Source organism: Microcaecilia unicolor, chromosome 2 (assembly GCF_901765095.1).
Source record: "Microcaecilia unicolor chromosome 2, aMicUni1.1, whole genome shotgun sequence".
Taxonomy (NCBI): Eukaryota; Metazoa; Chordata; class Amphibia; order Gymnophiona; family Siphonopidae; genus Microcaecilia; species Microcaecilia unicolor.
In genome coordinates, this window is record NC_044032.1 from 340,797,151 (window position 1) to 340,849,804 (window position 52,654).

Sequence of the window (52,654 nt, forward strand, 5' to 3'; positions counted from 1 at the left end):
CGCTTTCCTAGCTGCAGCAGCACACTGAGCAGAAGGTTTCAGTGTATTATCGACGACGACACCCAGATCCCTTTCTTGGTCCGTAACTCCTAACGTGGAACCTTGCATGACGTAGCTATAATTCAGGTTCTTTTTTCCCACATGCATCACCTTGCACTTGCTCACATTAAACGTCATCTGCCATTTAGCCGCCCAGTCTCCCAGTCTCGTAAGGTCCTCTTGTAATTTTTCACAATCCTGTCGCGATTTAACAACTTTGAATAACTTTGTGTCATCAGCAAATTTAATTACCTTGCTAGTTACTCCCATCTCTAAATCATTTATAAATATATTAAAAAACAGCGGTCCTAGCACAGACCCCTGAGGAACCCCACTAACTACACTTCTCCATTGTGAATACTGCCCATTTAACCCCACTCTCTGTTTCCTATCCTTCAACCAGTTTTTAATCCACAATAGGACATTTCCTCCTATCCCATGACCCTCCAATTTCCTCTGTAACCTTTCATGAGGTACCTTGTCAAACGCCTTTGAAAATCCAGATACACAATATCAACCTGTTCCCCTTTGTCCACATGTTTGTTTACTGCTTCAAAGAATTGAAGTAAATTGGTCAGGCAAGATTTCCCCACACAAAAGTCGTGCTTACTTGGTCTCAGTAATCCATGTCCTCGGATGTGCTCTGTAATTTTGTTTTTAATAATAGCCTCTACCATTTTCCCCGGCACTGACGTCAGACTCACTGGTCTATAATTTCCTGGATCTCCCCTGGAGCCTTTTTTTAAAAATCGGCGTTACATTGGCCACCCTCCAATCTTCCGGTACCACGCTCCATTTTAAGGATAAGTTGCATATCACTAGCAGTAGCTCTGCAAGCTCATTTTTCAGTTCTAACAGTACTCTAGGATGAATACCATCTGGTCCAGGAGATTTGCTACTCTTCAGTTTGCTGAACTGCCCCATTACGTCCTCCAGGTTTACCGTGAAGTCAGTAAGTTTCTCCGACTCGTCCGCTTGAAATACCATTTCCGACACCGGTATCCCACCAAGCAAGCACACCCTTCCTTAAGATTTACAGGTTATATACCCTTTCTTTCTGGTCACATTAGGTACCTGTCCCTAAGTTTTACCCCCTAGTACATCATTGCTAAATAGAATGTTAGGTATTATTAGGAAAGGAATGGAAAAAACAAAAATGAGGATGTTATAATGCCTTTGTATTGCTCCATGGTGCGACCGCACCTCGAATATTGTGTTCAATTCTGGTCGCCGCATCTCAAAAAAGATATAGTGGAATTAGAAAAGGTGCAGAGAAGGGCGACAAAAATGATAAAGGGGGTGGGACGACTTCCCTATGAGGAAAGGCTAAAGCAGCTAGGGCTCTTCAGCTTGGAGAAAAGGCGGCTGAGGGGAGATATGATAGAGGTCTATAAAATAATGAGTGGAGTTGAACGGGTAGATGTGAAGCGTCTGTTCACGCTTTCCAAAAATACTAGGAATAGGGGGGCATGCGATGAAGTGACAATGTAGTAAATTTAAATCGAGTTGGAGAAAATGTTTCTTCACTCAACGTGTAATTAAACTCTGGAATTCGTTGCCAGAGAATTGGTAAAGGCGGTTAGATTAGTGGAGTTTAAAAAAGGTTTGGACGGCTTCCTAAAGGAAAAGTCCATAGACCATTATTAAATGGACTTGGGAAAAATCCACTATTTCTGGGATAAGCAGTATAAAATGTTTTGTATATTTTTGGGATCTTGCCGGATATTTGTGACTTGGATTGGCCACTGTTGGAAACAGGATGCTGGGCTATATGGACCTTTGGTCTTTCCTAGTATGGCAATACTTATGTACTTATTGCTAATTATCATATGACAGCCCTCTTTGAAGCCTAAGCCTCCATCCATTGTTAGTTCTTCTGCTCAGTTTGCATTTTCTTATCTTCAGACTTCCATGTGAGAGCTCTGCCTTAGCAGTCTCATGCATGGCAAATTTCACCTTCCCCCCAACTCCCCCCTTCTTCTATTCCTTTTTACAGTTTATCTTGCAGTTGATCTCATGCCTGGCTACATTTTTATATTAGCTCTAAGGCCTGTCCTTGAAGCTTTCATGCTTCTCTAGATCTCAGCAGTTTGGGCTTTTTACTCCCCCCCCCCCACACTTTTCTCTCTTTCCTGTCTCAGCTTCTTATCAATTTGCACATGTCTCTTTAAACTAACAGAGTTCCTTTGTTAGTAATTCAGAAAGCTATAATGTGATGATCTCTGTTCGAAAGGACCTACACAAATATATTCTATCTTTGCAATTATGTTAAGTGAAAAGCAATATATTTACACATTTTCACATCTTCCTCTTGGCAAGAAGCAAGCAGCGCGCGGGTTTCCAGCAGTGTGTGTTTTTCGTTCGGGACCTCGCGTCGGAGCCAGTCCACCAAATGACGTCTTCTTCCCCCAGCAGCAGTACGGCAAGTACTTACACATAAATTTGCATCTCGCTCCTCGTTGATTGTACAGCCACGCTAGGTCCGCTCCTAGTTTGCTCATGGTTTCCCTCGCGCTTTTCGTATGGCGCTTCTCAGGGTAGAGCGCTTGTGGGGGAAGCCAAGGACGACCGGTCCATTCCCGCCATCGCCGCTTGCACGCGTGCTTAGAGCCTTTCTTTCACAGGTATAATGGGGAGGGGAATTTCGGTGTTCCGCGTTTTCTTTCCTTTCCTCTCTCTCCTGTGAAGCAGAAGAGAGGACTAGAGCACTGGCTTGCTACACTACTACTACTACTACTATTTAGCATTTCTATAGCGCTACAAGGCATACACCAAAAGTGGCCAGTTCTCCGCCTCCGCGCGCTGCTTGAATCCACCACCAGTGCTGCTTGCGCAGCTCGTCTAGCCCCTTTTTTTCCCTTTCCTTCCCTTTTATTTCCACCCTCTCCTTATTATGCGGCAGAGAGGCCTAGCGGTTAAAGGGTTGGGCTGCTAAAACAGAGGGGACATTGCACAGCTGCTTACTAAAGACAAGACCACCTGGCTGTGGGTTCAAGTCTTGCCGATTCAGGCATTAATTATCTCACCATTGCTACTCACTTTGGATTGAACATCTAAAGGTCCCTGGTTTAATCCCAGGTTACAGCACCCTATTGTCCCTTTGCACGTGCCGGAGTGGCCTAACGGTTAAACACTGTTTTGGTCGCCTAGTGGTTAGAGTGGTGGTCTCTGGTCCTCAGGAACTGAGTTCAGGCACAGCTTCTATTTCCCCAATGCTCTTAGCACACCTCCTGTTTGAAAAATTCTTTCACCTGAAGAGCGGCCTAGGGATTGGAGCGCTGGGTTGGCAAGGCAGAGGCATTGGTGCATACCCCAACATTGCGGTTTGCACATTGCCCGTGTTGGGGTCCCCCCCCCCCCCTTTTTCTTCTCTCTTCTCTCTCTGCTTCGTTCTTTCTCACGGCAAAACGGGAGTGATGGAGGTGGCCGACTTATATCCCACCGTTGCAGACACCGCGCCTTTGAGTCTGCTATCACTACTAATATTAGGGGTGCCAAGGGCAATTAGAAGCTTGTCTTACGCAATTGGTTGAGTTGTCTTTTCTTTTCATGCAGTTTATCCCGGGATCGACATGCCTCGCCGCGCACAAGCTGTACAGCCACCTCCATGTCAGGAAGAAGAGGGACAACCAGAGACCGCACTCGCTCCCCATCGCGCATCAACGAGACGCCGAAAACAGCCCGAGAGATACATCGATTCTGCTGATCTGCCCATCCCGTGAGCATCGGCGCCTTCAGCTACTGAGACCCGCGGTCGACAACAAGCTGTTTCACTACGGGACCCGTCAGGCCCACTGCCACAACCAGAAGAGGCACCGTTGCCCAGCACATCCAACGATGCACCGATCGCGGCGACGATACAAGACACTGCATCTCCAAGACGAAAGGCAGGGGCTACACAACGCAGAAGATGGTCCTACTCCAGCAGCAGCTCGAATGGATCCCGCCATGTAGACCACCATGCTCGAAGTCAGACCCCCCGTCTGCATCACGACCCACGATCCTGCAGATCTAGGAGCTCTTCTAGTTGTTGCAGAGCTGCCACGCGGCCGAACAACTACAGATCACACTCCCGCCATGGGCGGAGTAGATCCACATCGGGCGGCAGCGATAAACACCACGACGGATATCGCCCTGCACACGACCATCGCAAACCTCCCTCGTGTCACAGGAGGGATTGCTCTAGATCACCGCCAGCTTGCCCGGACTCTCGCGGTCCCTCACCTCATGGGAGACTCTCGATAGCAGATTCGCTGCCGGAGAGGCGCGATGTCGCACACCGATCTCCCACTTCACCACAATACGCACCCAAGAGGGGTGACACGCGTCGGGGGAGACACAACGACACGTGCACACCTGGCTATAGGACAGCTCGGGAGCTTGCAGAGACACCAAGTAACCGCCACATGGCTACCGTGGGGACTCCCAGAGATTGCACATTTTCAGAGGGCAGCAGCAACCCCCCTCCTGCTACAAAGAAACACCGAGCGTCCAAGCACAAGAAGAAATGTAAGTAAAAAAGGCGATCTGGTTGCTCCAGCTCCACATCGTCTTCTGACTCATCCTCCTCTTCTTCCTCGTCCTTGTCCTCTTCTTCCTCTCCCTCCCCTACCAGGGGCGCTAATGCACCGCCCCCCGCAATCGCGCCAACATTCACCTATGGTGTCCCTGCAGAGCGTCTATGGCAGAGAGTTCTCAAATCCCTCCGGAAGAAGGTCATGCGTCGGAGGTACTTTGACATTTTCAAGCTGGCCGAGGGCAGACGCAGGCGCCATGCTAAGAAGCGCGCAAAAAAGGGTGACCTGTTACCTGACCACAACAGAGAGCTCCCACGGAACCTGGCGTGCTGGGTTATATCATACGCACGTATGATGAGTATCGTGTGCAGGAAGCAGCGCGAACAAATTGACCCCATGCTCTGTTACCTGGAAACAGTCCTGACTATCTACCGTGAACATGAGGGCTATGCCTGGCTGGCCTACGACGAGCATTTTAGGGACAAAATGGAAGCAAACCCTAAGATGTCGTGGGATACGGATGACGGCAGCCTGTGGTTGCGGAATGTCCTCACACGAACCAGCAGCGCAACGAAGCACGCTTATCGGCACAAAGCACCCCCGTCGGGGATCAGGCATGGGAGGCCTACCACGCTCTCCCGAGAGGTCTGCTGGAAATACAACAAAGGCACCTGCAACATTCATGACTGCAAATTTAAGCACCTGTGTGCCACATGTGGAGCCCCACACCCCCTGGCTGTCTGTCCTAAAAAACCAGCACAGAGACAGGGGGGGAGCCAAAAACCATGAGTTGACTACCAGGGCCCCCACCCCCATCAACTTGAATGCCATGATGCCTTGGCTGGAGAGATACCCCAGACGACAGGCGGCGACCTTGCTCACGCACGGATTCCGCGATGGGTTTCCCATACCATTTCAAGGCACCATATCATTCTGTTCATCTGCATCATCATCACGTGCTAGCCCCCGCCTTGTCCACATCATATCCGCCAAACTCGCAAGTGAATGGGCAGCGGGCCGAGTGGCGGGCCCGTTCCATCACCCCCCTTTCCCGAGAATGTTTGTCTCCCCCCTCACCGCCGTACCTAAAAAAGAACAAGGCAAGTATCGCCTCATCCACAACCTGTCATACCCCCCTGGGCAATCAGTGAACGACTCCATACCTGAACGCTTGACGTCGGTTCAATACATGTCTTTCGATGCCGCGCTGGACCTGGTAAGAGAGGCGGGTCCGGAGGCACTCATGGCCAAAGTTGATATTGAATCAGCTTTCCGTCTCCTCCCGGTCCACCCAGACTGTTTCCCGCTTTTAGGGTTCTTGCACGAGCAGCAGTTTTACTTTGACAGATGCATGCCCATGGGATGCTCAGTCTCCTGTAATCTCTTTGAGGCCTTTAGCACCTTCTTGCATTAGGTGGTGGCCCAACGTTCGACAGCGAGCACCATCGTTCATTACTTGGACGACTTCTTCTTTGTCGGCCCGAGCAACTCCAGCACCTGCAGAGACCTCATGGAAGACTTCTACAAAGTAGCCCGCGAGTTTGGAGTGCCGATAGCGAGTAGCAAAACCATAGGCCCCTGCACGACCATTACCTTCTTGGGACTAGAGATCGATTCGGTAACTCGGACCACCAAACTCCCAGAGGACAAGCTGCAAGGGTTAACGCAAAAAATCCTGACTGCTCTGCATTCATCCAAGCTCACCCTGTACCAGACGCAGTCCCTAATTGGCTCCCTTAACTTTGCCTGTAGGGTGCTCCCCATGGGCAGAGTATTTGTTCGCAGACTTGCTTCAGCTACAGCCGGCATCTCACGCAAGCATCATCACTTACGCATAACCCTGCCCATGAAGCAGGACCTAATCATCTGGCTGCGTTTCCTGGAAGATTTCAATGGGAGAGCGCTCATTCAATCTGCCCCAGCTTCCAGCAAGGACCTTAACCTCTATACGGACGCTGCTGGGGCTGTAGGGTGCGGAGCCTACTACAACGGAGAATGGTTTGCGGCCCCATGGCCGTCGCACTGGGTACGCAACGGCCTCACCAGGAACATCACCTTCCTAGAGCTATTCCCCATTGTTGCAGCGGTCAACGTCTGGGGCCCTGCCTTGGCTAACAGAAGTGTCATCCTTTGGTCTGACAATGCAGCGGTAGTAGAAATCATCAACAAGCAAACGGCGCATTGTCCACACACTGCAGCGCTCTTGCGACATTTCGTGCTGCGCTGCTTGCAGCTTAACCTAACAGCGCGAGGAAAGCACGTACCTGGGGTTGATAACTCCATAGCTGATGCGCTCTCATGCTTTCACTTTTCTCTTTTCCAGCAGCTGGCCCCCTCGGCAAACAAGGAGCCAACTCAAGTTCCCGAACATCTATGGCAGCTAGTAACAACACCATGCACCTACTCGTCACCAGCTCATTAGCCAGTTCTACTCTGAACAAGTATCGACAGGCGTTCCACCAAGTATGTGAGCACCTTCAAGGTCATGGATGGACGGGGGGACCAGTCCCGGACCAGCTTATGGCCCGGTACATCACGGACGCGTTCGAAGCAGGGGTATCCAGGATAGCGACCACTTCACGCATCGCCGGCTTCTCCTTCTACGCCAAGCTTCACGGTTGGGGCAACCCTCGTGCCAGTTTCCTAATCCGGACGCTGCTGAAAGGATGGACATGGTTCGCCCCGATGCGCCCAGATACCAGGCGGCCGGTCACGCACGACCTGCTCCATCATTTATGGCTAACGCTTGAACGAGTATGCAAGAACGGATATGAGACCACGCTATTCAGGGCGGCCTTCTCCCTGGCTTTCTTTGCGGCGCTGTGCAAAAGCGAGTTGGTGGTGCAATCCAAGGCGACACCAACGGGAGGGCTGCAGATGGCCGATGTCGCCATTACACACGGATCGGTATCCCTGCGAGTCACCGGGTCCAAAACGGATCAGGCGGGTAGGGGACAAGTCATCACACTCAAGGGCGTCATGGGCTTGCCGACCTGCCCGCTAACCAATCTCACCACCTATCTAGGGGCCAGACCATTAGCAGGCGAACCTCTGCTGGTCCATCTGGATGCCAGCCCGCTGACACGATTCCAGTTCACGGCGGTCTTCAGACAAGCTCTCCTTGAAGCAGGCCAGGTCCCAGACAACTACGGGACACATTCGTTCAGGATAGGGGCGGCAACTACTGCCTTCCAATATGGCCTCTCCACGCAAGCAGTCAAACAGCTGGGCCGCTGGAGGTCAGCAGCATTCCGAACCTACATCAGACCACCCCCCTCCTTGTGCCACAAGCAATTCGCTTAACCATTCTCCTTCCTCTTGCAGGTCCCCAACCGTGCAAAAGGGTGTGGATCATCGGACACTCCTATATCGCCAACGCATCCAAGCGCCTGACAGACAGGAGGCCGGGCCGACATCTTGGGTTGGACAGAAGAGGGGTGACACTGGCATGGATGGGAATTCCCGGTATGCGATGGCACCAGCTGCTCCCCTCTGTCTTCCGCTTGTTGTGTGATACCCCGCCGCCGCACGTCTTGCTCATTCACCTTGGGGGTAACGACATCGGACACATCCCATGCCGCCGCCTGATCGCCACAATCAAGCGAGATCTCCGCGAACTCGCCGACATGATGTCTGAAACCACAATCCTCTGGTCAGACATCATCCCGCGTTGGAGCGGAGCTGCATCCAGGTTATGGACCAGAGGCGTCATCAAAGTCAATCGTCAGGTAGGCATGTGGGTGGAGCAACTCGGCGGCATGAAGATATGGCACCATTGGGCTTCACCTCTTATCCCTGGATACTTCCTCCCGGACGCCATCCATCTCTTGGAAGTTGCCGATTACCTCCTCCTTAATGACTTCCAAGAGGCGTTAGAGAGACACTGCTAAAGAGGGAATGGGAGAGGATAGGGGAGACCCGGGGGACATGTTGCCAGGCCCCCGGGTTGTGGCGGAGGCACCCGAGCCAGAGAACCTGGGATGTGCCTGAACGGCAGGCAGAAGTAAGACTGGCACTTCTGGCAAGAACTGGGGCACTCACCGCTAGCTGATTAAACACCTCGCTGGGTTGCATGGCAGGTGGCACACCGGTCTGGGAGTGCAGTTCCGACTCCGACAAGCGCGCGGCCATGCTAGAGGCAGAGCATGGCTGGCCGCAGCACGGGATTGAGAAGCAGGCTCTCTAGCTGGAAAGCATGGCGGAGAGCCGGAGCATCGGAAATACCAGGCTCAAGGCTCGGGTGCTTCCTAGGGGTGTTAAGGTGTCTTAATATGTTTACAATAAAGCTGTGGCCATTTATTCCCAAAGAAAAACCTGTCTCGTGCATGTTCTGTGGATACAAGGGGATAGGATGAGGGAGGGGGCGAGAGGGAGTGCAGCCTGCCCATGTTATCATGCCTGGCTACATTTTTATATTAGCTCTAAGGCCTGTCCTTGAAGCTTTCATGCTTCTCTAGATCTCAGCAGTTTGGGCTTTTTACTCCCCCCCCCCCCCCCTCCTTTTCTCTCTTTCCTGTCTCAGCTTCTTATCAATTTGCACATGTCTCTTTAAACTAACAGAGTTCCTTTGTTAGTAATTCAGAAAGCTATAATGTGATGATCTCTGTTCGAAAGGACCTACACAAATATATTCTATCTTTGCAATTATGTTAAGTGAAAAGCAATATATTTACACATTTTCACATCTTCCACTTCCCATCCATGCAGAAACATCTTTTAAAAAGTTTTTTTTTAAATTTATTTATTTAAATTTTTTACAATTATTACAAGCATTAAACTTGATGAGAAAACTGGCTAAATCAGAATTTACATCAATTCAAAGAAAATATCACAACACAAACTTTAAATTATTTGCCAGTTAGTAGTCCACAGTTGGAGTTCAAAAATATCACATGTTGAAGACTTAACAATCCTTTAGGAAGAGTTTAACATATCGTGCGTTGATCCTATTACAATAATAAATCAAGAGCTGATTACTCCGGAAACTTCAACTTCAACAGCCTTTCTTGATGTAATAAATGTCTCAAGCTGGGAGGGATAAAAAAAAAACAAATTTCTCTGACTGGTAGGTAACTAAACACTTGCATGGGAATTTAAGGAAGAAAGTTGCTCCCATGTTAATTGTTTCTTGTTTTTTTTCAAGAAATCTTTTACGTCGAATCTGTGTCTCCTTCGAGACATCAGGGTAAATTGAAATCTTTAATCCTTTAAATGGTTTATCACGATTTTTGTAAAACATTTTCAGTGTCCAAATCTTATCTGGCATCAGCGCTACTGTCGCTACCAAAGTAGCTGGGATAATTGAATCTATATCCGATGTTTCTAATAGCGCTGTAACATCCAAAGGCTGAGTTTTTTTTATTTGCGAATTTTTAGGAAGCAAATAAAAAACTTGAGCAAAGGGATGGATATGTTCCTCTCCAATCTGGACTATATCTTTGAAGTAAAGTTTTAGCATCTCTCGTGGAGATACTGTAGAGGAATAAGGAACATTTATAAAACGTAAATTATGACTTCTCGAATAGTTCTCCAGATTCTCAGTTTTTCGTCTTAAGTTTGTCAAATCTTTTAACATTGTATTTTGTGTGTCACGAATTTTAAAAAGTTTTTAAAAAGCCCTAAAAACATGGCTTTTTCAGCAAACCTTTAGTTAAGCAGATCGCTTCGTTTGGGAGTGTGTCACTTCAGCTGCCACAGATTGCTCCTTTTTTTTTTCTTTTCTCCTTCCTCTTGGATTATACTTATTTGTCTTTGACATTTTATTGACACTACTGGTGTATGCTAGAACCTGTCCTATCATTTATATTATAGTTCCTTTCAAAATTTCTGTTAAATGTTATTTTAGATTGTAAACCGCCCTGATCTGCGAGTTATCCTGGGCAGTTTAGCAAGTTTCAATAAACTATATGACCTCTTCCCCCACACCTGAAACAGGTTGGGGAGTATAGATCCTGCGACCGGGGTAGAGGTGCGCGGTATGTTTGTGGGGACAAGGGCTTCTATCAATCTGACCCCTTCCTTGGAGACCCTGGCTGGATGTTGGTTTCTGATCCTTCTGGTTGTCCAGTCCAGCCTTTTCTCTTTTCCTCCCAGAACTTCCAGCCTACTTCTTTTCTTTATAGAGTTCTGACTCTGGATATGCTTGGTAGAAGGCTTCGGTTGCTCCTAAAGTACTCTTGGGGATCAATTTAGGGTGCTGCCTCACCCACTGATTCAAAAGCAAGGGTAATCCTTCAAAAACCTGTTCCAGAATGACAGCTCTTGGAATCTCAGGGCCCGTCTTGCCTTCCAGTTGCAGCCATCTCCAAGTGCCCTCCTTGAGTCGGTTGAAGAAACTTTGTGTTTTTTCTTTAACTTATAGGGATCCTTTCTGGAACTGCTGCCGATAGATCTCTGGGGTGCTGCCCGCCCTCTCCAAAATGGCAGCTTTTACTTCCGCATATGTGGCCGTCCCAGCAAAATTAACATCTTGGAATGCCATCTAGCTGCTACCGTTCAGTAAATTCCCCAAATAAGCTGTCCATGATGCTTCTGGCCAACCAACAAGGTGGGTGGTTTATTCAAAATTGGTCAGGGAATAGTCAGGATCATCCTCTGGCACCATTTTCTTTAATACTGAAACCAGAGGGGTTGCTTGCAGGCTGAGTGCTGGGGCAGCCCTTCCTGCTTGGTGCTGAGCACTCTGTTGTAGCTCTAGCAGCTTCTGCACCTGTTGTTGCTACTGTAGCTGTTACTGCTGTTGAACATGCGCCTACATAAACTGTTGTTGCTGCTGTTGTTGCTGGCCCTCCACCAAGGCCTGGAGTAGCCTTTTCACATTCTTGCTGTATTGCTAGCGGGCAGAAACATGCAGTACACCAGTAAACAAAAAATAAAACCTGCCTATCTAGCACTAGCTATAATCCCCCCCTAACTAGGGCAGGGCTAACCCCGTTTGCCCAATGTCCTGGCGTAGTTCTATTTAGAGGCCCAGAGCTGATTCAATTGAAGCAGTGCCGCTACCAGCTGCAAGGAGAAAAAGTGACAGGGACTGCAAGGAGGGAAAGGGTGGAAGGAGAAAGGGGACAGATGCTGGAACTGGGAAGGGAGGGAGGAGAAAGGGGAGGGATGCTAGAATCAGGTAGGGGGAAGGAATGGAAGGAAAGGCATTGGGACAGATGCTGGAAACGGGAAGGGAGGGAGGAGAAAGGGGAGGGATGCTAGAATCAGGTAGGGGGAAGGAATGGAAGGAAAGGCATTGGGACAGATGCTGGAAACGGGAGGGGGAGAAAGGGAACAGACACTGGATCTGTGAGATGGAGAGGGAAAGAGAGGTGCTGGACCCAGAGAGATCAAATGAAGGAGGTGCTGCTGTACCGGAGGAAGGGGGAGGGAGGAACAGAAAGGAAGAAGTGATGGACCAAGGAGATGGAGAAGGATAAGGACAGTGAGGGGAGGGAGTAGAAGGGAAGGAGGGAGAGAGAGACTGAGACTGGAGGAGAGGAAGAGAGGGGAGAAAGACACTGGACCAAGAGTGAGATATATTGGGGTGGAGGGGGAGGAAGAGAGAAGGTGAAAAAGAGAGATATTGGCCCCAGGGTAGAGAGTAGGAGGTAGGGGGTGTGAGGTATGGGAGGAAGGAAAAAGAGAGAGAGAAGGGACAGGAAGACAGAGAAGAGATATTGGGTATGGAGGGAGCATAGGAACAGGGACACAAGAGCAATGCTGGACAGAGAGGAAATAAGGACACACAGAGACAATATTGGACACGAGAGGGGGGATGCTGATCACAGAAGAAGGGATATAGACTGCAGGAGAGGTCAAGATAGGTATACAGAGAAGAGATGCTGAAAATAGAGGAGGACACCAAGAAGGCAGATACTAAACGTGGAGGGAGAGAGAGATAGAGACAGGGATACTTAATATTAGAAGTTTTTTTTCCTGTTTCGGCAAAGGCATCATTTTGTTTTACAGCATGAGTCCCATTTCAGCAAAGCTGTCGTATTTCACAGTATGAGTCTAATATTTTTTATTTTATTTAACGGCATGAGTCTAGTATTCTTTATTTCTATAGCACCAATATATAATCGATTTTCATCTACTGTACTCCAAAATTTTCTATATCATTTTGGCCAATATATTTTCTTACAGATATACACACGGCTTCAAATAAATAAAACAATAAATAAACTATTTGATTGGCTATATTGTGTTAAATTGATCTCACCAGCATGTATTTTTATTTCTTACACGTTTGATATGTTTTTATTTGAGGTATAGTGATGTATAATGATTTTTTTGTTTTACATTTCTTACACATGTCAGATATGGTTTTATTTGGATTATAGTGAAGTATAATGATTTTATTGCTTTACGTTCCTTTAAAAATTATCCATTTAATAATTGTTTCATTTTTATTTTGAAGTTTTCTTTCTTTTTAATTCTTCTTTTTTAAAATTATTTTTAATTATTTATATATGTATGTATCTCTCACTGTTTAGAGACTCCTGAGGCATGCCTTTGTGGCTGAAACACAATACATGTTGAGTCTATTAGATGTTTGAATAAACCTTTGTATGACCTACACATCATCTAGCTCCAGATTTTTTTATGTCACCCTCATTAGTATTACAGATGATACGGAATGCTGCAGCCAGATTGTTAGGAGGAATATTGAGGTTTGAGCATATGTCCCCAAAATCTCTGCATTGGTTGCCAATTGCTTCTCGTCTGCAATATAAGATTGTGAGATTGATTCATCAGATATTATATTCAACTTCTGTTCCATGGTATTTCAAACAAGTGATTACTGTTTATCGACCAGCCAGGGCCTTATGATCTGAATCCACTAAGCTACTTTCAAATGATAAATTGATGGTTGTAAAATATGCAGAAACACATGAAGCAGTTTCTTCAATTGCTTGGCCTACAATATGGAATGGGCTGCCCGGCTATCTGAGGTTATGTAGGAGTGTGGAGCAGACTAGGAAGTCTAAAAACATACTTCTTTGTTAAAGCATGGGGTTGATTTTCTGTGTAGATAGATTATGAACAGTTTGTTTGTTTGTTGGATGGCTTCATTAGGAACAATTTGTTTGCTGATTTTATTATGTATGTTTTTATGTACTTGGCTTAGTTGTAGGGGAATCTATTTTTTATTCTTTCAAAAAGTACAAAGACTAGGAGACACTCTAAATTACATGGTAATACTTCTAAAATAAATAGGAGGAAATATTTTTTCACTCAACGAATAGTTAAACTCTGGAGCTCATTGCCAGAGGATGTGGTAACAGCAGTTAGAGTATCTGGGTTTAAAAAATGTTTAGACAAGTTGCTGGAGGAAAAGTCCATAGTCTGTTATTGAGATGGACATGGGGAAGCCGTTGCTTACCTTGGGATTGGTAGCTATTCTTATGTTCTTATAGCCAGCCCAAAATAGGATTGATTTTTTTTAATGTGGTCCTGTCTTCCTGGTTAACTATCTAGGCATCAGCACTGAATATCACCATAGTAGTAGATGACGGCAGAAAAAGACCTGCACGGTCCATCCAGTCTGCTGAGGAGGAAGGAGGTGTTTTAGAGAGCTCTGCTGACTTCCAGTGGAAAGGGAGTGAGACCTAGCTCCCTCCCCAAAGATGAGGAGGGTCCCTGGGGAGAAGGCCTCAGGAAAGTCCCAGGCTATGGGGCCTCCTGGGGCCCGGGACCAGAAGGCCGAAAGGAGTGGCTCTCTCCCTGGTTTGACTACCGGGAGAAGGGAAAGGAGTCCAGTGGACCGAAGGGAGAAGCAGCCCAGTGGAGGCCACCAGAGCATTTCCCCCTCCATGGCCCAGCTTGCGGAAGGTAAGCGAGAAGACAGTGGAGGGGGGAGGAAGATAGTACAGGCCCCAGAAGGGCGCTTCCAAGGAAGGGAGAAGGAAGAGGCGATGGAAGTTTGCCAGAAGCCTTTGCTGGAGGCAGCTGAGAGTGAGAGTGAGGAGAGTGGATCGTCAGATGAGGAGTTCCTTGAAGTGAGCTATGACCCTGATGATCCAGCAAGTAGTGTGGTAAATATTGTAAGACGAATTAAGCTGGTGGAAAAAGAAGTAGTGGAGCTAGGAAAACGTCTGAAAATGGCAAGAACTATGTGTAAATTTGCCCCAGCGGAGCACAGACAAATGTATGTTAAAGAGGAAGCCCGGATATCAAAGTTGTTGGGGAAAAAAGAACACTTGTTGAACTGTTTAAAAAAGGGCTCTGTGAATCCTTTGAGGGAGCTCTATGTTAACCGAGAAAGGATGGCTTCAATACCACAGTCTGGGGGTTCAGGAACACTACAGTTGCAGCAAGCTTCAGTGTCTTCAGCAGCATTAGACTCAAAAGAGTTGTCTGGGTTCAGAGGTGACCCCACTTTAAAATACATGAGACAGTTGGCAACACAGTCTAGAGCACTTACCCAGCAGCCAGAGGATAAGGAGGCAGCGGCAGGACATGGCTCTGAGGTGGGGGCTGGAGTAGAGATCCTACCTGTGGAGGGGAGGACAGAACTCAGTAACTTTTCAAAACTCCAGATAATGGAGGCAGCAGAGGGAGACGCAGGTAGCAGCCTGTTTTCTACAGAGGTGGTGGTCGAAGTCTCAGAGGGCTTACCTGCAGTTGTGCAAACAGCAGAGACAGTTGCCGTGAAGGAGGCCCTGTTGGAAAAGGGTCAGCAGAGGCAGACTCCGGTATTTTTGGCCGGGTCTGCAATGACTGAAGTGGAAACCGAAGCAGCATGGCATCTGGAGAAGCCCCGCCCACGAAGTCCGGGAGCAGGGGATGTCTTCCCTGAGCATGGAGTAGCTGGCGGTTTACAGGAGAGGGGTCGGAGAGAGAGGAATAGGAGCGGGCAGCAGCTGGGAGCTCATTTGACCAGCTGTCCATTACAAGAGGTGAAATCGGGGGGTGCTAACAGCCAGCCTGTGCCGGAATCAGGAACAGACAAGCCATGCCCCCGGGAAGCGGCAGCCATTGGGAGAACGCAGGAGGGACTGCACCAGAAGCAAGGGGGAAGTAACCCGATTGTTGAGAGACTTTCGTTGACTACAGAAGTGGACATGGCAAGTCTAACAGATGTGCAGCGGGTGGTGGAGCAGACCTGCCAGCAGGACGGCTGGGAGCGAGGAGCCAAGGGGAGCGGCGGAGTTCCGGAGGCTTCGCCCCTGGTGCCGGAGGTTGGAGGGAGTTCGGGGGCAGAGCGAGCAGGGAGTCTGGTATCGCCAGCTGCAGACCTGACTGGGCAGGTGCCAGAGTATCGCCAGGAGACAGAGGAGAGGAGGCGATTAGCCCAGAGGCTGGAGCCTGCAGTGGCAGGGACGAGCAGGGACGTTCCAGGAAGTGGTGATGGGCAGGACAATCAGTTGGAGGCAGCCCAAGCCGCAGAACTGACTATGGACGTTGCTGGATGTTTGTCTGAGAGGGAAGGGGACGGGGGACAACGGGAGGGGGAGGGGGCGGTGGATATTGAGGAAGGGAGAGGGATGAGGGGAGGGGCAGAGGGACAGAAGGGGGGGGAGGCAGAGGGAAGGGCTGGAACAAGTGTGGAGGGGGGGCGGTGGGGGCTGGGGTCCAAGTCCTTTGCGGCAGTAGTCCAGGGAGGGGGAAGCAGGGAGGGGGGGAGATAGGGTGGTTTTGAGGGCCCAGGGAGGGGTTGGGGGGGAGCGGGGACAGGGGGTGGACAGCTGCCTAAGCGGCGAAATGTGGTACAGCTCAAATGGATAGGGGAGGGGGCAATGCCCTCCAGGGATCGGGTCTTGAGGCTGGTGATGGGGATGGGGTTTATACCCGAGGACTTTTACGCGTGTATACACCCCATCAACATCCCAGAATATGACTTGAGCTTCATGACCCAGAGGGGGATGGAAATATTCTGGGAAAGGTACGAGGGGGTGAGGGGAAAGGGGGAGTGGCAGGACCTCAGGGCCATTCCAGTCAGCAAGCCGGACCTGGTGCAGATCACCCTGCTCGTGAGAAATGAGTCTATCTCTGGGGCAGATTTAGCCTACTGGCTACAGAGGTACGCGGAGCTGAGATCCCCACTTACAAAGTTACCGGATCCAAGCAGGGTTTGGGCAGGAGGTTGGGGAGCCCTGGTCAAATTGAGACAGGAGAGCCATGTGGTCCAGCACATTCCTTCGGCTGCCTTTATCGGTCGTGACAGGATACTGTGCTTTTACAAGGGGCAGCCGCGGCAGTGCTTCAGATGTGGTTCGTTTAGGCACTTCAGCATGTCATGCCCAGTGGTAAAGTGTGGAAGATGCGGGGATCAGCATGCCACAGAGGACTGCACCGCGATCAGGTGCAACCTCTGCGGCGGGTTAGGCCATGCATATCGGAACTGCCCTAGGGCGGCCCATAACGAGTGGGATATGTGGGGGAAGGGACGGGGAGGGGGGGTAATGGAGGAGGGGATAGGGCAGGGGGTGATAGGCAGGGAGGGGCAAGGGGGGGAGAAGGAGGGGATGCAGGAGGGGGGGCGGCAGGGGGCTGGGTCAGGAGTGGAGCAGGGGGGAGAGGGGGAGTGGGTACAAGTGCCACAGAGGAAAGGGAAGTTTCGGAGGGGGGGGAAAGTAGGGGTGGGCAGGGAGGGGTCGCTGCAGGGGAAGATGGGGAGGAACAGATTTCAGGTGTTGGAGGAGGAGGATAGGGAGGTTGGGAGGGAGGAAGAAGAACAGGGGGAAGGAGAAGAGGTGGAGTTAATGGAGGAAGAGGGGGCGGCAGGGGGGATTGGAGAGGGCAAACGGAAATATGAGGAAGCACTGGAGGAGGGTACTGGTGGTAGGAAGAAGGGCGGGAAGGCTCTGGGGGGAGGGGGAGGGGTGAGGGAGGAGGAAGAGGGAAGGGAGGGAGGGAGGGGAAAGGGGAGTAAGAGGAAAGCTGAGGGGGCCGGGCAGGTGGTGAAGGCCCAAGTGCAGGCTTGGGGGGACAGAGTGGAGCTAGAGGAGGATCTGGAGGACTTGGAGGACTTGGGGGAGGTGGAGGACTCGGAGGAGGAGGTAGGGGGCGGGGGTGAAGAGGGGAGAGGGAGGGATCAGGGGGTGGGTCCGGATAGAGCAAAGAAGAAAGGAAGGAAGAAAGGGGGAGGGGGGGTAAGGTGCAGACAGGACGGCTGCGGGGGGGGGGGGGGGGGGGATCTGGCAGGGGATGATGTAGACCGCATAGCAGAGGACCTGCTTCAGGGTAAGAAGGGGGTATCCCAGGAGATAAGGAAAGAAGTTGGGAGTGAGCAGACCCGTGACTCGCAATGAGGATGGCAGGCTTAGTGTTGACATTTGCCACGCTGAATGTGGCCAGCATCGCCTCTCCGAAGAAGCAGGGTTTAGCGTATGACTGGTTCGCGAGGGTCCAAGCAGATTGCTTCCTGCTCCAGGAGACTCGGCTGCGGTCCATTGAGGTGATCAGGCGGGCAAGGCGGGCCTGGAAGTGGGGTCCCTCGGTGTGGGGGTTGGCGGGGGAGAGGTATGGTGGGGTGGGGATCTTATTTAAGTCCCACCGGGTGAATATTCAGCGAGTGGTGGAGCTGGGGGTGGGGAGATGTCTTGTTGTGGATGCGATTTGGGAGGATAGAGCACTGAGGGTGGTGAATGTGTACGGGCCCCAAAGCAAGAAGGAAAGGGTGCTCCTCTTTGGGAAGATCAAGCCCTACCTATACACTTCGCGCCAAGTAGTCTGGGGGGGAGATTTTTACACCATATTGCGGAAAAAGGATAGTGGGGGATGATCGGTACAGGTGGGCTATGACGGGGTGAGGCTGGCAGGGATCATGCGGGAGGCGGAGCTGGTAGACGCGCATGTGGCCTTCTGTGAGGAACAGGAGGGGTTCACGTTCTTTCGAGGGCAGTGTAAAAGTAGAATCGATAGATTCCTGGTAAAGAAGGGGGTTTGTCTGGGGGGTCCACGAACCGTGGATGTGGACTTTTCAGACCACCACATGGTCCTCCTTCAGGTGGGGGGGGGCGGCAGCGCAGAGGCCAGGGAGGGGGTTATGGCGACTAAATTTAAAGTGGTTAGGTAGCGAGCAGGTGCGGGAGGAGTACCGCCGGTTTTTGGAAGATCAGGTGTCAGTGCAGGGGGCATTTCAGTCATTGGGGGAGTGGTGGGATACAGTGAAAAGACGAACGCGGGGATTCTTTCTCAGACAGGCGAGAAGGGAGGGGAGGGAAAGGACAAAGTTGGGCATGGCAATAAAGAAAAAGAGGGACACATTGATTTCACAAGGGGGGAGGGAGGAAGAAATACATGATCTCCAAGCACTCCTGGAGCAGGTACAGTACAACCGCTACACCTCCTTGGTGTATGAGCGGAACTTCGGGAAAATGTGTAGCCCGGACCCCTTCGCATGCTGCCGGGAGCGGAGGGCGCGCAGGGTGATGGAGGGGGTGCGGGATGCACAGGGGGTCCTGCAGGACACCAGGGAGGGGATTCTGGGGGCAGTGAGGGACCACTTTGCGGCGTTCCTTTCAGCCCAGCAGATTGATATGGAGCAGATGGAGTGTTATGTGGAAGGAACCCCGGGGATAGGTCACGGGGGACCCCAGCTTCAGGCCCTCTTGAACCCGTGGACAGAACAGGAGGTGGAGGAAGCCATCGGGGCGCTCCACAGGAAGACCTCGCCGGGGCCGGATGGGCTAACAACTGAGTTCTACCAGGCCTTTAAGGAGCAGCTGGTGCCGATCCTGGTGAGGGTATGGGGGGCAGCCCAGTTGGAGGGTTCCTTGCCTAGTTCCTTGACAGAGGCGGCTCTTATCCTACTAAGTAAGGGGAAGGACCCGGCGATGCTGGCCAACTGGCGGCCTATAGCACTGCTTAATACGGATCGAAAAATCTTTGCGCGAATGCTATTCCAGAGAATGAGGCAGGTGTCTGGGGATTTGCTAGCAGCCTCGCAAGCATGTGGGGTTAAAGGGAGAGGGGTCTTGGAAGCTGCAGCGTGGGTGCGGGAGGGGGTAGAACGCAGTAGAGTGGGAGGGCATGGTAGGCTGTTGGTAACACTCGACCAGGAAAAAGCGTTTGATAGAGTGCAGTGGGGTGTCCTATGGAGCATTCTGGAGCGCTATGGGTTTCCGAAGGGTTGGATAGAGCAATTACAGCTACTCTATCGGCATGCGGGGTGTTTTCCCCTGGTTAACGGGTGGAGAGGGCAGGGGTTTGAGATAGGGGCAGGGGTCCGACAGGGGTGCCCACTCAGCCCGCTGTTGTATGCATACGCCATCGACCCTTTTATAAGACGGCTGGAGAAGGGGGGGGGGCGGAGGGGCTGGAAGGGGTGGAGGTGGGGGACAATAACCAGTTAAGGGTCGTGGCGTATGCAGATGACGTTACAGTGTGGGTAGCGGACCAGAGGGAGGGAGGTAGATTGCAGAACCTGATCCAGGAATACTCGCAGGCAACAGCGTCGCAGGTCAATTTTCAAAAGTCCAATAGCCTGTGGGTTGGGGATCAGGGGCTGCAATTTGAGTTGGGAGGTAGGTTTCCTACAGCTGTGGAACGTATACGGGTCTTGGGAATATACTTCGAGAAGGGGGATTATAGGCTCTACAACTGGGATAGGTGTCTCCAAGAAGTGAAGGGGAGGGTGGATAGATGGAAGGGGTGGAAAATGACCATGGGGGAGCGGGTACAGCTCATCAAGGCACACTTAGTTCCTTTGTTTCTGTTTGTCAGTTACATCTGCCTGCTGCCGGAGAGCCGGTACACGGCCTTGTATGGGGTGTTCTTCCGGCTGCTCTGGGGCAACAGGACGAATCCGGTAAAACGGAATGTTACCTATCTGCCTAGGAGGGAGGGGGGGGGGGGTGGGCATGATAAACCCAGTCCTGTTTTTCAGCGCTTTGTTCCTGCAGTTCAATCTGGGGAGGGCGGTAGGGCGGGAGCCACCGGGGTGGGCTAGGAGTGTCCTGCAGTGGTGGCCGAGATATTGGGACCTATGGCGGGAGGGGGGGGAGGGTAGTGGCACTGCGAAGGGGGGCTCCGGGGGGGGTGAGTTATTGCAAGACCCTAGTGAAATTGGTGAGGGTGTGGGGGCTGACGGTGGGGGAGGTGAAGGCAGGACAACGGGGGGTCTGGATGGACAGAGTACGGGCGCAGGTGTTCTCAGCTCCTCTGGCGCTGAGGGACGCGCCGGCCCCACGGATGCAGCAGGGGTTACGGTTGATTGCTTCGAACCACATCCCGGTGAAGTATAAAGACCTGGCGTGGCTGTCCTTTCACGGTAGACTGTACGTCCGAGGAAATTTGAAATATCGCAATGTGCGGGATAGAGGGTGCCCACGGGAGGAATGTGCTGGAACTGAAGAGACGATGGAGCATTTCCTGGTGAGGTGCCCATTTACAGTCCAGGTCTCTGACCGGGTTTCCTCGTTGCTGCAGATCCCCAGTTTCCGCAACTACAGCTATGCGGACTGGGTGTATGGCCCAGAGGGTGGAGAGGGACGCGGGGATCCGGTAACACGCTTTCTGATTTCGGTGATATTGCGGTACTGCCTCTGGATGGCGCGCTGCAGGGTGTCCCTGTACCAGGAGGTCCGGCCGGCGGAGGTAGTCAGCTGGGATGTGGTAAGGGCGGTGCAGGAAGCGGCGAAGTGGGAAAGGGTGGAAAAAGGGGTGGGGGTGGCTTCGAGGTGGTGGAGACACGTGAGGCTTAAGCCGCCATGAGGGGACATGCTTCCCAGGGGATTGTGTGCCAGTTGTCTGAAGGGGTTGTGGGGGGTCGGGGGGGGGGGGGGGGTTGATCCATTGTATTATTGAGGAGGGGGTGTACATAGATAGGCAGACCATGTCTAGCTAGGAGCCTGGGGTTTGATTTGCGTGTCCGGTTTTTTTCTTTGGTCTTTCTAATAAACAGTTTCCACTGTACTATTGAGGAGGGGGAGGGGGTGTACATAGATAGGAGGACCGTGTATAGCTAGGGGCTTGTTTTTGATTTGTATGTTATTTGTTTTTAGTTTTTTCCAATAAAAAGAGTTTTCCAGTCTGCCCAACAAGACAAACTCATATGTGTTAGTTTTTGTGTATATCTTACCTTGATTTGTAACTGTCATTTTCAGGGCACAGACCGTACAAGTCTGCCTAGCACTATCCCCGCCTCCCAACCACCAGCCCCGCCTCCCACCACCGGCTCTGGCACAGACTGTATAAGTCTGGCCAGCACTATCCCCGCCTCCCAACCACCAGCCCCGCCTCCCACCACCAGCTCTGCCACCCAATCTCGGCTAAGCTCCTGAGGATCCATTTCTTCTGAACAGGATTCCTTTATGTTTATCCCACACATGTTTGAATTCTGTTACTGTTTTCCTCTCCACCACCTCCCGCGGGAGGGCATTCCAAACATCCACCACTCTCTCCGTGAAAAAATACTTCCTGACATTTTTTTTGAGTCTGCCCCCCTTCAATCTCATTTCATGCCCTCTAGTTCTGCCACCTTCCCCTCTCCGGAAAAGGTTCATTTGCGGATTAATACCTTTCAAATATTTGAACGTCTATATCATATCACCCCTGTTTCTCCTTTCCTCCAGGGTATACATGTTCAGGTCCGCAAGTCTCTCCTCATACGTCTTGTAACGCAAATCCCATACCATCCTCGTAGCTTTTCTTTGCACCGCTTCAATTCTTTCTACATCCTTAGCAAGAAAAGGCCTCCAAAACTGAACACAATACTCCAGGTGGGGCCTCACCAACGATTTGTAAAGGGGCATTAACACCTCTTCTTCTTCTGCTGGTCCAGTTTCTGGATAAGAGCTGGCTCTGCCCGTACTCCACCCACACCCCTGACTGCCCCAGCACTGGACAGTTTGTGCCGGTATTCAGCAGCACTATAGGTTAAGTGCCCCTGAATATCAGCAGTTAGTTGTCCCCAAGTGATTTAACCAGGCAGGAGCCTGTATAAGGGCGTGCTAAGTCCATTTTTTTTAACCACAGCTTATTACAAGTACCCGGCTTCACTTGGTCCGTTTATTTTTAGGACCAAGTCTCAAAAAAGTGCCCCAACTGAGCAGATGACAACCGGAGGGAATAGGGGATCACCTCCCCTTACTCCCCCAGTGGTCACTAACCCCCTCCCACCCCCCAAAAATATTAAAAATCATTTTTTGCCAGCCTCTATGCCAGCCTCAAATGTCATACCCAGCTCCATGACAGCAGTATGCAGATCCCTGGAGCAGTTTTTAGTGGTTGCAGTGTACTTCAGGCAGGTGGACCCAGGCCCATCCCCCCCCCTACCAGTTACACTTGTGGTGGAAAATGTGAGCCCTCCAACCCCCCCCCCCAAACCCACTGTACCTACATATAGGTGTCCCCCCTTCACCCCTTAGGGCTATGGTAGTGTTATACAGTTGTGGTTAGTGGGTTTTGGGGGGGGATTTGAGGGGCTCAGCACCCAAGGTAAGGGAGCTATGCACCTAGGATCAATTTGTGAAGTCCACTGCAGTGCCCCCTAGGGTGCCCGGTTGGTGTCCTGGCATGTGAGGGGGACCAGTGCACTATAAATGCTGGCTCCTCCCACAACCAAATGCCTTGGATTCGGCCGGGTTTGAGATGGCCGGCATCAGTTTCCATTATCGGCAAGGTCACGATGGATGTAGAATCACTATACAGCAACATTCCACATGCGGATGGCATAGCTGCATGTGGAAGACTCCTAACAAAAATCCACACTGGACCATCAATACTCACCAGAAACTATTACAAAATTAATCAAATTCATTTTAACTCACAACTACTTCCGCTTTAACAATGATATCTATCTACAAATAATGGGCACTGCTATGGGCACCAGGACAGCACCCCAATATGCCAACCTTTTTATGGCTGAGCTGGAAGAGACATTTCTGAATACACACCAGACCAAACCTCTAAAATACTACCGGTACATCGATGACATTTTTATGATTTAGACGGAGGGTGAAGAAACTCTGAAACAATTTTACTCTTCCTTCAATACATACCATCCTACAATCAGATTCAAAATTGACTACTCCCCAGAAAAAGTCAATTTTTTGGACACCACGGTCTCAATCAGTGATGGCTGTATACAAACATCTATATACAAGAAACCCACAGACAGATGCAGCTACCTCCACAACTCCAGCTTCCATCCTTCACATACAAAAAGATCCATCATTTACAGCCAAGCCACAAGATACCACCGTATCTGCTCTGACCCAGGGGACAGAGACAGACACCTTAAAAGCCTGACTGCATCCTTCAAACAGAAAGGCTACAACCCCAAAATAATCTCCAAGAATATTGCCTCCTCCCTCAAAACACCCAGGGAGAACCTGCTACAGTACAAGGAGAAAATAAGCCACAGACAGAATCCCCCTGGTAGTGACATACAATCCAGAGCTGGAAAAACTGAGGAAAATCATAAGAGATCTACAACCTATACTCCAGGAGGATGAATTACTGAAAGAGATATTCCCATCCCCACCAGTACTGGCCTTCCGACAGCCACCCAACTTAAAACACAAGCTAATCAGAAGTAAACTTCCATCACAGACTGAAAAGGAACAGAAGGGCACACTTCCCTGTAATTTATCCAGTTGCAAACTATGCCAAAACATTTCACAGGACCCCACAGTCATCCACAAAGGAAAGATATTCAACATAAAGGAATCTTTCACTTGCTCATCTTCCAATGTAGTATATATCATTCAGTGTAAAAAATGTAATGAAGGATGCTATATTGGAGAAACAGGCCAGATGCTTAAGACAAGATTCAATTTACATAGCCATCACATGAACAATACTGGTGCCAGTAGGGCTCCCACCTCTGTTGGTCAGCATTTTACAGGACCAGGACACTGTACCAGTGACTTCACAGTGAGAATCCTGAAAGGTAACTTTAAAACCATACAAGAACGTAAGACCTTTGAAGTCAGAATGATTGAATATTTTAACACCCAACAGAAAGGACTTAACAAGGATCTGGGGTTCCTAGCCCATTATAAACCATAAAGTTGTATTTCTCTGTTGATCACCCTCCCCTCACCTGTCCACACCTATCCTGTTAGAATATCAATGATATGCTTTGATGTCCCCATGCATACCTCCTACCCACCCCCATCCTCCCACCCTGTCAGACTGTCATAGTAATGCTTAAAAGTTTTCACTTATATACACTGTCAGCTAGCACATTTGCTTATTTCCGATCTGACGAAGAAGGGCAACCTTTGAAAGCTAATCAAGAAATGTATTAAGTTATGTCCAATAAAAAAGGTATCATCTTATTTTCTTTTCCATGTTTTATTTTGTTTGATTTCTATTGATAACCTTAAGAGTGGACTAACATGGCTACCACACTCCTCCATTATCGGCAAAAATCGATGCCGGCCATCTCAAACCCAGCCATCTCTGACATTTGGCCGGCCCCAACCATATTATCGAAATGAAAGATGGCCAGCCATCTTTTTCGATAATACGGTTCGGGACTGCTCTTTGCTGTGCCGGCCATATAGATGGCCGGCGCCGTTCGATTATGCCCCTTTATATGAACATCTTAGTTTGATGTTGAGGAGCCTAGATGATCCATTGCTCCCGTGAAGCTATAAGGAAAAAGATCTACCTGACGGTAAAACATCACGTGAGCAATGGATCATCTAGGCTCCGTGACATGCAACATGGTCTTGACCAACCAATTGTCCAGGTAGGGCAACACATACACTCCCAGGATGTGTAAAATCAGTTAGCTTAGCAGGGTTTTTAAAAGGTTTGGATAATTTCCTAAAAGAAATGTCCATAAGCCATTATTAAGATGGACTTGGGAAAATCCACTGCTTATCTCTAGGTTAAGCAGCATAAAATCTGTTATACTGTTCTGGGATCTTGCCAGATACTTGTGACTTAGATTGGCCACTGTTGGAAACAGGATACTATGCTTGATGGTCCTTTGGTCTTTCCCAGTATGGCAATGCTTATGTTCTTATGATGCTGCAACTATTGCTAGGCACTCGGTAAAGACCTTGGGAGCTGATGTGAAGTCAAAAGGCAGAATGCAATACTGTCAGTGGCATTTCTCTACTCAAAATCTGAGATACTTCCTGTGACTGGGAAGCATCGAAAAGTGGGTATAAGCATCCTTTAAGTCTGGAGAGCATAGCCAATCTTTTTCTTGAATCATGAGAAGAGTGCCCATGGAAATCATCCCTAACTTGACTAGGAATTTGTTCAGGGTTCTCGGGTCTAGGATGGGCTGATATACCCCTGCTTTTTTGGTATAAGGAAGTACCTGAAAGAGAACCCCTTCCCCTGGGTTCGACTGCATTGGCCTGCAGAAGGGCAGAGCTTTCCTGTACAAGTACCTGCTTGTGCTGAGAGCTGATGAATGACGCTCTCGGTGGGCAATTTGGTGGTTTCCGATGCCAACATAGTGTGTAACTGAGATGGACTATCTGATGAAACCACCGGTTGGAGATTACAAGTGGCTACCCTTGATGGAAAAAATTCAGCCTCCCCCCTACCAACAGGCCATCTGGGACGGTTACTTGGCCTGCTGCTATGCTGTTTTGGAACTAGTCAAACACTCGTCCCTTGTTTTGACTGAGGAGCCAGCTGGAACCTTTGGGTCTGGGGCTGACAAGGTCGGGACAGCTGGGATTGGGACTGCTGGGAGTGGGAAGGCAGAGCAAACCTATGCCTTTGAGAGTAGTAGGGTCTCCTAGGCCCACTAGAGAACCTCCTAGTGGGCCTAACCACCTTCCCCATTCATGATACCTACACTGACTACATAGCTTGTTACCTTTAAATTGTAAGCTCTCTTGAGCAGGGACTGTCCTTCCCCATTTTTTAACTTGTACAGCGCTGCGTAACCCTTGTAGCGCTATAGAAATGCTAAGTAGTAGTAGTAGTAGTACTAGTTGAGGAGGATTCACCTGGAGGCTGCCAAGAAAAGAAATAGATGGCATCACTATGTTTTTTTAATGAAGTCAGCAACCTCTTCCACTTTGTCCCCAAAATGGTTGTTATCTTGGCAAGGTTCAATCCTAATCTCTATTGAACCGCTGGTTCCAGGTCAGAGACACGAAGCCATGAGAGTCTATGCATCCCCACAGCCATGGCAGAGAGCCTGGATGCAATATCAAAAGTGTCATTGGTGCCCCTGGCCAGATATGTCCTGTACAGTTGCTTCTTGGCCAAATGGCAAAGTTCTGCGGCCTGCTCCTGAGGGAGAAAATCCATGAGACTGCGCATACTGCATACCAGAGACTTCAAGTAAATGCTCATATGAAGCTGGTAGATCTAGATGTGAGCAATGAACATTGAGGTCTGATAAAGTTTCCTCCCAAATAAGTCCAGAGTTCATGCTTCTCTACCTGGGGGGAACTGAGGTATAAGTCATGGAGTGGTGAGGCAAGGAGTGGTGAGGCAATTGTGCCCTTTTGAATCCAGGAGCCTTTTGGATATGATATTGTGTATCCACCTTCTTTGGCATGACCTACACTAAGAGGAGAGATTCACAGTTCTTCATCAGTGCATCCTTAAGGATAGGGTGTAATGGATGTGACCCCTTCCTTGGGAGGAGATTTGTAATCTAAAACTGACATCTCAGCCCTGGGCTCCTCCTCTGTCTCTAACTTAAATGGGATGGCAGAAACCATCTCCTTAAAAAAATCAGGGGAAAGACCCTCAGGTAGAGATTTACACCTATCATGGTGGGGAGGGATCAGAAGAGATATCATAGGACTCCTGCTCCAAGAAGTAATGGTCCATGAATGGTCCAGATCAGATTTCCATGAATGGTCCAGATCAGACTCCTCGAAATATTCTGGACGGAAAGAATGAGTCTGCACTTGCCCCGGCTCAGTGCGACAATGCCCAGTAGCGCTATAGAAATGATAAGAAGTAGTAGTAGTAGTAATGCCCACATCCCAGAGGACGCTGAGGTACAGCCCTACTCTCAGATTCTGGAGAAGTTTTCTCACCTGATGTCAAGGGCAGTGCTGCATGGGTTGATGTTGATGCCCGTTGAGGCACCAGCATCAAAGATTGCTCCACAAGCAGTCTGTGCCTCAGGAAGGAGCTGGGGCTGAGCTTCAGCTGGCACAAGCACCCTTGATGCCTGAGCAGAGTGCAGCTGGAACATTTGTGCAAACTCCTCCTTGAGCATGGCTTAGTACCGCTCATCGAGGGCAGGCTTTGGCAAAGGGTGGGGTGCCAGTTCAGAGACAGCCTGGGGAACAGGGGTGTAACCATACCTCGGCAGGAGGAGGGGCCAGAGCCTGAGGTGAGGGGGCACTGTTTAGCTGCCGACCCCCCCCCCCCTGCCACTTTGGACCCCCCCCCCCCACCGCTACAACTGCAACCCCCCCCCCCCCCCCCCGCCACCACCATCGCCCGCCCCCTGCCCCACTGCCACATCACCAGTAGCTGAAAAGCATCAGCACAGAGGGGAACGCTCCCCCTCTATACTGGAGGTGCAGATGTGCCAATGAGCAGCCAGGTTCCTGCTTCCGGTTCAACACCATTGCTTCCCCAGCAGGGGCGTAGCTACGTGGGGCCACGGGGGCATGGGCCCCCACAGATTACACTCTGGCCCCCTCTACATTTGACCCCCCTGTCCCCGCCCCCTGCCGCATCAGGTACCTTGTTTGCTGGCGGTGGTCCCCAATCCCCACCAACCGGAGTCTTCTTCAGCACCGGTCGACTCCGGCGCATTCATGGTGTAATTATCTGTTTATTATGCCTTACATCCTGCACCGTGCATGTAGTCAGATTCTCTGCATCAAGGTCCCTTGGTGCCAACAAGGATGGCATCAAACTCATACTCGTCCTTGGTGTTGGGTCTGATGCTGGCTGGTCCCGGGGCCTGCTATCAGTGCCCAGTGTTGAATGAGGTGATCTCCTGATGCCGGTACACTCTCAGTGGTTAATGCAGTCTGGGCAGCCCTTGAGGTTGATGCTTCTGTTGCCGATGTCAACGAACTGGCCTTCTTGTAGCCAAAATGTTTCTCCTGCTGTATCTGATATGCTTTCTGTATCTTATGTATATTCCTTCTTATACTAGACCTGTAATATGGCCCTGCTAGCCCTCAGTTTTCCTAGCCTTGCTGTTCTCAGCATATATTTAGTTTCTTCCTGCAGCTGCATGTGAGTTACAGTGCTTTCTCAGGAAATGGAAAGTACATGTTACATGTCAAGGTGACACTTGGAAGGAACTGAGGTTATGCGGTCCATATATGGTAGAAACATATGGATATAACCTTGGTGGTGATGAGAGACTGAGGACCCTGCGAGCCCAAGATGTTTCAACGGAAATATGTGTTCAGAGAGGAAGGACACCAGGTGTTATGTTTCAATGATTTTTATTAATGAACAGATAGAATAGACAATCAACACTCTCTGAATCTTTCATCATAAAACAAAACATATGATTGCCAACATTGTGATGATTTCTACATCATATTTTAACACTTTTCCCCCCTCTAAATCCCCCCCTTCCCCCCTGTTCCTATAACTATCTATGTTAGTTCCCACACTTCCTGCGGACAAGTGAAACTCAACCTTCCCTTTATTCTGAATACCATCCACACCTAGGATAGAATAATCAAATAGAGTACTGAGAGCCTGATTTTTTTATAGCTCTCCACTCTGAAAACATATTTTGTTCTATCAACATTAACCTTCTCGTCCCCCTCCCTTCTCTCCCTCCCGTTTACTGCTAAATGTAAAGAGAAATGTCACAGTCCTGTACTGTAGAAGGTGCAGCTGTATGTCCTTGGCTGCCTGCCAGTTTGTGAAAAATTCGATTTCTGGATGCAGGGTGCATAGTACTCCAGTATCTCTCCCAGACCCTTCTAAAGCCAGTCTGGTCTTTCCCATGGTCTCCATAAGCAGCAAATCCACAAAGCTCTAAATACAATAATTCTGTCATTTTCGATCTCCATAGTTCTCTAGTTGGTGCTTGCTTATCTCTCCATTTAAGCAGGATCACTTGTTTCCCGGTCAATGTCGCTCGTTGCAAAAATCCTGTATATCCCGATGGCATTGGCTGCGTGGTATTAAAGATGTCAAACAAAAGCAGAGGGTTAACCGCTATTTTCCTCTTCCAGTACCTTCCTATTTCTTTTGTTATTTGTATCCAGAAGTGTCTTATCTCTGGGCATGACCAGAACATATGTCCTAGTGTTGCCATCCCTGCTCCACATTTGGGGCAGTTCCCCATGCCAAAGCCTGCTTTCTGCGCTCTGACCGGCGCCATGTAGGCTCTCATGACGAACTTATATTGTTGCTCCCACTGTCGAATGTACTTTGCTCTATGCAATATTGCCAACTAAAAGTTCTGGAGCATCTCCACAGTCAATTCAGTCCTTAACTCCTGCGACCAACTCATTGCAGTTTTGCAGTAATCAATGTCCTCTGTGGTATCTAGAAGATTTCTGTGATGAAAGCACAGGGGCACTTTGTTGTGCGATCCCAAGGTCATAGCTGTCGAGAGCATGTCCTGCACGTCTTCACTTAGGTTGAACGCTCCCAGAGAATGTGCATAATGCTTTACCTGGACATATGCATAAATGTCTGTGTCCGATATTCCATATTCTCTCTGTAGCTCTTCTAAGGGTTTAATCTGCCCTTCCTCATCCAACAGCTGATATAAATAGTGTATACCCTGCTGTCTCCAGCGTACAAATGTTTTGTCTGTTGTCCCTGCCGGGAACTCTGGGTTCAGCCTCAATGATAGAAAGGGAGTAGCCACTGCTGAGAAACCATGCCTTCGACAAAGCCATCTCCACATTGCTCTCGCCGAACGAACAAACCAATTCATGGGGGCTTTGCTTGCAGGCTTCCTCTCAGTAGTATGCAGCATACAACTCAAGTGCACCCTGGGTACAAGAGAGGCCTCTAGCTGTGTGTTCGTGAATTGGGAGCTACCTGCCAACCAGTCCCTCACATGTCTCATGGTGCAAGATATAGTGAAGTACCTAATATTTAGCAATCCCATACCCCCATGTGTTTTAGGCTTATACAGCACTTCCAAGGGAAGTCTGGGTTGCTTATTATTCCATAAAAATTTCCTTAGTGTTATCTTCAGTTCCCTTTCCTCCCTTCCCCGCAGGTGCAACAGCAGTATCTGGAACTTATATAGCCACCTGGGGGCTATCATCATGTTATAAAGGGCAATGTGCCCCGCTAGAGAAAGGGGGCAGGCGCTCCAAATTCCCAGCATGCGTTTGGTATCTGCCAATAATGGTTGTATGTTTGTCTTATATAGTGTGAGTAAGTTAACTGGTACCTCCACTCCCAAATATTTCAACTGACCCTCTGCCCACCGAAAAGGAAAGGGGCCTTTCCAGTTCCGTCTAACTTCTTCTGTCATCGCAAGTGCCAGATATTTGGAAAGATTTAGACTAAACCCCGAAAGGTTTCCATATTGCCCTATTTCTTCCAATAGGCACGGCACTGAGGCCTGTGGGTCATCTACTAACAACAACAGGTCATCCACATACGCTAATAGTTTTACTGCTTCACCTCTCGCCCTCATGCCTTTAATTCCAGGGTTTCATCTGATGGCACAGAGTAGTGGCTCCAGGACTATTAAAAACAGCAAAGGGGACAGTGGGCAACCCTGCCTGGTTCCTCTCTTGATCGAAATTTCAGTAGTTCTGACCCCATTCACCAGCAGCCTTGCCCTCGGGTCTGCATACAGCGCCTTTATTGCTTTTACAGGCCAGCCCCGTACTCCAATCCAATGTAAGGCCTCATACATAAATGGCCACACCACACTGTCAAAGGCGCGCTCCGCGTCTAAACTTATCACTACACCCTTGGGTGCCTTCTCCGGGGCCTCCGCCACCGCTGCTATTAATTTTCTCACATTTATTACGGAATGTCAGCCCCGCACAAATCCAACTTGCTCCTCACCAATTATTGAGGGCAGTGCCTGTGCTAGCCTCTCTGCCAAAACCCACGACAGAATCTTGATGTCTACATTTATGAGTGAAATAGGTCTGTAAGCTGTCGGGTTTTCCATGTCTTGTCCTGGTTTCAGTATTAAACTTATCAATGCCTCATTGGCGTATCTGGGGAACTGTTCTTCTTCCGTCACCTCTTCATACAAACTCACCAGAGGCCCCACTATCTGCAACTTCAGCATCTTGTAAAATTCGCCCGAAAAACCGTCCGGACCCGGAGTCGAGTGCATCTTTAATGCCTGAATAGCCTTCTGCACCTCCCTGGCCTCCAGGGGAGAGTCAAGAGCTCTCACCTGTTCTATCGTTAACTGGGGCATTTTTGACCTTTTTATGTACCGAATCTTATCATGTACCCCTTGTCCTGTTCCCCCCTCCCCCCGAGTATAGCCCCTCGAAGTGCATTCGAAAAATATCCGCTATCGCCTCCGGGCTCGACGTGGTCACTCCTGAAGGTGTCCGTAGTCTAGTGACCATGTGCGATCGACGTGTGCCCTTAATCAACCGCGCCAACATTCCGCCCGACCTGTCCCCAAAACGACTTAAATTATACTTGCGCATTAGCGTTGACTTCTTATATCTTTCCTGTAAGAGACTGTTCAACTCTACTTTTGTCGCGGTCATAGATTCCAGAAGGGCCCTAGTCGGGTTCTCTATGTACCTCCTCCTAGCCAACTTAACCTTTTTTTTCCAATTCCACTATTTTCTGTGCCATCCGGCGGTTCCTTCGGCCCACGTATGCCATCACCTCCCCTCGCATTACCGCTTTAGCTGTGGACCTAAACAGTCCCAGAGTGTCTATGTGCTGCTCATTGTTCTTCTCAAACTCCTCCCACTTTTGGGTTAGGAATTCCACAAAGTCCGTGGAGGTAGAAAGGTATGCCGGGAATCTCCACCCACCTAACGCACGGTAATATGGCTGGGGCTCAATGTCCACCCAAATCATGGCGTGGTCAGAGACCTCCTCTGGACCCACCTCCGCCCCCTCAACCCGGACACATAAATGGGGTGACATCAGTATATAATCTATCCTGGACTGCGTTCTGTGGGCCCTCGAAGTGTGCGTGTAGTCAAGTTCTTCCTCATGCAATCTCCAAGGGTCCACCAAACCCAACCCAGTATAAAAGGTCTCCAGCACCCCCACCCCCGGGGTCCCCCCCCCCCTCGCACGTGTGTCCCATTCTGTCCATCAGCGGATCTAGTACTTGGTTCATGTCTCCTGCTACTATTATCGGATTTGTTCCATGTCTCTGGCACTGCGCAAAAAGGTCTGCAAAAAATTTCTTCCCACCAGTCTGCGGCGCATAGACTGCCACCAGCAGGAGCTCCTGTCCCTGTAGGTTCAATTCTACTCCTACATATCTCCCCTCCCTATCTGCAAATAGGAATTTGGCCTGTACTGCAGCAGTCTTGCTTATCAAGATAGCTACCCCTCCACGCCTGCCCTCTGCCGGGGAGCAAAACACCTCTCCTACCCAATATTTCTGCAATTTTTGATGCTCTACTGGAGATAGTCTCGTTTCTTGTATACATGCTATTCCCACTTTATGTCTTTTAAGTGCACTCAGTACTGTTGCTCTTTTAACTGGAGATGTAATTCCACTCACGTTCCATGATACCAAACGCATATTTCCACTTGACTGATTAGCCATTACCTGCCATCCCAATTAAATCAATCAGGCTTTCCTTATTATCTCTTCCAAGGGAGCCCAGCCTCCCCCCAGGAATTAGTGTTGCTTGTGCATATTCTACCCTCCATATTCCCTGCATCACCTTCTGTTCATATCCCTTCCTCTGTTTCAGTCCCTTCCTATAACTCAAATCTAACCACTCTTTATGTATCCTTTGTGTCCTTGTCCGCTTTCTCCCCTCCCCTCCCTCTTCCCCCCACCCTGTCTTCCCTCCCCTCCCCCATATCAATTCCCTACTTCCCAGTCCCATTCTTCAATGGGCTTTAGGGGCTTCCCGCATCCCCTGTTCCCCGCTCCCCCCAAATGTTATCTGCCTTCTCATACTGGATTTGCTATAGCAGCTCTCTAGAACTTGCCTCTGTATGTTTTGATCTTTAGTACCTCGGGTAGTGCTTTTCTTCATTGTTTATCCTGTGCCCGCAGCCTGCTCTCCATTCTGTCCAGAGTGCTCCATTTCCTGCACGCACTTTTGTGCTTCTTTCAAATCTTCAAATTGTTTCCATCGCCCTTCACACTTTACCTTCAGTATTGCCGGATAAATGAGCATAACGGCACCTGCTTCTCATGTAGCTGTTGGCATAGCGGCATGAACCACCGACGCTTTTCTTGTAATGCCATTGAATAATCTTGAAATATGAGCACCTGTTGCCCATCGTATCGGAGCTCATTCCGTTTATGTCAGAAGCCTCGAAGTATCTCCTCCTTGTGCACAAAATTGTGCACTTTTATGATCACTGTCCGCGGGGACTGTCTCCCCTCTTGTTTTCTGCCGATACGATGTGCGCGCTCCAAACAAAGCTTCCCTGCATGGTCTGACAGAGCGAATTCCTCTGCCAACCATTTTTCAAGGACCGTTGTCAGCACTTTGTCCGTTACTTTTTCAGCCAATCCCACTATTCTCAGGTTTTCTCGTCTTGATCTATTCTCCAGGTCATCCATTTTTACCTTTAAAGTGTTTACTTCGGCGGCCATGTTTTTCAGCTGTTGCGCTACTGGACCCGCTGCGTCCTCCACCTCCGACACCCGACGCTCCAGCTCCCCAGTTCTCTTCGTCGTATCTGTTACCTGTGCTTCAAGGTTAGAGACCCGTGTGTACAGCTTCTCTAATTTCTGGTCCAGCGCTGCGCTCACTGCCTCCGTTATCTGCTGTAGCTGTTCCACTGTGAACGGGGCATTTCTGCTCGCCTTCGGGCCCTCCTCAGCGCTGTTGGCGCCTTCATTTTTTCTCTTTCCTTCTTGTTTCCTCTGCTCGCCATAGATTTTGCTGGCGAGCTCAAATATTTTTCCATGTGACCTCCCGCTTCTATTTCGCTGCTTTTAAAGCCTCGTTCCGTTATGGTTCCAGTATTTAAATAGCTTTTAAGGAGCCAGGGCCTAGGAGGACGCGGGACCACGTCTTCCTCTCTTTAGAGCATCACGTGACCCCCCCACCAGGTGTTTTATAATATCTACTTGCTTGCTACATGGTTTTGGCACGCTGTGAGCATGCGTTACTGAGAAGGAATTAGCCAATTGCCACAAAGTGTGCATGTGGACACAAGTAGGAGAGGATGGTACAATATAGGAAATTGCCATTTTTGTATATTACTATATTGTGTGATTGAAGGAAACAGGAAAATCCACATATGACCATCCTGCTCCAGAGAGAACAATTATTTTGTATTGGTTTAGTGAGATACCAATGAAGATTTTTACTGGTTGCGCCTATATCTAAGTCTGATTGTCTCTCTCTTTCCAGCCCCTACGGCTGAAGTGTTTTCCCCTCCCCAGGGGCAAGCAACAGGATTACACATTTCTTTTGCATTTTTAAACAGAAAAAAAAGAGTAAGCATAGTGGTTAGGCCCTAGGCACCCGATGCACCAATTGTATGGGTCCATGACAGAGAGTACATTGGGTGCACCTTGTGAAGCCATTGGAGGTCTTCTTAGACCTCAAGAAAAGAATTGCGGTCAAATTAAACTCCTCAATTTTGAGAGTGAAAAGGGGCTAAACTCAAATTAAGGCTGGTGAACCTGAAAAAAAGAAAGAAACCTTGAAGGGCTGAAAATATCTAAGATCTAACAGGGAAAAGTATAGAAAATAAAATGTTGAGAAAAATAAGTAGAAAGGAGTGTAATCCGCACAGGAAGGCACTCTTTACTCCATGGAAAAGAAGAGACTGATGGACTCATGCTCATATGTTGGGCGGAAAGGCACCTACACATGCATGGTGGGACACATCTAGAATTTTCTTTTAGCAATATGCAGTGGTGTGCTGGAGCCGGCTCGCAAGAGCCTGTTGTTAAATTTTGTACCAACTTGCGAGCCGGTTGTTCCCTATTGCAGTGGTGTGCTGGAGCCGGCTCGCACCGGCTCGCAAGAACCGGTTGTTAAATTTTGTACCGACTTGCGAGCCAGTTGTTCCCTAGTGCGAGCCGGCCCTCCTTCCTCTCACCCGCCCGCCCGCTCGATCGCCAGATCTGGTCCCTCACGTCACCGACCTGACTCTTCTAATTCTTCGGGGCAAGCAGTCTTGCCTGCCCACTACCAGCGCTGACTCTCCCCTGCCGGTTCACGCTTTAAAAATGTCCGCCGAGACTTCCAGAGGTGGCCTCGCGAGACTTTTGCTGAAGTCTCGGTAGCCATTTTGAAGCACGAACTGGGAGGGGAGAGTCAGCGCTGGTAGCGGGCAGGCAAGACTGCCTGCCCCGAAGAATTCGAAGGACAGGTCGGTAATGGATGGATCCGGAGGTAGGGAGGAGAAGTCGCTGGTGAACAACTCAGGAGGGGTGGCAGAGGAGAGAAGGGAGTCGCTGGGCATGGGTGGTTGGAGGGGAGAGAACTAAGGGTCGCGCTGGGTATGGGTGCATGCAGGGCAGGGGAGAGGAGGGTCACTGCTGGACATGGGTGGATGGAGGGCAGGGGAAAGGAGGGTCACTGAGTATGGGTGCATGCAGGGCAGGGGAGAGGAGAGGAGGGTCACTGCTGGACATGGGTGGATAGAGGGCAGGGGAGAGGAGGGTCACTGCTGGACATGGGTGGATGGAGGGCAGGGGAAAGGAGGGGAGAGAGAAGAAATGCTGGACATTGATGGAGGGGAGGGAAGAGTGAGGAAGGAGATGAGATGAGGGAAAAGGAAGAGAGGAGAAAACCTGCACATGGATGAAGAAAATAGGCAGAAGCTGAGGACCAGAAATGAAGAAGAAAGGAGGAAAGAAAAGAAATAAATGGAAAGGAAGCCCTGGAAACGGAGTTAAGAGGACAGATAGCAGCAGAATCGGATACTGGGCCAGCATGATCAGAAAAACAGTCACCAGACAACAAAGGTAGAAAAAAATCATTTTAGTTTCATTATAGTGTTTGGAATATGTTCACTTTGAGAATCAGGTGCTCAGCATTAAAAGTTTATATTTATTTACTTATTTATGGCATTTTATCGCACATTAAACATGAATTAGATTGGAACCTGGGATCATTTAATTTTTTTTCCTGGTGTAATGCATTGCCACACTCCCCCCAGGCTCTCTCCCCGGCTATAGCCAGCTCTGTAATTTGGGGGGGGGGGGGGGCGCAGAGGGGGACGGGGGGCGCAGAGGGGTACGGGGGTGGTGGTGCAGAGGGGGACCGGGGAGAGAGCCTGTTGTTAAACATTTACCAGCACACCATTGGCAATATGTCACCCACATGTGAGAATACAACTGGCCTGCTTGTCCTTGGAGAGCTTTCTATATGCTGGCCACCATGATTTTACATAAGAACATAAGCATTGCCATACTGGGACAGACCGAAGGTCCATCAAATATCCTGTGTCCAACAGTAGCCAATCCTGGACACAAGAAATACCTGACAAGATCCCAAAAGAGTAAAATAGATTTTATGCTGCTTATCCCCTAGGAATAAGCAGTGGACTTTCCCAAGACCATCTTAATTATGGCTTATGGACCTTTCTTTTAGAACGTGCCAACCTTTTTTTAAACCCTGCTAAGCTAACTGCTTGTACCAATGAATTTCAGAGTTTAATTACTTGTTGAGTGAAGAAATATTTTTTTCAATTTATTTATGTACTACTTAGTATCCTCATTGTCTGCCCCCTAGTCCTTATATTTTTTGAAAGCATAAACAAGCGATTCATGTCTACCCATTCCACTTCACATAGTATTTTATAAATCTCTATCATATCTTCCCTTAGTTGTCTCTTCTCCAAGCCTAAGAGTCTTAGCCGCTTTAGCCTTTCCATATATGGAAATAGTCCCATCCTCTTTTCATTTTTATTGCCCTTCCCTGTACCTTTTTTAATCCCACTATATCTTTTTTGAGATGTAGTGACTGAAATTGCACATAATATTCGAAGTGCAGTTGCATCATGAAACGATACAAAGGCATTACAATATTCTCTGTCTTGTTGATCCTTTTCATGGTTGGTGACTCCTAATGTGGAACTTTACATCACCTAGCTATAGTTCAGATTCCTCTTTCCGACATGCATCACTTCACACCATCTGCCATTTGGATGCCTGGTCTTCCAATCTCGTATGGCTCTCTTGCAATTCTTCACAATCCTTTTGTGATTTAACAACTTTGAATGCAGTACCTGGATATTCATCGCTGGGCTGTACCTAGTTCCCACCTAGTCTCCATTGCTCTTCTCACTCAACCTCTTTTGTTTTTGTCAATACTCTCCCACTCTTGCTCTACACACACACTCTCTCTCATTCCCCCATCCCCAACAGGGCCATGCCGACACGGTAAGCGAGGTAAGCAACGCAGGGGGGCGCCGACCTCTAGAGGGCACCACTCACTTTGCCTGAAGTTGTGATTCTCCTCTCTCCCCTGCCCACGCATCAGGAAGTGAAGGTAACCCAGCAGTGCTGAGACAGACACGCTGCTCTGCTAAAGCTGCTTCAAAGAGTACAACCAGCAGCTATTTATGGCTTTGGTGTGTGAACAACTTTCATTCAGGGTGAACTGGAACAACATTCAAATTAAAGAGAACAGGTTTGGAGGCAGGTGTGCAAGTGAGACTGGGGAGAAATAAAAAATAAATAGTGTAATTGTTATCTGTAAGTGGTTCAAAGTTTTTGTTTTTTGAGCATGTACACTGAGAGGAGGGCATGACTGCAATGATGTGTACATAATTATCATAGCTACAGCTAAAATCCATTTAATTGGCTGAGCTTCAAAGAGGAAGTTTACCTGACGTATAGTGTAGAATAGCTGGTAAGTAAAAATCTGCTTTTTTTGTGTGTTTGTTTTTATATAAAACATTCTGCTTGGATAGGGAGAGTTTGTGATATTTGAAAATACATTTTGCTTTAATGAAATTGCTAAACTTTAGAGTCAGAGACTTATCAATGAGGGATACATACAGTGGAAAGGAAGCCCTGGAAACAGAGTTAAGAGGACAGATACCAGCAACAGAATCAGATACTAGGCCAGCATGATCAGAAAAAGAAAGTCACCAGCCAACAAAGATAGAAAAAAATCATTTTATTTTCATTTTAGTGTTTGGAATATGTCCACTTTGAGAATTTACATCTGCTATCTTATTTTGCAATGTATAGCAGTCTCCAAGAGACTGGGCTCCCAGTGAGCCAGGGAGGTCAGACTGTGTAAATGAGATGAAGAGACGCACCCCCCCCCCCCCCCCCCCCCCCACACACACACACACACACACACTCTAACAAAGACAGGAACATGCATAATCAAAGCTTAGGTCTCTGCAGTTACAAGGGCTGGCCATTCCTAATTATGCTAATAGTTTTTAATAGGCTAAGTCCCACTGAAAAGCCTCTGTATAAAGGCAGTGCTTTCTCTGGAGAGCAGTGTTAAGAAACAGCAGGATTTGTGTTTATTTTTTTAAACTGCTTTCCTGTGTAAGCTAATTTACAGTTTTCTAGTATATGCTTGACATTGAAGGGTGTGGTAGACCCTTTTGTCAGGTCTGGCTGGGCCTGTAGTTTTCACTCTAAAGGAAAGACAGGTAGCAATGGAGAAACATCTAATGAAGAAGCGAGACGGGGGGGGGGGGGGGGGGGGGGGGGGGAGGCACCAACTGATAGTCTGCAGGGGGGCACCAGAGACCCTTAGCGAGACGGGGGGGGGGGGCACCAACTGATAGTCTGCAGGGGGGCACCAGAGACCCTTGGCACGGCCCTGATCCCCAACATCTCCTTCTCACATAAACACATTCTCTTTCAAACACTCCCTCTCACATATAACCTCCACAACACTTTCTCTCACTCTCTCTCAAGCACTCCCCCCCCCCCCCCCACCCAGCATAAATACTCTCTCCCTCTAAAACTCCCCAGTGGCACTTGCTTACACTGTGTTCACTAATAGGCAATATCAGCAGCCATTCAGGCTGCTGCCTCTTCTTTTACACAATGTCATCCCTGGAAACCCAAACAGCAAGGTACCACCTTACCCAGAATCCCTTCTTTCCCTATGCTCTGCCAATCAGTGTTGCCAGGTGGAAAATTTTTTTCCCACCCAATCCAGCGTAAAAACAGCCCAAAACCCGCCCAAACTCAAACCCCGCCCCTGACACCCCCACCCCCGCGTCATCGCCCCCGCCGTCACCGGCCCCGCCTCCCCCGTCACCGGCCCCGCCCAAAACGTCACTAACCCCGCCCAAAGCGTCATCAAACCCCGCCCAAAACGTCACTAACCCCGCCCCCCGCAGCCGAAAAAACCGCCCGAAAAACCGCGGAAAAGAAAAAAAAGAAGCCCAAAAAACCGCGACCCGCCGCGGGCAAAAATTTCCCGCGGCGGGTCGCGGAAAACCGCCCAATTGGGCAGTAAAACTGCCCACCTGGCAACACTGCTGCCAATCTTCTCTCTTTCCCTCCCCTGAAACAGTCCAGCCTTTTCTCTCTCTTTCTCCCCTAAGTGATTGCCGGCATATCTTCCTTTTTTCTCTTATATTCTGCCCAGCATGTTTCTCCCTCTCTCTTCATACTGTCCAGTGTCTCTGTGCTCCCTTCCCCCCCCCCCCCCCCCCCCCCCCCCCCCCCCCCCCGGCCCACTTTGTCTTATATTTCCTTCTTTTTCTCTGACTTAAAATACAGCATGATGAAAACAAAAATGCCTAACAACTCTACATTCATATTATGGTACTTGATAGCCCCAAAATAATTCCTCTCTTTTACATTGCCTCGAAAGCCCCATATACAAACTGAATATTTCCAACCCACTATCCCCAGATTCCCTCCTTTCTCCATATTTGGGAATTTTCTGAGTGGAGATTCAGGAATTTCCATGAAATCTCTGCATGGTGGCCCTTCGCCGCCTGTTCCTTGCAGGTTGCCAGGGAATTGGGGGAAAAGAGAGGAGGGTATGAAACAGTGGCGTAGCCAGAGTTGACATTTTGGGTGGGCCCAGAGTTAATATGGGTGGGCACTATGTCTATAGGTATGAATAGTGTTTCTTGGGATACTACAAAATAAGGCCTTAGAATGCACTTGATGATGAATTTCTAAGTAGTCTGCCTAACAGCTGCATCAGCATAAACCACATAAATAACAGAAAAACCAATATTTTTAAATATAATTACATTTTCCCATATCTTAAAATTGACCAGACATAAGTCTACTACAGTGGCAAACCTCTCAACACACGACAGGATCTTGCAATATAAATACACAGGAAAGATGTATTCAAATTCTGGTAGCACCTCAATAATAGCAATACAAAATCCCTTAACTGTCAGGTACTTTGTGAAGTAACACTAAATCCTGCAAAGAAACTTCTTAGAGCCTATGTTGCAAATCTCAACACCAATTCTGAACACGAATACCAATAACAGTACTTTTATAAATGCAGCAGTGCGTATAAATAACAGCAATACACTTTCCATTGGAAAAGTCAGATAAGTCAGACTCATACAACCCGACACAAACTACATGCCAGCAGAATCTCTCACCTTGGTCACATGCAGAGCACATACCAACTCTCATCAATTACAGAATAGAGGACCAAACATTAGCAATTGTCCTGTAGACTGGCATCAGTCCATCCCTGCCCTTCAGCATGGCATCAGCTTTTCCCTTCCCTACCCCACCATCCATCTCCATAGCCCAGCATCAGCCCTTCTGTTCTCTACCTTACCCTCTTCCCCATTTTTCCCCGTAGCACTGTATCAGCCCTTCCCAATCATTCATCCCATAGATAAGCCCTAGCCCCGCCCCACCCCGCCCTTTAGCCTAGCATCAGCCTTGTCTTACCCCCTACCCATCCTCCCACGGTCTGGGATCTCTTCCCCCAACCATGAAGGACACCAGCATTAAATATAAGACTTTTTTTTATGTCCTGGGCACTGCAGAGCCCACCTCCACCCAGAAACCTGCCTATATTAAATTTAAACATTTTTTAAAAAATTTGTAACCCGGGCACTGCAGAGAACAACCTCCAAAACTCATCAACTTGAAAAATATACAACCTTTTTTAGATTGTAACCTGAGCTTTATAACAAATTTAGGGCTTCTGAGTGGGGGTGGTCTCTTCACTGCCTAGTGAAACAAGGTATATTAAAATTATTAAATATGCCTTTTTTTTTACCTAGGCAGTGAAGAGCACACCCCCACCCACCATTACACTGTACACGATGTTAAAATTTAAAAAAATATATTTATTTTACCTGGTCTGGGCAGCTGGGCTTTGGTGGTGGTGGCAGATAGTGGCGCAGACTCAGAGCGCAATCGTTGTGCTCTGCTCCATGTGTGCTGTTGTGGGGCCACGGGGGAGTGCTGCTGAGGCAGGTCAGATCGGCAGAGTGGAGGAACCACGACAGCGACCGCGACGATAGCCGGCACAGTTTCCCCTCCCATGCAGCACTGCGGTGCCGTCGCGCATGAGGGGGAGGAGCAGAGCTCAGGGAGTGAGCGAAGGAGTAGCGGCACCAGCATCTAACACCACAATGGCTGCAGCTGGTGCACTAAAAACAAAATTAGGCAGGGGAGGACCGGACAGCTGCCGGCTGCCTGGGCGGGCCTGGGCCCACCCAGGCTCAACCGTAGCTACGCCCCTGGAAAGAACATGCAACCAAGGTTGCCAGGTGGGCGGTTTTACCGCCCAATTGGGCGGGTTTTCACCAGCGGCGGCGGGAAAATTTCGCCAGCCGCGGGATGCGGTTTTTTGGGCGGTTTTCCCGTTGCCGCTGTGCGAGTTTGGCGGTTTTTTCCAGGGCTTCTATTGGTCCAATTCGGTCCAATAGAAGCCTTTCAGGGGCAGGGCTGACGTCAGGGATGACGTAGGCGGGGTTAGTGACGTGGGAGGTGGGGTTAGTGACGTGGGAAGCGGGGTTAGTGACGCGGGGGCAGGGTTATGTGATGCTGGGGCGGGGTTAGTGACGCGGGGGCAGGGTTCGGTGACGCGGAAGACGGGGATTGGCTACGGGCAGTTTTTGAACGGGTTTACAGCTGTTTCGGGCTGGAAAAATTTTTCCCAGCTGGCAACCCTGCATGCAACTGAGATCTTCTTTGCTCTGATCTGTCTACTTCAACCTCCCCTCTGCACCACTGCAGAGGAGAGAAAAGAGAAAGCTGGGTTATTAAGCAGAGTGGCTCTTCTCTATCTGCTCAAACCTTGGTCTCACCCCATCTCCTGTTACTCCCTGCATACTGCCTCACAGGCTGAAGGAAACAGAAAACCGTTAAACTGCTGAGTGAGATGTTCCCATGCCTAGTAAGGGAATGAGTGCTGGGGTCAGAAACTACCCGCCTGCACCCTCCCCACGCTGCCGTCCTGCGCCCTCCCGACGCTGCCACAGGTAAACCTTCTAGCGCCCGTTTCATGGCTCACAGAAACGGGCCTTTTTTTACTAGTATATATATAAACATGTATACGATTCCCAACATATATATAATAAATAATAAATATCTATATAAGAACATTTACATAAAAACAGCAAAGCAAGGGCACTGATATACAGCATTAGACCTTGAACATATATATGTGGAAAATATTGTGTAACACACACACACACACACACACACACACACACACACACACAAAATAACTCCATGACACATACACACACAAAAAAAAAAAGTCACATGCTAGCGCCCGTTTCATTGGTTTCGGAAACGGGCCTTTTTTACTAGTATTAAATAATAAAAATGGAGTGGTGGACACATACGTAATTTGAAACCTTCTGAAAGGAGCAACTCTAAAAACGGAAAACCTAAAAATATGAATGTAATCAAACACTAAATATATCAAACCAGCAATGTTAAAAGATCATAATAATGAAAAATTAAAAAATAAGAAGTAAAAACAAAAATAAATAGCAATATGAATAAGATTATGCAATAAAAGGTTACTCACTTGTGGTGTATAATAGATTGGAAAAAACCAGCTCATACAGCAGATGCTTAAAATGACTGTCCAAAAAATAAGGAATAAAAATTAAAAATGAAAATAGGCGTCATACCTTCGCCAAATGAATAATGTATATAAAATCACTACTGTCCAGACTAACAGAATGTGGAGATGCACAATATACTGAATGTATGTGAGAAACATCTAATGGAATGATGTCATGGTTATACTATATATTGCTGTGTCAGAAAGAATAGTGCTATGGTGTGTGTATGCTCGCTGCGTATTGTCAGAAAAAAACCTCTAAAACTATGTGCCAAAGGTGTCTAACAATAAAGGGTTATACTTGGTGATATTAAAATCATTAAAAAACACCATAAACGCTCTAAAGTATTACTGTTACTCGTTCACAGTAAGAGAATATATGTGCAGGAAGGGGAATTTTAAAAACCCAAACATAGAGCGCAATAAAATATGCATAAATAGACATAAAACGAAACCGAAAGTAAAATACGTGTAGTGATTTGCTTTAAAAACAGAGATGAGCAGTGCCTGAAAATCCAAGTCTCCAAAGCACAGGAAATTGCTGATGTATCTCAATAATAGTTATAAAAACGCACCAAAAGTGAAGGGGGAGGGGGGAAAAGAACCACCACTAAATGCTGCATGCAATTGTTGTCAGAGAGGGAAATAGCACTAGTATAACGGAGACACTATCCAAAGGACCTTATAAATATAAATATCTTATAAAGTGCCTTGAAACGGAGGCTATACTCACTGTAACTCTTAACACAACGCAAGCAGATGCACTGCTGTCAAACTTGGAAAACCTTTGAGGAGTGTCATGTGATGTTTTTTATCCTTGATTTCCAGGTCAAAGTGCAAAAAAAGGAAAATGAATTAAAAAATGAATAAAAGCCAAAGGACTGTATGCTATTGGCAAAGAATGACTACAAATATAAAAAAAATATTCATACATGATAAAAAACAAATCTTAAAAACACCAATGCTGAATTAGAAAAAAAAATGTAAATGAAGATATTGAATGATATTATGTAGTATTGACATTGGAAGATTATATATATGTATTAGGATAATTAAGAAGCATAGACTTGCAAAAAAAATACGTAATGATTGTTAATGAAATGCAAACAACCAAAAACAAAGAAATAAAATGCAATAATAGTCACCCTAAGTGAAAAAGTGCTCATAGTTAAGGCAATATATAGAATGCATGAACAAAATTAAAAATATAAAAAGCATATATATATGTACCCATAATTGATAAAAATTGAAAATAATGGGATGACAAAATGAATATGAATAAAAAGAATAATTTATTCAAAGAAAGACTGATAGATCTGTCTCCATGTCCATCCATATCCATCAATTCTCCTCTCCTCTCTCCCCTCCCCTCCATGTGCAGCAATATCTCCTCTCCCTGGGTCCTACCACGTCCATCAATGCTCCTCTCTGTCCTATCAATGCTCCTCTCTGTCCTTCCCTCCTCCATCCATCCATATCCAGTAATTCACCTCTCTGCCCGCCCTCTGAGTCTGGTTTTTTGTATTTAATTTAAATTTACCTCCATCGTGGCAGCAGCTGCGCAGCGTCAGTGAAAGCGCTGCCAACGTCTCCAGCCTTCCCTTCCCGCTCATTCGTTCCCTCAGTGTCCCGCCTTCTTCTGACGTCATTTCCTGGTGAGGGCGGAACACTGAGGGAACGAACAAGCATGAAGGGAAGGCTGGAGACGTCGGCAGCACTTTCACTGACGCTGCTCAGCTGCTGCGATGTCGGAAGTAAATTTAAATAAAAGGGCTGCTGTCAGGGTCTGGGAGCTGAGGTAAGCGGCGAGGGTAAGCATGGCGCGGCGACGCCCTCCAGAGGTCAGCGCCCCCGTGTTGGCACGGCCCTGATAGAAGTTTTTGTATGTTGACTTTCCAGTTGTTTTCTCTCATAATGAAATATATGGTAAATATATTTTTCAGAAACATTTTTTTCAATGCTTTCTCTGTTGAAGCACATCGCTTGAAAAAGCCTGTAAGCGAAACGGATGGGGCCACTGTTGGGCAACAGATACGTGCTCGACTTTACTTTATTTGTGAAAATAGCTGCTTCATAGCATTTCATAAGAATTGGTAAAGGTTTTTGTGAACCAAATAAAATTTGAAGTTAGCATTGAGATTGGTAATATATTTAAAAACATTTTTACAAAAAAGAATAAATTTGCTAAAATCTTTTTAGAAATAAATTAAAAGTTGAAGTAATTGTTTGAAGCAAGGTTTTTATGACCAGTGATGAACACCATGCCCCCAGTTAAAGCCGCTGAAAATTGAAAGTAAGCGGTCGGGCGTTTTGAGGTCTTTTCTTTGCCTTTTAGAAATATTTTATAAAAATTAAACATTATATTTCCATATACGTTTTACTGATTCCTCTTCATTTGTTTGGTGTACTATTATTCCTCAGAAATAATATTGCCTTGTATTTTCTACCTTTTTAAAATATATATATTTATATAATGCATATAACCCACCCGTCATATTTATTTTATTTGTTCATTTATTTTTTATTATATTTACTTTAATAAATACCTATACTTTAAAGTTGCATTTCATTTTAAAGCATATATAAAAAAAATAGGGATGTATTTCTTTTTAAGCATTATATATACTTTAAAATTAAATCCAGTGTTTATTTATATATACTTCAAATTTAATTCTTTCCCTCACAACATATCAATAGAAATCAAACAAAATAAAACATGGAAAAGAAAATAAGATGATACCTTTTTTATTGGACATAACTTAATACATTTCTTGATTAGCTTTCGAAGGTTGCCCTTCTTCGTCAGATTGGAAATAAGCAAATGTGCTAGCTGACAGTGTATATAAGTGAAAACATTCAAGCATTACTATGACAGTCTGACAGGGTGGGAGGATGGGGGTGGGTTGGAGGTATACATGGGGACATCAAAGCATATCATTGATATTCTAACAGGATGGGTGTGGATAGGTGAGGGGTGGGGTGATCAACACACTCCTCACAACATAAAATTTTGCTCCCGCCCCAATGACTTGCAACGTACTATAAGGCACTGCTGCCCTCTGCAGGACCTTACTAGGAACTGCATCCCACCACTTCAATAACAGCACTGAACCATGCTCCCCACAAAATGGCCGTCTAAAAAGCGGGAAAGCTAGCAACTGTAAAATGGTGGGAGAAAATAATGGATAACTAAATAAAGTGGCAAATAAGAACAAATTAAGAACAAAATCCTGATCCTACCGCCACCAACCCAGCGAAACAGGTACCAAACAAAACTCTGAACACTGCCGTTCCTCTCTTCCTGTTTATCTTTTAACTTACCCACCCCATTCGTGTACCCAGTCACAACTGCACAGCACGCCGACGGCAGCACCGCTACCACGACGCCTGAAATACTGTCTGTCATCTAACCCCCGCAGTGCTTAGAGCCCTCGAAATAATAATAACCCTCAATTTCGCCACAAATCTGTTACCCTTCCTTACCGACAGCAGGCAGGAAAACACCCTGAAGCCACCCCTTTGCTAAGTCCCACTTAATAACCGGAACATCAGAAAAGAATGAAGTACATCAGTGAAAGACACAACTCCTGTTACACACGATCCCCCGTTTCTCCTTTTCACACGACTCCCAAACATCAACAAATTACTAATGCTTGTCATCTAACCACACTGCCCCCCATTCACACTACAAATAAATAAAGGAACCAGTCAATCTCACCACACTGCCCCCCCCCCCCAACACACACTGCAATTAAAATTAAAGGAACCAGTCAATCTTCTCGCTCTCACGCAGTGGCGTAGCCAGACATGACATTTTGGGTGGGCCCAGAGCTAATATGGGTGGGCACTATGTATATAGGTTTGAGTAGTATTTCTTGGGATAATACTAAATAATAACCTCCTTCTAGCCCAGCATCAGCTCTGCCCTTCCCTCCACCTTCCATCTCTCCCTCTAGCCTAGCATCAGCCCTGCCCTTCCCTCCACCCTCCATCTCTCCCTCTAGTCCAGCATCAGCTCTTCCTTACCTCCACATCCTTCCCTCTAGCCCGGGATCAGCTCTGCCCATTCCTAACCCCTACATCCCTCCTTTTAGCTTGGCATCAGCCTTGCCCTTCACAGTCCCCCATCCCCCCCCCCCCCCCCAGGTGCCCAACAAAAGGGTTTTTTTTTGTCTGAGCACTGCAAAGCTCACCCCCACCCAGAAGCCAACTACCATTTTATAATATATATAGTTTTACCTAGGCACTGCAGAGAAAGTTTCCTGCCCCCGAAGAGGCCCTGATCAGTGTGTGCACATGGTGCAGTGCTGGAGAGGAGGACCAAGCAGGCTTCTATCAGTGCCTGTTGGCCACTGCAGTGGCTGCTGACTCCTGGCATCTGGGGCTGGATGAGTGCCCAGATTTCCCCACCGCCTGATGGAGCTCCTCAGTTCTAACTCCCTGACTCTTCTGCAGATTTCTCTGGGACTCACTGATGTCTGGTGCCGTGGCAGGACGCCCAAGCCAGCCGGACCATTGTGTGCGGGCCGTGAAGGCAGACATTAGTGAACAGAAGCAGAGGCGAGAAAAGCTGCAGGGAATAGAGGTGCGTGCCCCCTCCTTCCCGATGCCAGACCGTTGTGCGCGGGCTGTAGGGCAGGCATCACTGAGCAGAAGAGCAGCAGCCGCTGGGAAGAAAGGCAGACTGTGGGAACATCGGAGCAGAGGCGTGTGTGCGCATCCACCTCTCCGATCCCGGACTGTTGTTGTATGTGCGCGGGGGGGGGGGGGGGGGGGAGGGAGGAGGCATCAGTGAGCAGAGGCAAGAGCAACAGCCGTGCCGGCACCCGAGGCAGACTATGGGAACACCGGAGGCTGGAGCAGAGGTCCGTGCCCACCACTCCCCGATGCTGGACCGTTGTGTGTGGGGGGGGGGGGGAGGAGGCATCAGTGAGCAGAGGAAAAATAAATTAATGGAGCAGAGCGGACACGGAGGCACCCCCCCCCCCCCCAATGCTCGAATCCCGAGCAGCAGCTGCAGCAAACAAGGCAGGCAGGCAGGAGGCTGCTTTTTGCTTCCTGGAGGCTGGAGCACTGGTAAAAACAAAAATAACACCAGAGCTGCGATTGGCTCACAGACTAGGACTGGGTGGGCCTGACCCAGTCCCACCCGTAGCTACGTCCCTGCTCTCACGTATCTCCAGCGTTGCTCCTCTCCCGCCTGCTGCACACAAAATGACACCCTCTCCATACACTCCTCTCTTCTTCCAATACACCTATCTCCCACCCCTTTCTTCTTTAACTCTTCCCTCCCCACACCCTCCTTTCCCTTTTCTTAACTCATTTTCCCTATCCCTCCCCCTCCCCCTTGTCTTTGTCGGCCTTCAGCCCAGTTGTGGTCGGCCCCCTTTTATGGGTTGGCCTAATTCTTTACGTAGAAAACAATTTCCTGTGAAATTGGCTCTTGCAATGACAATTAACCATGGGCATAGACTGGGGGGGGGGGGGTGAGGGGGGCGGCAATGCCCCCCCAAATGAAGAACACGACAAACACGATGAAAACAACTTAATCTTCTTTACCGCAGGGGGGGTGGAGCTGCAGAACCATGGAGGATATGGGGGAAACAGAGAGAGGGGCTGCCTTGCTCTATTGGGGGAGCTTGAGAGAGAGGCTGTTGCCTGATTGGTAGGTGGTGAGAGGGGGGAAAGCTGCTGGGACCCTGGGGAGGGGATTAAGAGAGGAGGAGAAGATGCTGGGTCACAGTGTCTGAGAAAGTGGTTCAGAGAGAGGAGAGCTGCCGTATTGGTGCAGGTGAGAGAGAGGGAAGCTGCTGGATGGATGGAGTATTTGAGAGAGAGGGAGCTCCTGGATTGCAAGTGCTGGGGGGGAGGCTTGAGAGAGAGGAGAGTTATTGGAATGGGGGGGGGGGGGGTTGTTTGAGAGAGGGAGCTACTGAATCACAGGGGCAGGAGGGGTTAAGAGAGGGGGAACTGCTGGATCGCACAGGCTGGGAGCGATTGAGATAGGGGGAGCTGCTGGATTACAGGCACCTGGGGGGTTGAGAGAGAGGAGAACTGTCGAATTGGAGGGGGTCAGAGAGAGGGAAGCTGCCAGATCAGTGGTGGGGGGGGGGGAGTGAAAGGGGAGAAGCTGTTGGACTAGGGAGGTTGAATGAGCTGAATCACAAGGCTTGGGGGGGGGGGGTTGAGAGAGAGAAGGCTTGCAGAATCAGGAGGTGAAAGGGAGAAGGGTGAGCTGCTGGACAATAGGAGGACAGTTGAGAGAGAGGCCAGCTGCCAAACTGCAGAGGAGGGGATGCTTGAAAGAGAGGGAACTGCAAATTAAGCATATATATCATTTGCGAATAGAAAAACTAAATGATCAGACAACAAACGTAGAAAAAAGTATTTTATTCAGAATTTATGAATTGGAATATGTCAGCTTTTTGAAATGTGCATCTGTGATATTTTGCATGTAAGTTTCAATTTTTCTGGTATTGCTGCATGCTGAGTCTGACTTCTTCAGTTAACTTTCCAGTATTTTGCCTTCATATTTTTTCATTTCTAGTTCCTTGTGTCATGTGTTTTTCATGTGTGATCAAGGTGCAGTATTCTGCTAGCGTGTAGTATTTGCAGCCCTTTTTGTTTTGCTTTTTTTCACGAGGTAGTGTATTGGTGTTTAAGAGCCTGGTGTAATTACAGTTCTGCCTTTTCACGCATAAGGTTGTAGCTCGTCCTGTCCTTGGAATTAGTGCTGTTATGGTTTAGTAAGGATATGAGTGTGTTTTTGCACAAGTTTGTGCATTGCGTTTTGCAGTGGAGAGATTGTGTGTTGGCCTTACTGAGGTGGCACCAAAACATCAGAAAGGGTGTAGAGCCTAAATCATGACACACTGCCTCTTGAAGGATCTACACATAGAGCCTATGCATTTCTAAGGTCAACACTGGCATGGTATGGGAAAGGGGGTGGGGAAATACTACTGGAGAGTAAGAGGGAGTGCTGGGTAAGGAGGAAAGAAGGAAGGAAGGAAGGAAGGGAGAAAGAGCTGGCTTGATATCTCATACATATTCATTATGGTTATTCCCCCCAAAAAGCCAGCTTTTTTCCCCTTCCTTCCTTCCTCCATCTTAGCATATTCATTTGAATATATATATATATATATATATATATATATATATATATATATATATATATATATATATATATATATGCAAATGAATATGCTAATATGGAGGAAGGAAGGAATATGCTAATATGCTCCACTCCATCCTTTGCCCCCCCAAATGAAACAGTCAAACTACGCCCATGCAATTAACAAGTCACAAGGACAAACATTTGAAAAGTTGCCATTTTCCTACCAGAACCAGTGTTTACACATGGCCAACTGAATGTAACATTTTCACGAGTTCGAAAGTCTTCTGATGCAATTGTAAAAGTCATAGATGGTCCTGAACAAGGAAAGCTTTTACCCCATTGTAACAAAGTTTTCACGAGAAATATTGTTTATAAAGAAATCTTGCAAATGTGAACAACCATTATATTTGTAATAAAAATTTTACAATTTCTGCTTACTCTTTATCTTTAAAAAAAATAGCATAAATAAAAATCACAAAAAAAAGAAAGATTAAAATAAAAAAAAAAAAACATAGAACAATCCGTATCTCATACCCCTGGAGCATATTAATCATTATATACCTTTCCCAATTATTATCATGACAGAACATTTCTCCTAACGGTTCCCTTAGAAACATAATTGCCATTACATGATAACCTTGCTAGCGCCCGTTTCATTTGTGTGAGAAAAGGGCCTTTTTTACTGTTTTTTCTATAAGCAGCAATGAACTGCCTAGCTGATGGGTTGTTGTTACTGCCCCCAAGACACCAAGGGGGTCATGATCAAAAGCAAACTCCGGCGCTAGAGGCTGTTAATGCCATACTAGCACCAGAGTTTGCAGCCGACCCATGATCAGAGCCCTCGAGCACCTGAAACAGCGCACTCGAGGGCTCTCAGCGCAAGTAGTATGCAAATGCATGCTAAACAGGGCTTCTAGCGCAATTAGCTTGCAAATGCATGCTAATTGGCGCTTAACGCATTCATCCCCAATGATCAGCGACCAGCGCGCCAAAGATTGGGTCGCTGGCCGCAGCAAAATCAACGCCAGCTCCGAGCTGGCGTTAGATTTTGCGGATCATTGGGGAGGAATGGTGAGCCCTGTCCAGCATGCAAACGCAAACGGGGGGCTGGAGGTCCGGTGGACCTCCAGTCCCCCTGACGATCCCCCCCCCCCATGTTCAGAGAGGGCACCCCAGAACCCACGCCGCCTCCAGAAAAACGCTGTCCTACCCTCCCACCACTGTGAACTATCGATGGGTGGGGGGGGGTTGGGGGCTGGAGGTCCGGTGGACCTCCAGCCTACCCCAAATCCTCCCCCCAGCGTTGTCCTTAGATTCCCTGGTGGTCCGTGGTGTGCTTTGGTGTCGTGACACCCCCCTCCCGGCCTCCCGGCCCCCCTACCTTTTGTTGGAGGACGCAGCCTGCCTGCCTCCCTCCTCTTCCAGTCAGTCGACGCTCAAAATGGCGGCGCCCAGCCCCGCCCATTGCATCCTGGGATGCACTGGGCGTGGCTACAGACCATGTAAGGGAGCGATTCCCTTACATGGTCTGTAGCCCCGCCCAGCGCATCCCTGGATGCAATGGGCGGGGCTGGGCACCACCATTTTGGGCGTCGACTGACTGGAAGAGGAGGGTGGCAGGCAGGCTGCTTCCCTCCTCCAACAAAAGGTAGAGGGACGGGAGGGGGGGGGTGTCATGACACCACAGCACACCACGGACCACCAGGGAATCTATGGACAACGCTGGAGGGAGGGCTTGGGGTAGCCAGCCCCCCCCCCCCCTCCCGTCGATGGATCACAGTGGTGGGAGGGTAGGACAGCGTTTTTAGGGAGGCGGCATGGGTTCGGGGGTGCGGCCACTTAAGGATTGGGTTTGTGGGGTGGGGATGCTGGAGACCCACCGGACCTCCAGCCCCCCCCCCCCCCCCCCCCCCCCCCCGTCGCTGGGCGGGAGGGTGGGAGACGGTTTGCGTGGCATGCTGTTTGACAGGTTTGGGCATTTGACAGCCCAGACCTGTCAAACAAGTGCGGGAGGATTGTGCTAAGCGCATGCTCGGCACAATTCTCCCGCACTAAAA

The 52,654-nt window shown here is 48.5% G+C and overlaps 1 long non-coding RNA gene across 1 annotated transcript; it reads left to right on the top strand.

The window, feature by feature from the left end:
* The first annotated feature begins 17,336 nt into the window (after positions 1 to 17,336).
* Positions 17,337 to 35,945, top strand: LOC115462451. The gene is made up of 3 exons (XR_003940854.1): positions 17,337 to 17,368; positions 19,891 to 19,900; positions 35,884 to 35,945. It is a non-coding gene; the product is annotated as an uncharacterized LOC115462451 (long non-coding RNA).
* The last annotated feature ends 16,709 nt before the right edge of the window (positions 35,946 to 52,654 follow it).